This window comes from Nicotiana sylvestris, chromosome 5 (assembly GCF_000393655.2).
Source record: "Nicotiana sylvestris chromosome 5, ASM39365v2, whole genome shotgun sequence".
Taxonomy (NCBI): Eukaryota; Viridiplantae; Streptophyta; class Magnoliopsida; order Solanales; family Solanaceae; genus Nicotiana; species Nicotiana sylvestris.
In genome coordinates this window covers 172,566,054-172,638,142 of record NC_091061.1, presented here as the reverse complement: position 1 = coordinate 172,638,142, position 72,089 = coordinate 172,566,054, and the positions used below count along the sequence as shown (strand labels likewise).

The 72,089-nt window shown below is 37.9% G+C and overlaps 3 protein-coding genes and 1 long non-coding RNA gene across 4 annotated transcripts; 1 reads left to right on the top strand and 3 right to left on the bottom strand.

Annotated features, from left to right (window-relative positions):
• Window positions 1-16,449: 16,449 nt before the first annotated feature.
• Window positions 16,450-18,436, bottom strand: LOC104240527 (uncharacterized). The gene is made up of 2 exons (XR_714448.2): window positions 18,347-18,436; window positions 16,450-16,841 (listed from the first exon to the last, which is right to left on the bottom strand). It is a non-coding gene; the product is annotated as an uncharacterized lncRNA (long non-coding RNA).
• Window positions 18,437-18,446: 10 nt separating this feature from the next.
• On the bottom strand, window positions 18,447-24,123 carry LOC104240533 (pentatricopeptide repeat-containing protein At1g28690, mitochondrial). Its single transcript, XM_070145669.1, has 2 exons — window positions 20,966-24,123; window positions 18,447-18,773 (listed from the first exon to the last, which is right to left on the bottom strand). The coding sequence occupies exon 1, from the start codon at window positions 23,995-23,997 to the stop codon at window positions 22,417-22,419; it is 1,581 nt and encodes a 526-aa protein (XP_070001770.1). The 5' UTR covers window positions 23,998-24,123; the 3' UTR covers window positions 18,447-18,773; window positions 20,966-22,416.
• A 7,504-nt stretch (window positions 24,124-31,627) lies between these two features.
• On the bottom strand, window positions 31,628-48,738 carry LOC138869663 (uncharacterized). Its single transcript, XM_070147300.1, has 5 exons — window positions 47,906-48,738; window positions 47,562-47,800; window positions 46,223-46,399; window positions 45,394-45,880; window positions 31,628-31,808 (listed from the first exon to the last, which is right to left on the bottom strand). The coding sequence occupies exons 1-5, from the start codon at window positions 48,736-48,738 to the stop codon at window positions 31,628-31,630; spliced, it is 1,917 nt and encodes a 638-aa protein (XP_070003401.1).
• A 20,142-nt stretch (window positions 48,739-68,880) lies between these two features.
• Window positions 68,881-70,047, top strand: LOC138869662 (uncharacterized). The gene has a single exon (XM_070147299.1). The coding sequence runs from the start codon at window positions 68,881-68,883 to the stop codon at window positions 70,045-70,047; it is 1,167 nt and encodes a 388-aa protein (XP_070003400.1).
• The last annotated feature ends 2,042 nt before the right edge of the window (window positions 70,048-72,089 follow it).

Genomic DNA, 72,089 nt, shown 5'->3' with positions numbered 1-72,089 from the left:
CTAGAAAGGTTAGATCAGACTTCAAAAGCCTGCCCGAGGATGAATTTGAACCCATCATCTCTACGACAGATGCAACAGTGATCATTGTGTTTAGAACTAAGTGGCAAATCCCGGCCCATGTTGAAATAGTTCCCGCTGGTAATGATGTAATCCAAACACACCGCCCGAGGTATTGTGTATTTTACGCGAACTCGTTTGTTGTCGGCTACATGCTTCCTCTTCCCTTCTTGGCAAAGAATTTTTGCCGCTTTTACAATATGTGCCCGACTCAGCTTTCCCCGTATATATACAAGCTTTTCCGCATGCTTATCAAATATGCGAAGTTGTCCAGCCGTGGTATTTCTCTACTCCATGTACTTCACCTCTTCGCCCCTAGTTTTTACAGGGGAACGATGATTCATATGTGCCATCGGGGGACCAAGGGGTTGGTAGTGAAGATGGACGATAAAACTAATCGTCCCTTTTGGGAAAATTTCTTCTTCGTGAATACGGCGCACGTGGTATCGAACCCCAGCGGATTCCCCGAGGAGTGGAATTTTGCTTGTAAGTATTTCCCTTCTAAAATGGATGTTGTTTACTTTGGGGGTAATCTGATCATTCTTTTTCTTTCTTTGCAACCCAACGGGATCCTCCTTCACCAGTTGTAGACATTCACGACTGGGTGAGTCGGGTTTTGTGCCATACTATGGGGATTCGCGAGTGGCCGCATTTCTATGAGAGGTTTGGACGTAAACCTGTGGCCGGTGAGTCACCTTCGGCTTCGATGGCTGGCTCTTATACCATTATTTCTATCCTCTTATCTCTCTTCTTTGTTTACTGGTCAGAGGGAGGCAAGGAGGGCGAGGGCTCCTACACCCGTTTTCCGCCAGTTGGGTATCTCGACCGAGCCCGTTCTTGCTGTGGCTACAAGTGAACCCGCTCAGACAGCCGATGTCTTGCAGATTTTGACTTCACGCGGGCTTAGCCGCCCGGCTGCCTCTCCCCTGGTGAGGATTCCGGCTCCTGCAGTTCATTTAGTGGACGAGTCATTGGAGGACGAAGACGATGAGGCCCATTAGAAGGACGGGGTATAATGGCTGAGGCCGAGGGACTTTCGAGAGGTAAGCTCACATTGGCAGTGTCCGAATCGGACGGTGGTACTGGTTCGGGCGTTGAGACCATACCCTCCGATCGTGGAGTTGGCTTCTTTGGAAGGGGTTAGAGATGAAGGTCGTTGTAATCATTCCAATTGGTCCGTCGACTTCACAACAGGCTCGTGCCTCTTCTTCAGTCGTCGAGAGGGAAAATGGCGTGGTTCTAGATGACTACGAGTCTGGTTCGGATATTGACCCCGAGGACATAAGAATGTTTTAAAAAGGGTTCACTCGGGTGGAAGCGGGAACAGACAGTTTCTCCCGCATGATCGATATTTTCCCAGAGTTAGACTTGTTGGAGGACACACAAAGCCTGGTGCCCCAATTTGTTGTTCTTTGTTCCGCTACCAAAAAATAGGGCCCTTTAGGAGATCAGCGATGCTGGCCTGTCATGGGGCATAGCCGGAATGGCTTTGAGGGTGAGTTCTTTATTGCTTTCATCGTTTAACATCTTCTACTCTTGCTGACTTCTCTTCGTCCTCTTTTCTTTCTTTAGACTTTCATTTCAGAGACTGAGAGTCTCCACCACGAGGAGAAGTGGGCTGCTGTCTTCCAGAAGGTGGTTTCAAAATACTGCCAATATCGTGACAAGTGTCGCGAGATGCATGCACGACTTAAGAAAGGCAGCAGTCCTTAGTTCCTTAGGGAGCAGTTAGAGCAAAAGGATGAGGACCTGATGCGGTCCATGGGCAGATGCAGCGAACTTAAGGGGCTGCTTAGGGCTAAAGAAGAAGAGCTCGAGGTGGGCAAGGGTGTTTCGACTGAGTGTGCTGATCTTTAGGCGAAGGTGGTCGCCCTATGGGCGAAGCTTGAGCAGAGGGATTTTAGGGTCTCAGGTCTAAGTGTTGAGCTGGCGGAGAAGGTGACCTAATTGAAGGGGAAGGTGTCTGAGTTGGAGGGAGTCGAAGGAGCCCGGGTAGCGGCCTTGGCGAGGGCTGTGGCATTGGAGGATTCTATCTGCGTTCTCGAGTTTGAGCGCTCAACTGAGATGGGGACGGCTACTCTGAGGGAGGCACGACTTGATGAGAGAATTGGTGAGCTTGAGGGAGAGGTCTCGACCCTGGGTGATCAAATTGCTGCTCTCGAGGCTGAGAGGGCTCAATTGTTGGCTTCGACACCTTGTGAGTCCATATATGCTAACGTTCCTCGCCATTTGTACGAGATGTAGATCCATGCTGAGGCTTAGCGGGATATATATAAGGCCTTGTTGTCGGTGGGGAATGTTCCGGAAGTCGCTTTTGAAGAAGTTCGTGCGAAAATGCGTGAGGCTCGGCTTGCCTACGATTATGACCCCGCTACACCGGAGGCCGAAGGGGATGATGAGGCTGAGGACAAACTTGCCTTTGATGATGACCATTCTGATGGAGAGGGTAATGGTGGAAGTGACGTCGTCGAACCAACGGAGAAAGATATGATGGCGTGGATGGGGTGATGCTGAGTGAAACCTTTGTACTTTTAACTTGTCCTTTTGTACTTAGTTTTTTTTTTGTACTTAGTTGGTTGGGTGGGGACCACCTTTTGGCCCTTTGTATTTTATTCTTTTTTTGAATAAAACAGTCGGTTCGTCTTTGATTGTATGTCTTTGGCTCTTCCTTTTCTTTTCGTATTTCTTGTATTTACTCGCAATAAGTCCTTGACTTTTGGTAATCGATTCGAGCGAGATCAAATTTGACCTGCTAATTCGGACGAGAGCATATTTGGCATGTTAATTCGAACGAGGTCAAATTTAGATTCGTCCATTCGAGCGAAGTCGATTTTTTGACTCACTAGTGCGAGCGAGGTCGAGTTTCGACTTGTAAATTCGAGTGAGGTCGAATTTTGAGTTGCCAATTTGAGCGAAGTCGAGTTTTGACTTGTAAATTCGAGCGAGGTCGAATTTGACTTGCTAGTTGAGTGAAATCAATTTTGACTTGTAAATTCGAGCGAAGTCTAATTTTGATTTGCCAATTTGGGCGAAGTCTATTTTGACTTGTAAATTCGAGCGAAGTCGAATTTTGATTTGCCAATTTGGTCAAAGTCTATTTTGACATGTCAATTCGAGCGAGGTCAAATTTGACCTGGTGATAAATTCGAGTAAGGTCGAATATTTTTCCCGTGTTGGCGTGACGTGTAAACTTGGTGGAGTTACGTAAGAATTCCATATGTTGTTTTGCTTTATTCATTTATGGAGGAGGTTACACGTTACTATATGATCCGTAGATACGTTCGAGGAGTCCCAGTCTATCTAATTCCTTCATCGCTCCGCCTAGAGAGGTAGTTGATAAACTAGGTGATGAATGTCACACTCAGCCGGGATCACACATGGACGAGATCAAATTTTAAATAGTTGTGTCGTTGCATAGTTGCTTTGGCGAGTGCGTGGATGGGTTTCACGCACTTGTGTTCTTTCTAAGTACTAGAGAGATTCGTATCTTCTCCGAGCTGGTGATTCAATCCCAGTCTATTCAGACTTTTCCCTTTATGACGTTAAGTACCAATTTTTTGAAGAGGTGGCTTCACTCATCCATTGCATACAGGATGATATGGAGTGGAGAGTATTATTTTTATGGCGTTTGTTCTCTTGTTCGCGTAGTTGGGAGAGTGTTCCTGTTCCTATCCCACTCAAAGAAAAATTGTAATTTAAACCCAAACTAAATTGTTTGTTACCTCGGCCTGATTGGTTGACGAGTGGAGAGGGGCACTGTAATACGATTCGTTTTGACCCATACTTGAATGATGGCTTCAGATTTGATCCCGGCACCATACTTGGCTTCGCCGTTGGTCGAATCTGGGCGTCTTGTAGAATGACAACTTATTTTGCTCGCTGGGATCTTGAGTTCGAGTCCCGGTCCGATCCAGTCCTAGGTGCACAAAAATAAGGGAAAGATAAGTCATACCGCAAACACACGGGCAGGGTTAGCTTGCCATTTAAAAGAATTACACAATAGGCTATCATTCCTTCCGAAGAGAGAGAGAGGGCAATGTGCATAAAGTGTAGATTGGTATCTGACGTTAATATAGCAATAAGATGATGGACCTGCGTAGTGCGTAGTGACCATAATTCTATTTTGACAACTCACGCTTACGGCATACCAGACTCACCCCTCCAACAATACACGACTTTCACGTAGTTATCAAAATGTGATTTCGTTTTCGTGCAAAGATCTGACCTCGACTTGTTCAGCTATTTCAAGGGCTTTCCTACAAATATTTTGAGTTGGTGTTTGTACTGAGAGGGCGTGGCTACGTCAACCGAGAAGTGGGACTCTAACTGACCTTAGATCTAGAGGAGACTAAAACTTTGGTTAGAAAGTCCGCACAGACTGCGCCAAATTATTTGACCAAAAAGTGTTAGACTCTTTTATTGAACTAATTAAATAAGAAGATTTGAGTCAAATCTTGGCCAAAGATTATTTACCCTAGATTCGAGATAGGAGATAGAATAAGCAGGGATAACTGAACATAAAATTTAATTACAACAATGATTGAATCCTGTCACATAAGAAAAGGATGATGATTTTGATGATATTAAACGATAACGAAGAATACATATATAAAAGGGTCACCGTTCTTGAATAGGGTTGACTCCCATACATTTGACACAATATAACTAATGATAGATAACGAGGATCTAAGCTTCCTTTCTCCTTTCTCCTTGACGAAGAGCCAAAGATGAATTATATCTCCTTCTCTCAAGATATGTCTGCCTGTCTATCTGAGTTTTTGCCAGCCCCCTCCCCCCCCCCCCATTTTTTAGTTACTCTCTCCCATGATATTTATACAAAAACACCTTCTTTACCCAACAGTCCTTAATCGGAATACTCAAGTTCTTGAAATATCCCGTGGAGTATTCCTCTAGAAATGTTTAAGAGTTGAACTAGTCGTTTAGGCTGAATGAAGTGCTCGACCTCGACCGCGGCCGAATCACTCGTTAGTGTATTGCTCCTCATACGTGACCTCGGCTCGGTTAGCTCTTGGCCGTCCTCCCTTAAGTGAGATTTTCCTATTCAGATTTCGACCTATACGAGGATGTCATGAATTCAAGACTAACCATATGACTTTAAAAGAATTAAACTGTACGTTAAAAACTTCTAACAACAGATCTTTTGTTTTTTTTTAAAAAAAAAAAGATCTTTTGGTTAATTTCCCAATCATTTTTTGTTTTGCGATAAACATTACAAGTATATTTTAGCAAATTTTACCTCCTATAGCAAAATTTTACACCTTATTTATTATAAATAAATATCCTTTTAAAATATTATTTTTCATAACTACCTTTTAGGTTTTATAGCAAAATATGCATTTATGGTCACTTTCTATCGTTTAGCCATTAAATACGCTGGGTAATATTTCTCTCTCTCCTTCTTTCTGTTCTTTCTCTTACAAGACCACCGTATAGTATACAACTTCAGAAACTACAATCTCTCTCCACTATCTCTCTTTCTCAACGCTAGTCTCTTCTCCATGAATACAATCACGATTCTCCACTGATTCATCTCCATTCTCTCACGAAATTTTCAAATTTTTTTGCTCCAAAAAGTTGTGGTAAGTGTTAAAGTTGTTAGATTTTCTCTAGTACATTGCTTCTTCTAATTCTCTTTACTAATTTTTTTAGAAATAATCTCCATTGTTATGCTTTCACTAGAAAACTCAAAATTTCATCTCCAATGGTTGATTCAACAACTCACAAGAGGTTACCCGACATCGAAACAAGCCCAATTTGAAAAATCTTCGAAAGAATCAACACTTCCTAATGCGGAAAAGAGAAGAAAACTTATGGATGATGATTCAGGGGTTAAGGGAAACGATATTTTATTTTCATTGTATTCAATGTATCTCGATGTATTCCATGTATTTCATTGTATTCATTGTCTTTAGTTTTTTCTACTTTTTCAATATATTCATTGTATTTAACTTTATTCAATGTAATTATATAATTTTAAAGTTTCACTTTGTTTCACCTTTTTGTCCAACAGTATATATTTAGCAGTATGTATTCAATGTGTTGTAGAATGTATTTATATGATTTTTTAATTAATATAATTTATGTATTCAAATGTATATGTTGTATGTATTCATATGTTTTGCACTATATATGACTTGTTGTACTTCATGTATTCAATGTATTGTATGTATTTAACTGTATTAATGTAATTATATAATTTTAATGTATAAATCTATTCGTAAAGATACTACTAAAAAATATTTTAGTAAATTAAAGTACCACAAAAAAAGAAAGGATGGATTGAATTTTTGAAGATTACTCTGTTTTTGGGGTGTTTTTCGGCTGAGAATAATTTTTATAACTGGAAATACAAATTTTGCGTGTTATGATTGAGTTTGTTGAGTTATATTAGAAGTCTATCTCGTTAATTGATTCACTTACCATTTTTAAATATGTGAAAACTTTTTCCGCATATTTCCATTACTGTATTCCCGAATACAGCTCGCGAATACATATGAATACAGTCTATGTTTAGCTGGACTTCCTTGTTTTCTGCCGAGTTTTGCTACTGTATTTATGAATACAGTAACTTGAATACATTGAATACAGAATACAGTAGCTTGAATAGTTCGAATACACTCTATAACAAATGAAAACATAGCTATATAAAGTAATTAAGTAAATAGTAGCTATAGCAAGTTAGTAGCCACTAAACAATAGTCATTTCTGAAAATTCCTCCATATTTCATGGAATAGTTGGTAAAGAATAAGCTCTAGAATGGAATAAAGCCGATTGTTGGGAATTTTACCAAATTTTGTAAGAACTCATTTAAAGGTTATTCTCAAGAATTTTTGTGAGAAGGTAAGGAGTCAACAAGTAAATGGATAAACCAATCAACGGTGACCGTTGTGCCAGAGTGGCGTACGTTAAAGAGTATACGACCGGACAGATTATCTTTTACTTGTTTTCTGCAAAAGTAGTTCCATTACATGCTGAGAAACGTTTAACCAAAGTTGAAAATTAAATATTTGGATTTGTGTCGAAACTCATAATTTAAGCATATAACGAATTGCTTTTTCATGCTCTTCAAGTTCAAGATATGCCGTCAACGAATAAGAACAGAAACTAAAATCCGTTGGAATCTCATTAATTTCATTTAATGAGATTATTAATTAGGTTACGATTGAGATAAAATATGAAAAAGTTCCAATTAGAAACGCATTAACGATGATCAAGAATCAATAGAGAGTAGCTAATATGATTTTGCTAAGTCAGAAAATTCAAAATCCAATTTTTTTTTAAGTATTAGGTTTTTTCTTCCCCTTAATTAGGTAATTCTTTTGTTTCTAGTGTTATTTTTTTTTATCACACTGGGATTAGGAAATGGAAACAATACAGTGCGAGGGACAATGAAAATTGAACTTACACTTAATATGTGATTGGACTGTCATCGATATCACTAGACTAACTAGGAGCCTCGATGGTATAATAAGGTAACTTAATCGGTGGGTTTATGACTTTTTCCTATTTATTGTTGTTAGTATAAGGATATAATAACGTAATTTATTCATTTTAGAAGAACGAACTAGGAATGTGCACTCTCATTGTTCGAGAGTGAAAATGATGAAAATAATCTGAATTAGAAAGGCCGAAGACAAAAGGTAGGTCAAACAAGCTTCATCTCTATATATTAGGCTCATTACCTGGCCATTAATTAAGTACAAAATCAAGAGCAAAATATCAAAATTTAAAGTAGGAATTATTTGATGAAATCGTCGATATTAGAAAAGTAATATAAAATGCATAAAGTCACTAGCATGTAGAGATCAATACAACAACAACGACGACTCAGTATAATCCCACAAGTGGGGTCTGGGGAGGGTAATATGTACGCAGACCTTACCCCTACCCCGAAGGGTAGAGAGGCTGTTTCCAGGAGACCCTCGGCTAAAAAAAAACAACAGGAGACGATATATTAGTACCATAAAAATGCATAATAAAATAACAGGTTTAGTTATTAAATCGTCATTAATGAACCACTAATTCAGTTTTAGTTATTTAAACACCTACTAGTAATATTATGTATTAAACCAAGTATGGCATATGTAAGAGCACTTAGACTGGTAACCAAATTTGGGTTCAAGTAGGTGACTGAAAAATTGCCCAAAATTGATGGAACTTTTTTTTTTTTTTTTTAAATGAAACTTGAGGTAACGATGATCCAGAAAACTTAGTCATCCCTTTGGTTTATATTTTATATATTTAATATAATTAAAAATACAAAGAAGGTAAGCCTTTCACTTTCAATTTTATTGAAATATCAGTTAGGTATCTGTTTTTATATTCAACGTGGGAACATAACAATTGGAAAAAGAAAGATTTGCAATTTGAACATAGAAGATGATATTAATATTTATTAGCTAATATGAAAGAGATTGTAATGGTTTTTAATAAAGATGAAAAGAACACTTAAGTCGCTGTCAGTGTTATAATCTATCGGCTTATCAACTAATCAGCCCTTTTAAGCCAGCCGCGAGGAATTAATTTTAAATTTATTCTTACTCGCCGAGTTACTAATCTTACCACAAAACTCGGGAAAACCAACACAATTCTATGATGTTTATGATTGCATCACTTGTTTTTTAATATATTTCTTCTATGGTAAATTAAAAAAATTGAAAAAGGGATATTGTATAGCCACGGTAAAAATAATTGCCGAAAAATATATAAAATTTGTATATTTTTTGTACATATATACATTTTGCGTCTTATAGACAAATTTTATATACTTTTTTGGCTACCAGATATAAACAATTTCTGGCGCGGGCTAAAAGTGATAATAACCCATTTTTTCATTCTTATACACTATTTGAAACTTTATTACCATTAATGTCCATGTTTAGCTAATTATTTGGCATAAACAAGTTTTGTTTACAAAATATATATAATCCACCTTAAAATGCCCCCAAATTCATTATTTGTGCCTTCAATCAAGTGATTTAATTACACCATTTTTCTTTTCTTTTTTTCTCTTCTTCTCTTTCCTTATTTTTCTCCAATCATAGGCAGTGCTCGCCAATTGTTTACCACAACATATTCCTTTGCAAATTCAGCTCTTGCAATTCTTTAACAATTTCTACTTGATTGAAAGAGATGTACCCATCTTCCTCTCAAAAGAATAATTGCATTTTTTTCGTAACTCAAAGAAATGAGTATAATTGTGCAAGAACAGAATACACATTTCCACATCCGAGTTTAATCTGGAATTTTCCAACAGATCAATAAGAAGCGAATAAGATTACACAAACAACCATCAACCACAAAAATACTTTTGCAATGTCCATAACAAGTTGCCTTGGAGAGTAGAGTTGCAGAGTAACAAAAAGTAACATGAAATAATCTGGAAATCAAAGTGTGCCAAAGTAAATGATCACTAGGTTCTCAAATTTTACAAACAAAATTAACTAGGAAAGCAGCCTTTTAAGTAGTTACTGGTTAGGATTAAAAGAATTGATCTGAAAGATTCAATAAAAGAGACTCTTGTATCGAAATTTGAGATGAGAGAAGCTGTAAATGAAGACAAAACAACCTCTTCTTCCTCCCTAATGAAGATTTGGGCATAGTATAATTTAAATGCACATTTTATACAAAATTTATACAATATGTCTTTTGTATATTATGTATCTAATTTATACATAGTAAAAATAAAATTCATACAACTAATTATATATTATACAACTTATCTACAACTTTCATACATTATTTCTACCTAGTTAAATACAACTATAATAACATACAAATTAAATACAAAATTAGTTGTATGTCTTTCATACAACTAATATATTATACAACTTATATACAATTTTCATACATTATTTCTACTCAATTATATACAACTACAATATCATACAACTTAAATATAATTTTTATACAATGTTGTTCAACTTTTATACAATAGTTAAATAAATAGTATATATATATATATATATATATATATAGTTAAATAAATAAATAAAAAATATATAAACAACAGAATACAATTTTTCTACAATTTTACTACAATTTCTGCAGTATAATGTATGTCATGTCGTCTTCTTCTTCTTCTTCTTCTTCTTCTTCGAGTTTCAATCTGAAATTTAGCCAAAACCAAGTCCAATCTTCACCAAAACCCTTTAAAATTGAGATATAAACTCCAAACCATATTCCCAATTATTTGCAACAACACCCAATCCAAACAAATAATGATTTTTGAAAATCCAAATTCGAATTCAAAGCTTCAAAGCTTTTTAATGGCGGTCAATGGTGGAATTACTGTTCTCTTTTCCTTTGCTTTACATTACTGAAATTTGCGATTGAGTGATAGAGAAAGACATAGAGAGAATTCTCAATTCTTCAACAACATCCAATCCAAACAAACAATGCTTTTTGAAAACCCAAATTCGAATTCAAAGCTTCAAAGCTTTTTAGTGGTTGTCAATGATGGAATTGATGCTCTCTTGTGCAAGATACGTGGGAAGGGGGCGTGGGATGTGGAAAGAGAAACGTGGGGGAGTGAAAAATATGTTAGAGTAATTTGGACACTAATTATTATCATTAATTCCCTTAAAATGATAATTGAGTATATAAAATGTAATTATAGTAAAATTTAAGTAGAAAGGGTAATATAGTTTCATATAGTGTATAGCAATGTAAAACTCCCTTAATGAAACTGTCCTTTGGGTGCTTATTTCCTATTAAAGTAAAGAATATTTTTGTCTCGAAGAATTAGTACATTATGGTTTGGCAAAAGCTTGGAAACTTTATAATATATGTTTAAATGTTTTCTCTATAACAATTTGAATATTTATCTATCTAAGGTGGCTAGATTCTTTAGTTGAAATATTTGCATTATTCCAATTTCCACATGCATTGATCGGCTCTAATGTTGACACAATTTAGAAAAAGTGAGTTGCTTGAGAATATAGTGCTGCAAAATAGGAGACCATTTCGATTGCATTTTCACTAAACTCTTTTTTTACTTATTATTTTATAATAATCTTTTCAATTTCTTACTGATAATTCTCAGTTGTAGACTTTTAATTAAGAGGAATCTTTGTAGCAGTTAAAAAACTTTTGTGACTCTTTTCTTTCTTGCTTTTTTTTTTAAGAACAATTGGCCAGTATCTTGTTCATGGGATAATATTTATTTGCATTTTGCATTTCTTAAATAATTAGCTCATATTTAATTTGCAATTATTGAGGAAAACAATAATGATGAAGAAAACAGAACAAATATGAAGCCATTTAATCAAACCTCATACACGATTTTGATTTCTTCTTTTTTTAATCAAACCTCAAATCCATAAGTTAATTGTACTCTGACAACTCTACATAAAGTAGAGTTTAATTTTTGGGTGATAGTGGAAAGTTGACAGATAAATCAACGTACTGCCATTCTACATAACCGTACATGAGATTTTTACCTTATACTAGGTCAATTCTTTAGAATTCGTTGGATCCTTTCCGCGTTGGAGAATCCTCTTCAACAACTCTTTTTGTTGGTGAAGTAGTGCAACAACTGAAGTACTATTGCTAGTATAGTATAGATATAATAGTGTACTACAATTAACTTTTTTTTTATAAAGTTTGCTTTACATCAACCTTTTTAAAATGTCTATAATAACTAGGTATGCTTTATCGAGTAATTGGCCTTGTTGCTTACACTTTATTCTTCATATTTATCACTTTATATTGTGTTTGATTTTACATAGGACTCAGTAGATCTATATAAAGCAAATTATCCTAGTTAGTGATTAAAAAAAATTAGAAATTTTAAGTGGATCCAATGTAATAATTATTTAACAACTTGTTAATATTTTACAGTAATAAAACTCCACTCAATATTTCATAATCAGGTTTTAATGATATTTTTATCTACTTTATTTTCCTCACGTAAGACCAGTAACCTTTATTACACAATCTAAAGCAAATCTAAATGCAGAAGTAAATATATTTGAAGTGAGCAAAGTTATATATGCTTTTAAAATTGTTACAGTTCTAAACAAATTTAATATATGTCAAGGCAAAGTTATGATAATTTAAAGAAAAGAACTAGAACAAGTTGATCGCTAATGGCTTCCCACTTGCATTAAAATTTTAAGCATAGGTTTTTGTTTTGATATTCTCAGACAGCACAAAACTCCACGTCTAATAAAGGTTTACTAGTTCGAATCTAGTACGTACGCAAATCCCAAAAGAAATCAAAATTTATAAAAATACAAGCTTAGTACAACTTGTAATAATTTATATAAAGTACTATTTCTAATGAAAAAAAGTAAGTAATACTTTTAGTTTCATATTTATGTAACATTATGTAACGAACTTCTCTCAATCTTGAGCACCCTACCCTCCTTGGCAGAAGAATTAATCATATAAAACAGGATATCAAAAAAGAAAAGAAAAATCATATACGTAGATTTTGAGATTTTTTTTTTTTAGCAGACATGCACCAAGTTATATTCACAAATCAATTTGTTGAATTTTGTCGCAGTAATTTTCCTTAATGTAGAAAACAATTATGAATCCAAGTACGTTTTCCTTCTGGGAGAAATTTCACCCCCTCTACCACCCTAAATGAAAAAGGAAAAAGAAAAAAGATAGATCTAATTCTTCTGGTATTCAAATCTTACTAGTTCAACTAAGTCAAATTGGAATTGCATATGATTCATTTATCCTAATCTCAAGGCTCGAACTTAAATCTGTAATCTAGGAGTTGCTACCAATAAGTATTGTGGTAAAATGGCAAGTACTTTTTCATTCTTAACTAGAGATCTCGAATTTGAGTCGTGCGTATGAGTAATCTTTGTTAAGAAACACTTTACCTCTAATAGGAGACTTTTTGGTGTGAATCATATCCGATCCAATATGAATACCGAATACCTATTCGGGCAATAAAAGAAAGAAAGTTATAGCTTAAGGGAAAAGGAAGAAATTTTAGGGTGACATGAGAAAGAAAAAAGACGTAAAGCTGACAACTTTGGCTCCATGTAGTGATTGTTATTTCGAAGGAAAGGGAGAGAAGTAGGATTCCATGGGCTGGGCCCATCAACTTGAAAAGAAGCTTTTAGGTGGGCCCAAAAGCAAAGGCCGCTTTCTTCTGTGGGCCCTGATCACACGCCCAAAGGCCTGTTAAGTCCGACAAATATGGGCCCAATGAAACGAACATCTAAGAAGGCCTCTTCACCAATAGAAAAACTGTGCTCACTCTTCTCCTCCGCGAGTACATACTACCTTCCATTTATAGATTGATACTTTCTAAATACGAACCCTTTCATTTTGGGATGTTTTAAAATATTTCATACTCATTTCTTTATTTTTATTTCCAAATTTTAAGAATTTAAGTTGACATTTGGACTACAATTTTGAAAAAAAAAATAGTTTGTTTTTGCGAATTAGCTTTTTCAACCAAACGCCAATTAAGGGGAATTTTTAGTTTGTTTCAAATTTTTGAAAAACTACTCTAAAGCTCTGTGCAAAAATTTGAATTTCAATTTCTTGTAAAAAAATTTAACCAAATGTAAGAAAGAATATATTTCAGTTTTTCCACTGCTTGACATACTTTTCTTCCTTGGCATTTGGTTGGAATTTTACGTAAACTCGTTCTTAGAATTTTGGGCGAGCTGCTATCTAAACATATACCCATTTATACTTTGAAATGATATTCTTTCTTTTCTTTTTCTATGTCAATTTTAATATTTTTTATTATAACTAATATTAGATAAAATTAAACAAATATTTTTTAGACTTAATATTTACTCAAATATCATCACATTAATAAAAAGGAAGAAGTATCTTAATAAAAATCAAATCAATATTTATAATTTTATATTTAATCAAATACCATTACATAAACTAATATAAAAAAATTTACTATTAATTTATTGAAAGAAAAAAAGCCTTAAAAATACAAACCAAAAAAATAAAATAATAAAACAAGTGAAAGAGAGTGGGAAAGGTGAGTTAGGAGATGAAAAGTGGAGTCACATGGTTGGTGGGAAGTGGAACCTACATCTCCTTTTTTATTTTATTTTATTGTATTAGGTTCATATCACTATCATATCAATTTTTTTAAACTTTCAAGGAGAGAAGCAAGAAAAAACGATAGCTGTTAAATCCGTCAAAAAACAGTTTCACCTCGTACAATTAGTCGATATGCATACAAATCATCCGGAATATTAAAAAAATGACTTAAACAAATTCTTATGACATAAAAATTTCATCCAATACGTGACTTCACCCTTTGGTGGACGACGTTCGCAGCATCTATACGCACAAAGGTCGACCTCTTCTGAGCTAGAGCTAAAAAAGAAATCGGAGCTTAATTAACATCGAGAAAAACATTTGTAATGAACGAATCTCCGATAACACGAAATCAACACTATCTACCCGAGCCAAGGTACTTAGGGCCCGTCAAAGCACGGTGTTACAGGGCAATCTTGATTATTTACATTTATATTATATTTTTTTGCCTCGAATTATATGTATATTCAGTTATTCTAGTTGAGAACTTTTAAATTGTGAATTCGCTTTTGTTCAATGTGATTTGGACAAGATAGGGTGGCAACATTCTCCTTTTCTTTCTCTCTGCGGTTTTGTCTTAAACCAACATCATATTTGTGGTTAAATATTGGGTTTCAATTTGGTAAAAACAAAAAATTATACTCCATTAAATATATAAGGTCAAAAAAAATTTGTGTATATATATTGGATATTAAATTTGTTTATTTCTTGGTTAAAATTTTACTTTCACCGCTGGTCTAGCGTCAATCTCCAAATTTTAGTGTGATTAATAAGAATAAACTAGTAGTTTGTACATTTAAACTAGTTGCAACCTTTCAAGTACAAAGATCAAATGTCTAATCTTTCTGCACATAAAGAGAGAGAAAAAATCAAAAAGCAAATAAATAAATGGGGCCTACAATGTCAGTAGTAGAATAAACATTGTCTCTCATCTTTTTGGATTATTTTGAAGAGGTGGGTCCCAAGCTTCAATAGAGTCGTCAGCCATGTTTGACTCTCTGTCCATTGGACTGTTGATCTTATCTTAATGTGTTCAGATCCCTATTTATGTGAAATATGAATTTATATTTCCATTTTACTTTGTCTTTGTGGTTTCAAATGGAAAATGTATTTACACTTTGAGTGACTGGCTCATCTTCAAGCTGCTTCACAAGCCGCGCCACAATTAACGCTTTAAGCCGATAATCGTTCTTGCTTATATGATACGTAGTTGTGCATATATTCGTTTTTCTTTTCTTTTTAACGATAGTAGCAAATGAATAGTTTGCATGCACTTATTTGCGGAAATAAAAAATAGTCAGATTTACAACTTATAATTGAAAAATAGTCATAGTTTCAAAGTAATTGAAATTTAGCTATTTTTTTTATGTAAAGATAAAATCTGAACAAAAACACCCTTAAAAATCAGTAAATATTCCAGCATAATATGCCGGAGTTCGAATTTTTTACATATGAGCTTCTAAGATAATGTGTTGAATTTCATAATGTGTTGAAGTTTTAACATAATATGCGGGAGGTTTATATGCATGAGCTCCATAATCCAACATATTATGTTGGAACTTTTCGTATGCTGGAGTTCCAATATAATATGCTGGAAGTTTATCTGCATGAGCTCTATAGTCTTGCATATTATGCTGAAACTTTTCGTGTTTCAGCAAAATAATAGCTATTTTTCGATGATTTTACAAACAATGACTATTTTTCAATTATCAGTCTAAAAATTAGCTAACACGTGCCATAGGTTCAACTATTACCGTTTTAGCATTGAACCCATTATATTTTTAAAGTTAGGGGGTCATATCTACTATTTTTGTAATTTTAATGTATTTTTACATGTAAATTTTTGTTATACGTCGAAAGTTATAGATACAATTGAACTCGTGGGTAACACACTACATCTGCCCTTGGTTATTTGCATAAAATATTAATATCAAACCATATTAAGTTACTATGATTAATTATTTGCTTTTGTATTAGTTAACTAGGATTTAGTAATAACCATGTTTCTAAAAACATATAGAGTATCATGTACTTATTAGGTGTAAATATCTAATGCCAATAATCTTTTACCCTATTTCTTTGAATATCTCGAGCCGAGGGTCTTTCGAAAACAACCTCTACCTCCTCAAGGTAATGGTAAGGTATGCATACACACTACCCTCCCTAGACCTCACTTGCGGGATTTCACTTGTTTTATTGGTGGTGGTGGTGGTGGTAAGGATTAAGGACTGTGTGTGTACATCCTACTTAACCATTTAGTACAACCTGCTTATTCTTGATCTACTAATACCTCCTTTTTAAATGAAACATGCATAAAAATACTATCAAATATTAATAATAAAAACAATAACTTGTAGCCTCAGCAACCAAGTCTAGAACTACAGTTTCCCAGTATAAATGTCCCTGCAATATCCGTAAAGTTTTAGTTACATTTCATTTTCAAAAACTAGGGGACCATTTTACAGAAAGAGGGAGATGAGAAATGCTTTTATGAGTAAACTGACAGTAGCTACCACCATTGACTTAGCCACGTACAAGACAACACTTATGGCTAAAAGTTGAAAACCATTTCCCATATGCCCACTTCTTTGGACCATTGAACTAGTCTCTAGCACTCAATACAGACTTGTCTGGTTTCTTCTTGGAATATATTCTTGTGTAAGTTGTTGAAATCACAACATTCCAATCTAATATCTTCTTCATTTTTACTCTCTTCCTTATCCATCTATTTGAACACCAAACAACCAATTCAGATATTCACGGCAAAGAATTATCGGATAAGCCTAGAGGTATCAATGAGTAGTTATCATCTATGTTGCTAGGACTTTTCAAAAATGTTGTCGGGTGCGTGCCGGATCCTCCAAAAGTGGTACATTTTTGGAGGATCCCACTTTTGGAGGATCCGACACGGGTGCGACAACAATTTTGGAGAGTCCGAGCAACATAGGTTATCATAATCAATCACATTTTTTTTTTACAAATACAAATGAAATTTTTTTCAACTTTCAATATTTCATGGTCACTTGCACTGTTCTAAACATACATAGGCTTTTGTTAAAGCGACCACGACAAATTCTCAGTGATTACTAGGACGTTTATAAGCAAACAAAGCTTTCTCAAAAGCCTTTGATATGTGCATGCACAACAAGCAGTTCCACGATTTTACGCCAATGTCAATACACCGTTCAGGCCAAAGGCAACAGCCAGTGGCGGAGCCACATGTATTCAACGGGTGTCAACCGATACTCCTTTGTCGAACAATTACAGTGTGTAGCTAGATAAAATAAATTATATATATATACTACATGTTGATGCCTCTTGGCTTCTTCGTAGGTCTACTTCTTTATATTTTGACTCTAACTTAGTGAAAATCCTGCCTCCGCCACTGGCAACAGGGGCAATCTTTGTATGTGCAACTGCCTACAAGACCACTGGCATGGGTCTAAAACATACATGTTTTTCCTAAAAGAGACTAACGGTTAAGTCTGCTATGATACTCACCCGCCTCCAAACATGTCAGTTGTCGTTCAGGAGACCAGTGGTCACAACCCCTGTACTCCTAACTATTTGTTCTCCTTATGTTGTTTTGTATAAGAGAAAAAACTTATATAGATATAAAATAATATTCCTGCTAGTTATTTATGGATTGCATGAGCTTCAAGGGACTTGATGCAAAATAGTACTTAAAACATTAAGCTGCTGATGCAAATATATACACGTATGGAAGTATTTACCAAAAGAAATCAATCCTTGTTAGTATAATTTTGCTATAAAAGTTGACAAAAGAAAACAACCAAATCTGGCAACAATGATGGACCCAATTAGTCTTAATAAAACATACTCTAAAGGTGCTAGAAAAGACTTTGCTCTCTCTTACTCCAGACACAAGGTATCCACAAAAGAACTCGCTCATGACCATCAGATCAGATTGATGTAGACTTGTTGTCTATACAAAAAAAAAAATATGAAGAGCCAATACCCCTATATTCAATTCAATGACAACTTGCAAAATTTAAAGATGATTATTGATTAACCCTGTCTCCTAGGCATAAATGATGATGGTCCAATCAAGAGTGAATAGGGGCTTTAAAAGGTACTTCACATATACCGGCTGCTTTCTGGGGTTGAATATAGTAGTCTTTATTATGGACTAAAATTAAGAAAATGGGACCAGCACATATTCATATTTTCCAACGCTAAGGTTAATATCATAGGTGTGGAGATGGTTACCTGTTCCTTGAGGCTAACAGAAGTTTTCTCCATGAAACAGATGGCATAGTGACTAGAAACTGGGATTGAAGATGAAAGCTCCATTGTTAGAAATCTGATATGCAAGACCTAGTGACCGTGTGGGGCAGCACAACAGGAATGATGGATTTTCTTGATAGGACTTCCCAGCTACCTCATTTATGTTACGATTCATGTATACAAGATATTCTGGAGAGGATCAATCCATGTAAGATACTTGGAGCTTGGATATTAAGTGACATTGACAATCTGCATCCAGTTCTGCAAAATGTAAAATCCTTCTAACTACCAAAAACACGAGGGGAAATGAAAAAACATCTCCTTCCATGTAGCCGCAGCCTGCATGTGGCTTTGTTATATTTGTAGCTGTGACTGGTCTTACGACATGCATTCTGCGCCCTTTCTTTATCTGTGGATGGGAAATTCCTGTCAGAATTTCTCAGTTTCTGTCTACACTAATAGCTATGATTAGTCTTTACCCGATCATTCGATACCACACAAACAACTATATCACAGTTTATCTTTACCCGATTATTCGATACCACACAAGCAACTAAATCACAGTTTATCAAGTCATAGGCATTATTTAAACTTTGAAAGGCCAAAATACTGGACTTGAATTAGATAGCAGCATCGATACCAAATCAATGTTAAGAAATTAAATAGAGGTTAGTCTATTCATAGAACAGAGAATCTATAATCATACTCTTTAAACAACAGGAATCAATGTTTAGCTAAAGCAACATAAATTATAGAAGTCCCACAGCGTAGGATGATCGACAAAAGGAACGTTAACTCGGCATATCTTTTGAGCAGTATCGGAATCCAGTTTTAGCATACTAAAGCAGCACTTAAAAGAAGTGCTCGATCAGGGTCAGAACTCACACCCCCACTTCAAATGGCTCCCACCAGCATTTGTTGGAGAACTAGCCTTTATATCGTCTTTATAAGATTACTAAAGGATTATCTTTTTCAAGGTGTAGTAATGGTGAATGGTACAAAAACTTTCTCAACATCCCAAGGTAAAGGAAAACAAGTTTATCATAAGTACAGACCAAACAAGAGAGCAGACAGATGCTTGATTTAATTTTTTTCCCCTTCTTATGTTTTGGTTGCAAGATTGCCTTTAGTCTGTGTCCTCCCATTCCTAAAGGTGGCTAGTGGGAGATTTACTATTTGTATCGACAAACTGCTCCTAGTACACCATTCACTCATAAAACCATAACAGGACCAATATCATTTTAATCAAACAATTCATTCTTAAATGCAATTGTAAAAGTTTCATCCACACAATAGTCTTGGACTTCAACATAGATTGATGCAAGAGCACCTTCAAACTCTCATCATTTCTACCTATAAGAAGAAATTTGAGATTAAGATACTTGCCACTTAGCACCTTACTTTACTAGCCCTGATTTTAATTTTCCTAACATTTAATGGTCAAATACACTAATCTGCAAATTAAACCAAGCGTACAATTTGAACTGATTGTCAGTGCAACCTTTACATCATTGTCCTCCCCTTGATGGCTTACGGAAGCCTGAAAATTCTAGTGAAAAACTGTTCCTAGTACAAACATTCACTCATCGAATCACACTGGAGAAACACATCAATTCAGTGCATAAATGTGATGCACCCAAAATAATAGCAGTAGAATTTGACATCCTTTGATGTGTTAACAACTAAGATATCTAGCTAAGCAGAACTTGAGATTATGAGTGAGTTTGGCACGACGAAAGACATTTTCCAGAAAATGACTAATTAGTTTTTCAGAAACTATTTTTCTAGAAAATGTTTTCTGGTGTCGGCTGGAGAGTGGATAGTATATTCCACATAATGCTCTTGAAGTCAGAGATGGACATTTTCACAACTTTTTGGTAGTTGTGGAAGACACCTTCGCCATGCAATTGTACACGCTCAATCAGCTTAAGCTACTTAAACCAAAGAAGCAGCATACCCAAAATATCCACAATGAAGCGTAATAACAGGAGAAACTATTGAGCAGGGCAGGAAGGAGTAATGGGTCAGAGAACCTCTTTAAGCCCTTAAACAAGCTTTAGCGTCTCATTAATCACTCTGTAGCAAGGACAAATAATTAATTTGTCCAAATTTAACAGCGCTTGCCGGAACCTCTAGAGGCTTGTCGATGTTGACTCCAGCTCCTTCATTGAACAACGAGTAACATGAACTATCTATAAGTACTTATTCTACGAAGGCACGTAACAATAGAAGCAATACGCTGCAGAAAGCACTTCTACAGACAACAATTTTGTATGACATTCACAAGCAGAAAGGAATAACTTAAGGCCAAACCAGCAGCATTTTAATGACAGTACAATGATTAGTCAACAACATCCAGTTACAAATAGAATTTTTTACTAGCTCAAGATTAATATTGTAGGTGAGAAAATGTTTAAACTGTTCATTATATCCAACAAGTATTAACATACAGAATTCTTCTGATTGTAGCAGCTTTGATGAAGCAAGTGGCCTTACACGTATACCTAATCTCTAGCGTCATCCTATTGACAACTTCACAATCAGGAGACAGCAAATTCCAACTTCCAAGCATGCACATGATTAAGAATTTGAACGTCTTACCTATACCTAGTTCCGCCTCTATTGCAGGTTTCCTTTGCTTGGCATCACCCATTGTACACCGAACCGATTCAGGACCAGCCACCCGCAAATGCGCTGCCATCCAGCAATGTAGCAGAAGATGATCTACACGAAGACCAAACATCTACACATGAAGCACCCACAAATATACAATCCTCATCTTCCTCAGATTCTCTGCTATCAATATCTCTTCCTTGGTTACCAGCCAATCAAAGAAACACACCTTCCTGGGTGCCCTGGGGATCTAGATTGATAAATGCAGGAAAGTGAACAGCTCTCTCACTAGAACACTCTGGAAGTATGATTAACGGTGAACAAGTTAATCCTCTTCACTCCTTATGCTGGCAAAAAATTAGGAAGACCTGAACCTGAGTTTAAAAGGATTGCGATCTTGAAGGATATAAACACAAACTCACACATATGAACTTGAATCCTTATACAAGGGTGAAGAAAGCCAAACCATGTAGCTGAATAGGTATATTTTCCATTAAGTAATTTCAACTAGTCATATATCCATTTTCTGTTATCCTGTACAGGCATGGATAAGTGGGTAGAGATTGGCAATTGGTGTCACCGGAACTACCAGGAGTCTAGAGAATTTAAATTGTATATAAAGAAAAGCGCAAGTCATCAGATTAACTAAAAGGACAACCCGGTGCACTAAGCTCCTGCTATGCGCGAGGTCCCGGGAAGGGCCGGACCACAAGTAAGGGTGGGCATCGGTCGGTTCGGTTCGGTTATGAATATTATCGGTTTAGCATATCGGTTATCGGTTTACAAATTTGATAAACCGATAAGATATCGGTTATCGGTTATCGGTTATCGATCATTATCGGTTTACCCGATAAGATAACTCAATCTAGAGTTAAGCAAAAAAGAAAAGACAATTCACTGGAGTTAAGCAAAAAAGAGAAGAATTCACATATAGTATACTAAAGACTTACGCTAGGAGTAACTAGTAAGGTGTATGAAGAATGAAGATGAAGCAACTGAAGAGTGGGGTTGAGAAAGAATAGGAGAGAATGAACTGAAGCCCTAGCATTTGTATATACTTAAGGATAAAGTCGTAATTTTATTAATTCTTATTGGGTTATCGGTTAACCAATTAACAAAATTGGCAAACCGAGGCCCGAACCGATAACCCAATAGTAAAAAAATTCTAAACCGTTACCGAACCGTTAACCCAATAACCCGATACCGATAATCCAATAAACAATTAACGATTCGGGTTATCGGTTTTACCCGATATATGCCCAGCCCTAACCACAAGGGTCTATTGCACGCAGTCTTACCTTGCATTTCTGCAAGAGGCTGTTTCCAAGGCTCTAACTCGTGACCTCCTAGTCACATGACAACAACTTTACAAGTTACGCCAAGGCTCCCCTTCAAGTCGTCAGATTAACTGAGTGAAAGAATGCTAATATTATCTTTAATTAAATCTGCTGTCCTAAGAAAGCTTTCAAGCTGCTATCACTGCCAACCCAACTGAAGCCTGTGCCTTTTGATATTCCTCTAATCTTCATAATCTCCCTAAGTTCACTTACACCATCCCATCTCCCAGCATCTGCCAGAGCATTAGATAGCGCAACATATGCCCCTGGACGACTACCGCTACTCAGCTTGAAAAGTTCATTGGCAGCTAAATTAGCCAATTCCACATCTCCATGCAGTCTACAAGAACTGAGTAAAGCTGCCCAAACATCAGAATCTGGCCTTTCAGTCATATTAATTACAAACTCTAATGCTTGATTTAAACTCCCTGAGCGGCCCAAGATATCAACCATGCAAGCATAATGCTCCATCCTCGGCTTCATCGAGTAATCTCTCTCCATGCTTTCAAAAATCTCTCTTCCTTTAGCAATTAGCCCAGAATGCGCACAAGCAGAGAGAGCACTTAGAAATGTAACATAGTTTGGAACAATGAGATGATCTATTTGCATTACACTAAATAGTTCAAGTGCTTCATTAGGATACCCATTTTTCCCATATCCATCAATCATGGAAGTCCACGAGAAGACATTCTTCTCAGGCATGTAGTTAAAGACTCTTCTTGCATCCTCAACCAACCCACACTTCGAATACATGTCAATTAAAGCACTTCCAATTTTTACATGCTCAATTAACTCAGTCTTCATGAGCTGCCCTTGAACTTGTTGACCATTTTCAAATGCTGCAAGAGCAGAACAAGCCCCAATAATGCTTGCAAAAGTAGAAATATTCGGCCTAAAACCCAAACGTTGCATGTCAATGTAAACCTCAATCGCCTTCTTAGCATTTTCAACTTGTTTGCTATAACCTTCAATCATTGCATTGAACACCACAACATCTTTCTCTGTCGTTCTACTAAACACATCTTCAGCATCCTCAATATAACCCTGATTCATGTACCCTGTTATCAACGATGTCGAGCAAACTACATCCCTTTCCAACATCAAATCAAACACTCTCCTTGCATAGTCCACCCTCCCGCTCTTCACATACGAGTCAACTAATGCCGTATAAAGCACATCATCATCCTCAACGATGCATTTAAATATCCGGGCATGAACCTGTTTTCCAATACAAGGAGAATATAACTCAGCATAGCTACTAGTGGAGCCCTTCAAGATCATTGATAATGTATACGCATCTGGAGTTTCACCAGAAAGACACAGCTTTCTAACCATATCAAAAGATTCTAAGACAAACCCATGTTTTACATAACCTGAAATCATGTAATTATAAGCAGAGAGAGTCGGTTGACGCATTTCGTCGAACATTTGGCGCGCATAGAAAAGGCAAGAAGACTTTAAATGAAGTATGATAAGCTTGATGCATATATTGGTATTTGGTTTGTAACCAGTTTTGAGAATGTATGAATGGATCTTTTGGCCGTGTATAGGAGTGTCGGAATTGATATAGTGCTGGAGAACTGACGGCAGTGAAGAAAATTTTGGTGGCCATAAAAGGTGGTTAATTTCAGTTTCTTTTAACGGGACCAAAGATTTGAATTTGGGTATTTTGGCATTTATCATCTTTAGTTCAAGACTGTCTTGAAAGAGAGGCGCTAAACTTTGTATTACTACTACTACTATTTTTGCACTATGGTTTCTTTATTGGGAAAATGGTCGAGTTGTACCTTACGGATTTAATGAGACACAAAAACAATATCACCATCTATCACAAACTAAAAGGATGTTTTAGAACGAGAACATCAATTCCACAAAATGTGACATAAATTATAGGGAGTTTTACCTTCTTATACGATATTTGAAACTTATTTACTAAAATTGTCTTAGTTTTATATATTACCAACTCTAAACAATGATTACTTACAAATTATATGCAATCCATTATTAGTGCCTTGAATTAGGGGATTTAGTTACATCATTTTCCTTTTTTCTCTCTGCTCCTCTTTCCTCACTCCCGCATCTCTCGTCAATTTTTCTTTCTTTCTTCATCTTTCTCTCTCACTTTCTTTCTCTCTCAATAAGGTAAGCCTAAAAGTTATCTTCTACCAATCAACCTATTGAAGTAACCTCCAGGTCGTAGGAATTGAAGATTCGAACACTAATCTATCATAAAGCTTTAAATTCGAATTTGGATTTTCAAAAATCATTATTTGTTTGGATTGAGTATTGTTGCAAATAATTGGAAATATTGTTTGTAGTTTATATCTCAATTTTGAGGGTGTTTTGGTAAAGATTGGACTTAATTTTGGCTGAATTTCAGATTGAAACTCGTAGTAAGAAAACATGACATACAATATAAAAGAAGAAGAAGGAGAAGAAGACATGACATACAATATACTTACGAAATTGTATAAAGTTGTAGTAAAATTGTAGGTAAATTATATTTTGTTGTAGTTATATATATATATATTGTCACGACCCGGATTTCCCACCGTCGGGATCGTGATGGCGCCTACTTGTGAAAGTTAGGCAAGGCAACTACTATGACTTTAACACATTAGCAATTAACTCAAACAGAAATAAGTAGTAATTAAAATTGAACAGATATAAAATGCGGAAGTGTTATAATAGTTCAAAATACTTCATTACATGTCTACCCCAATGATCTGGTGTCACAATTTCACGAACATCTACGAATTTCTACAAATATTGGTTTAGAAAGAAAAAATACAACTGTTCTTGGAATGAAAAGAGACAGTATATCTAAAGCATAAGGAAGGGGACTCTGGAGTTTGCGAACGGCGACAGATCTACCTCGGGTCTCCTGTGGACTGAAGGCAGCAACCCACGATCTACTCACGAGGTCCAACATTGAAATCTGCACAGAAAGTGCAGAGTATAATACTAGTACAACCGACCCCATGTACTGGTAAATGTCGAGCCTAACTTCATTGAAGTAGTGACGAGGCTATGACACAACAATCATATAAACCTGTGTAGTTAACTCATATAAGAGAAGCAATAATAACATGAATTTAACAGATAAAGACGAAAAATGGGGAACATATTGAGGGGGATATCAGGTTATGACAATAATAAAGTAAAGCAACAAAGTAAATATCAAACTTGAATCAGCGGAAATGATAACACAGTAACAAGTGCACAACATCACTCTTCGTGCTTTTACTCTCGTCCTCACCATAGAAATCAACAGAAACAGCACGACATCATCCTTCGTTTTTTTACTCTCTCATAATCATGGCACGACATCACCCTTCGTGTTTTTAATCTCAATAATGTGCCACGACATCACTCTTCGTGCTTTTACTCTCAATAATGTGGCACGACATCACCCTTCGTGCTTTAACACTCACAGAATATGGCACGGCATCACCCTTCATGCATTAACACTCTCTCACAATATCGTGCACGGCATCACCGTTCGTGTTTTATACTCTTACTCAACCAACAACATAAATAATAATATCCTGGCAAGGGAATCAATAATAGAAACAATAACATTCCGGCAAGGGAATCAACATTAGAAACAATAACATCCCGGCATGGGAATCAACTATAACCAATCTTGTTTCAACAGTTAACTTCACAAAATAAGTCCTAACTTGAGTCGACACTCAACAATGGTCAATTACCAAGAAAATGTCATAAGTCTTATTCAACATGTATAATCATCAATTTAAGCATGAATAATACATAATAAGAATCACAACGATCACAATTTAAAACTCGCTTGCATGCTCGACACCAATGTACAGATACTCGTCACCACACCTATACGTCGTACTCTACACTAACACGTAGCAATTAAGACACAACACCTATTCCCTTAAGCTAAGGTTATGACAAACACTTACCTCGATTCTACGGCCAAAAGTCAAGCCTCAATTACCGCTTTTCCTTTGATTTACACTTCCAAACTGCTCGACCCTATGCATAATTAACTAATTAATATCAATTATTGCTAAAGGAATCAACTACAACATATAGATTTAGTTTTTCCAAACTTTTTTCCAAAAAGTCAAAAATCGACCCCGGACCGCTTGGTCAAAACTCGAGGTTCGAATCAAAACTCGTTCAGTCATTCATCCACGAGCCCAAATATGTAATTAGTTTTGGTTTCCGACTCCAAATCGAGGTCCAAATCCCCAATTCTCCTAAAATCCCTAATTTATACCCTTAAAGAACAAGATTTAGGCCTAGAAATCTAATGGGTGTTGATGGAAAATGAAAGAAATGAGTTTAAGAACATAAACCTATGATTTGGTGATGAAATACCTCTTCAAAAATCGCCCAAGGTCGAGTTCTATGGAAGAAAATATGAAATTATGGTATTTTCCCATTTCTGCTTCTGTTTTAAGATTGCTGGACAGGTCTTCTTCGCGTTCGCGAGAAGCTTGTCACATTTGTGAAGCATTGGCCAGAAGAGCCTTCGCGTTCGCGAGATACTGTACACACTCGCGAAGGTACACTCCCCGGCCCGACCTTCGCGTTCGTGAGCCATTCGTCGCGTTCGCGTAGAGTATTTCCCCTCCCCCAAGTCCCTACCAAAATGGCCTTCGCGTTTGCGAAGGGTAATGCCCCCAACACTGCGCGTTCGCGACCTGTGCTTCGCATTTGTGTAGAAGGTAATTTCCCTCAGACTAACTTACTCTTCGTGTTCGCGAAGCTCGCGAACGCGAAGAAGGACATACCAGATGACATCGGAAGTTCAAAACACCAGAAATTTCAAGTCTAAAACATCCTTAGCCTATCCAAAACACACCCGACCCTCGGGGCTCCAAACCAAACATGCACGCAAGTCTAATAATATCATACGGACTTGCTCGTGCGATCAAATTGCCAAAATAACACCTAGAACTACGGATTTAGCATCAAAATCAATGAAAATCTCAAGAACTTTTAAAGTTTCCATTTTCACAATCGAGGGTCCGAATCACGTCATATGAATTTCGTTTCTTACCAAATTTTACAGGCATAACTTAAATACCATATTAAACCTGTATCGGGCTCTGAAACCAAAATATGAGCCCGATACCATCAAATTCAAACATCGTTAAATTTCCAAAAACTCTTATATTTTCAGTTAAACAATTTTCTTCAAAAATTCATTTCTCGTGCTAGGGACCTCGGAATTCAATTTCGGGCATATGCCTAAGTCCCATATTTTCTACGGACCTTTTGGGACTATCGGATCACGAGTCCGGGTCCGCTTACTCAAAATGTTGACCGGAGTCAACTTAATTCAATTTTAAAGGCAAAATTTAACATTTTTCTCAAATTTTCACATAAAAGATTTCCGAAAACATGCCCGGACTACGAACGCAAATCAAGGAGAAGAAAAATGAGGTTTTTAAGGCCTTAAAACCTGGATTCGGATTCTAAGACACAAGATTATCCTTTGGATCATCACATTCTCCACATCTAAAATGGCGTCCGTCCTCGAACGAACATAGAAAAATACCTGAGTCGGTGAACAGATGGGGATATCAGCTACGCATATTGGACTCAGACTCCCAGGTAGCCTCCACAGGCTGACCTCTCCATTGCACACGAACCGAAGGATAACTCTTTAATCTCAATTGACGAACCTACCGGTCTAAAATAACCACTGATTCCTCCTCATAGGTCAAATCCTTGTCCAACTGGATAGTGCCGAAGTCTAACATATGGGATGGATTGTCGTGATACTTTCGAAGAATGGAAATATGAAACACTGGATGCACAGCTGATAAACTTGGTGGAAATGCAAGCTCATAAGCCACTTCTCCAACTCTCCTAAGAATCTCAAAAGGCCCAATGAACCTAGGGCTTAACTTGCCCTTCATTCCAAATCTCATCATGCCCTTCATGGGCGACACCCAAAGCAACACTCGCTCTCCGACCATGAATGCCACATCACGAACCTTACGGTCGACATAACTCTTTTGCCTGGACTGAGCTGTACGAAGTCTATCCTGAATAATCTTAACCTTATCCAAGGCGTCTTGTACTAAATCTGTACCTAACAACCGAGCCTCTCCCGGCTCAAACCATCCAACTGGTGATCGGTAGCATCTACCATATAATGCCTCATAGGGAGTCATCTGGATGCTTGACTAATAACTGTTGTTGTAGACAAACTCTGCTAATGGCAAGAACTGATCCCACGAACCTCCAAAGTCAATAACACATACGCGAAGCATATCCTCAAAAATTCAAATAGTACGCTCTGACTGTCCGTCCGTCTGAGGATGAAATGTTGTGCTCAACTCGACCCTTGTACCCTACTCACACTTTACTACTAATGCGAGGTAAACTGCATACCTCGGTCAGAAATAATAGACACGGGCACACCATGACGACCAACAATCTCCCGGATGTAGATCTCAACTAACCGCTCTAAAGAATAGGAAACTGCCACAGGAATGAAATGCGCTGACTTGGTCAGCCTATCCACAATAACCAATACTGCATCAAACTTCCTCTGAGTCAGTGGGAGTCCAACAATGAAATCCATAGTGATACACTCCCACTTCCACTCAGGAATCTCAATCTTCTGAAGCAAACCACCAGGTCTCTGATGCTCGTACTTTACCTACTGACAATTCAAACACCGAGCTACATATGCAACAATATCCTTCTTCATCCTCCTCCACCAATAATGTTTCTGCAAGTCCTGATACATCCTAGTGGCGCCCGGGTGAATGGAGTACCGGGAACTATGGGCCTTCTCTAGAATCAACTCACGAAGTCCATCCACATTAGGCACACAAATACGGCCCTGCAGCCTCAAAACTCCATTATCTCTAACTGTAACCTGCTTGGAACTTTCGTGCCGCACTATGTCTCTAAGGATAAGTAAATGAGGATCATCGTGTTGTCGATCTCTGATATGCTCAAATAATGAAGAACGGGTGACTACGAAAGCTAGAACATGGCTGGGCTCAGAAACATCCAACCTCACGAACTGATTTGCTAAAGCCTGAACATCCAAAGCAAGCAGCCTCTCATCTACTGGAATATATGCAAGGCTGCCCATACTGGTTGACTTCCTACTCAAAGCATCGGCCACTATATTGGCCTTCCCAGGATGATACAAGATGGTGATATCATAGTCTTTCAATAGCTCCAACCACCTCCTCTGCCTCAAATTTAGCTCCTTATGCTTGAACAAGTATTGCAAACTCTTGTAATCCGTGAACACCTCACACAACACGCCATATAAATAATGCCTCCAGATCTTCAGCGCATGAACAATGGCTGCTAGATCCAAATCATGAACTAGATAATTCTTCTCATGGATCTTCAATTGACACGAAACATATGCAATAACCTTGCCATTATACATCAATACCGTACCAAGTCCAATACGAGATGCATCATAATATACTACATATGGCCCTGAACCTGTGGGCAATACCAACACCGGCACCGTAGTCAAAGCTATCTTGAGCTTATGAAAGCTTACCTCAAACTCGTCCGACCAACTGAACTGGGCACCCTTTTGGGTCAATTTGGTCATCGAGGCTACTATAGATGAAAACTCATCCACAAACTGACGGTAATAACCCGCCAAACCCAAGAAACTCTTGATCTCTGTAGCTGATGTGGGTCTAGGCTAGTCCTTGACTGCCTCAATCTTCTTAGGATCCACCTGAATACCCTTTGCTGATACAACATGACCCAAGAATGCAATTGAACTCAACCAAAATTCACATTTCGAAAACTTAGCATATAACTGGTTGTCTCTCAGAGTCTGGAGAACGACTCGAAGATGTTGCTCATGCTCCTCTTGGCTGCAGGAGTAGATCAAGATATCATCAATGAAAACAATCACAAAGGAATCCAGATAGGGCTTGAACACTCGGCTCATCAAATCCATAAATGTTGTTGGGGCATTTGTCAACCCAAATGACATCACTAGGAACTCATAATGCTCATATCGAGTCCGAAAAGCTGTCTTAGGGACATCGGATGCCCTAATCCTCAACTGATGGAAGCCAGATCTCAAATCAATCTTCAAAAACACTTTGGCACCGTGAAGCTGATCAAATAAATCATCAATCCTCGGCAATGGATACTTGTTCTTGATGGTGACTTTGTTCAACTACCGATAATCTATACACATCCTCATCGACCCATCCTTCTTCTTAACAAACAACACTGGCGCACCCCAGGGTGAGACACTAGGTCTAATAAATCCCTTATCAAGAAAATCTTTCAATTGCTCCTTCAATTCTTTCAACTCTGGCGGGGCCATATGATATGGCAGAATAAAAATGGGCTGAGTGCCCAGAGCCAAATCAATGCAAAAGTCAATATCCCTGTCGGGTGGCATCCCTGGCAGGTTTGCAGGAAACATCTCTGGAAACTCCTGAACAACTGGCACAGAATCCATAGAAGTAACCCCAGCACTAGAATCACGAACATAAGCAAAATAAGCCAAACACCCTTTCTCGACCATACGTCGAGCCTTCATATAAGAAATAACTCTGCTGGTAGAATGACTAGGAGTCCCTCTTCACTCCAATCGAGGCAACCCCGGAAAGGCTAAGGTTACGATCTTGGCATGGCAGTCCAATATGGCATGATAAGGTAACAACCAATCCATCCCTAGAATGACATCAAAATGAACCATATCAAGAAGTAGGAGATCTACACGGGTCTCAAGACCCCAAATAATAACCACACACAAGCGATAGACATGATCTATAACAATAGAATCACCCACCGGTATGGACACATATACATGAGCACTCAAAGAATCACGAGGCACAACCAAATACGTAGCAAAATAAGATGACACATAGGAGTATGTAGACCCTGGATCAAATAGGACTGAAGCATCTCTACTGCAAACTGAAACCGTACCTATGATAACGACATCGGATGCCTCAGCCTCAAGCCTGGCTAGAAAAGCATAACATCAGGGCTGGGCCCCACCACTCTGAACTACATCCCCGGAACGGCCTCCTGCTGGCTGGCTTCCACCTCTAGCTGCCTGAGCTCCACTTTTATTGGCCTGACCTCCACCTTTAACACCTCGACCCCTACCTCTAGCTAGCTGAGCGGGCGGTGGGACACCTGATGCCAGAACCATGGCACGAGAACCCTGATGTTGAGAAGTGCTCGGTGCTCGAGGGAAAAATCTAGCAATGTGCCTCGGATCACCACATGTATAACAAGACCTCGACTGCTGATAATGCTGACCCTAAAACTGACCTTGATGGCCTGAGTAACCACCATGATAATTCTAGAGTGGAGGTGCACTGATAGAAGCTGGTGGTGCACTGTAGGGTAGCTGATCAAAATACTGCATATGAGAACCACGGCCACCTGGAGCACCGTGAGAAGCCTGAAGTGATGAATGGAACGACCTGGGAGGATGGCCTCTACCAAAAGAATCCCTGCCTCTAGATGTGACACCACTGAACCTGCCAGAATGACAGGGCCTCTTGTCAGACCCCTAACCACTCCCTAGTAATAGAACCATCTCAACTCGCTTGGCCATATTGGCATCCTGGAAAGAAATCTCACTCCTTGTCTCCTTAGCCATCTGCAATCTGAAAGGCTGAGCTAGTCCCTCAATAAACCTCCTCACCCTCTCTCCCTCTCTCTCTCTCTCTCTATGGGAAGTATAAGAAGAGCATGATGGGACAAGTCAATAAATCTAGTCTCGTACTAAGTGACGGTCATAGAACCCTGTTGAAGACGCTCAAACTGCCTCTGATAGTCCTCCCTTTGAGTGATGGGAAGGAACTTCTCCAGAAATGGCTGAGAGAACTAGTCCCAAGTAAACGCAGGCAACCCAGTTGGTCTGGACAAACAATAATCCCTCCACCAAGTCTTAGCGGAACCTGACAGATAAAAAGTAGCAAAGTTGACCCCATTGGTCTCCACTATCCCCATGTTCCGTAGAACCTCATGACAACTGTCTAAATAGTCCTGGGGATCCTCTGAATATGTACCGCCATAGGTAGTAGTGAAAATCTTGCTGAACCTAACCAACCTCCACAAAACATCAGAAGACATAACTGCTCCATCGCCGGTCTGAGCTACAACACCCGGTTAAACTACCCCAACTGGTTGAGCTGCTGGAGTCTGAAACTGAGGAGCCATCTGCTCCGGAGTGCAAGTAGCGGGAGTCTGTGCTCCTCCCACAGCCTGAGAGATGGTTGGTGCTACAAGAAGTAAGCTTTCCTGAGTGACACTCTCCATAAGGCCCACTAGACGGACCAGAGCATCCTAGAGTACCGGGGTAGCGATGAACCCCTCTGGAACCTGAGCTGGCCCTGCTGGAATTATCTGGGTTGGAGCCTCCTCCTCAAACTCTATTTGAGGCTCCGCTGCTGGTGATGCTGCTCTGGGCCTAGCCCTGCCCCTACATCAGCCTCTAGCACGACCTCGACCTCGTCCTCTGCCCCTCGTAGGAGCTGTCACTGAGGCTCGGGCTGCTAATCAGCAGATGAAGAGGCACGTGTTCTTGCCATCTACGAAAGAACAGAGTAGAAGTTCAATTAGCATTGAGAAGTCAAATCGCACGATAGATAAGAATAGATGTGAAGTTATTCCTAAACTCTGTAGCCTCTGGGGATAAGCACAGACGTCTCCATACCGATACCTCAGACTCTACCTAGCTTGCTCGTGAATTTTGAGACCTAGGCAATCTAGTGCTCTGATACCAACTTGTCACGACCTAGATTTCCCACCGTCGGGATCGTGATGGCGCCTACTTGTGAAATCTAGGCAAGCCAACTACTATGACATTAACACATTAGCAATTAACCCAAACAAAAATAAGTAGTAATATTGAATAGATATAAAATGCAAAAGTGTTATAATAGTTCAAAATACTCCGTTACATATCTACCCCAATGATCTGGTGTTACAATTTCACGAACATCAATGAATTTCTACAAATACTGGTTTAGAAAGAAAAATACAACTGTTCTCAGAATGAAAAGAGACAATATATCTAAAACATAAGGAAGGGGACTCCGGAGTCTGCGAACACTAGATGATCTACCTCGGGTCTCCTGTAGATTGAAGGCAGCAACCCACGATCTACTCATGAGGTCCAACACCGAAATCTACACAGAAAGTGCAAAGTGTAGTATCAATACAACCGACCCTATGTACTAATAAGTGTCGAGCCTAACCTCGGCGAAGTAGTGACAAGGCTAGGACGTGACAATCATATAAACATGTGCAGTTAAATCATATACGAGAAGCAATAATAACAGTAATTTAACAAATAAAGACGGAAAAGGGGGATATCACGTTATGAAAATAATAAAGTAAAGCAGTAAAGTAAATATCAAACTTGAATCAACGAAAATGATAACACAGTAACAAGTGCACAGCATCACCCTTCATACTTTTACTCTCGTCCTCGCCATATAAATCAACAGAAACAACACGACATCACCCTCTGTGCTTTTACTCCCTCATAATCATGGCACGACATCACCCTTCGTGCTTTTACTCTCAATAATGTGGCACGACATCACCTTTCATGCTTTTACTCTCAATAATGTGGCACAACATCACCCTTCGTGCTTTAACACTCACAGAATATGGCACGACATTGCCCTTCGTGTATTAAGACTCTCTCACAATATCGTGCACGACATCACCCTTCGTGCTTTACAGTCTTCCTCACCCAACAACAGAAATAATAACATCCTGGAAAGGGAATCAACAATAGAAACAATAACATTCCGGCAAGGTAATCAACATTAGAAACAATAACATCCTGACAAAGGAATCAACTATAACCAATCTCGTTTCAACAGTTAACTTCACAAAATAAGTCTTAACTTGAGTCAATACTCAACAATGGTCAATTACCAAGAAAATGTCATAAGTCTTGTTCAGCATGGATAATCATCAATTTAAGTATGAATAATACATAATAAGAATCACAACGATCACAATTTAATACTCGCTTGCATGCTCGACACCAACGTAAAGATACTCGTCACCACCCCTATACGGTGTACTCTACACTAACACGTAGCAATTAAGACACAACACTTATTCCCTCAAGCTACGGTTAGGCCAAACACTTACCTCAATTCCACGGCCAAAAGTCAAGCCTCAATTATCGCTTTTCCTTTGATTTCCACTTCCAAACCACTCGAATCTATGCATAATTAACTAATTAACATTAATTATTGCTAAAGGAATAAACTACAATGTATAAATTTAGTTTTCCCAAACTTTCCCCCAAAAACTCAAAAACCGACCTTGGGTCCGCTTGGTCAAAATGAGGTTCGAACCAAAATCTATTCATCCATTCACCCATAAGCCCAAATATACAATTACTTTCGGATTCCGACCCCAAATCGAGGTCTAAATCCCCAAAATTGTAAAATCCCTAATTTCTCCCCTTAAAGAACAAGATTTAGGCCTAGAAATCTAATGTGTGTTGATGGAAAATGAAAGAAATGAGTTTAAGAATACAAACCTATGATTTGGTGATGAAATTCCTCTTTAAAAATCGCCCAAGGTCGAGTTCTATGGAAGAAAATATGAAATTATGGCCTTTTCCCGTTTTTGCTTCTGTTTGAAGATAACTAGACAGGTCTTCTTCGCGCTCGCGAAAAGCCTGTCGTGTTCGAGAAGTATTGGCCAGAAGAGCCTTCGCGTTCACGAGATACTGTTAGCGTTCGCGAAGGTACACCCCCTGACCTTCGCATTCGCGTAGGGTATTTCCCCCTCCCCTAGGTCCCTGCCAAAATGGCCTTAGCTTTCGCGATAGCCAGGTCACGTTCGTGAAGGGTAATGCCTCCAACACTCCGCGTTCGCGACCTGTGCCTCGCGTTCGCGTAGAAGGTAATTTCCCTCAGACTAACTTACTCTTCACATTCGCGAGAGTTCCTTCGCGAACGCGAAGAAGGACATACCAGATGACAGCAGAAGTTCAAAACACCAGAAATTTCAAGTCTAAAACATCCCGTAGCCTATCCAAAACTCACCCGAGCCCTCGGGGCTCCAAACTCAACATGCACATAAGTCTAAAAATACCATATGGACTTGCTCGTGCGATCAAATCGCCAAAATAACACCTAGAACTATGAATTTAGCATCAAAATCAATGAAAATCTCAAGAACTTTTAAAGTTTCCATTTTCACAACCGAGGGTCCGAATCACGTCATATGAATTCCGTTTCTTACCAAATTTTACAGACATAACTTAAATACTATATTAAACCTGTATCGGGCTTCGGAACCAAAATACGTGCCCGATACCATGAAATTTATACATCGTTAAATTTCGAAAAACTCTTATATTTTTAGTTAAATAATTTTCTTCAAAAATTCATTTCTCGGGCTAGAAACCTCGGAATTCAATTCCGGGCATATGCCCAAGTCCCATATTTTTCTACGGACCCTTTGGGACTGTCGGATCACGAGTCTAGGTCCGTTTACTCAAAATATTGGCCAAGGTCAACTTAATTCAATTTTAAAGGCAATATTTAGCATTTTTCTCAAATTTTCATATAAAGGCTTTCCGGAAACGCGCCCGAACTGTGCACACAAATCGAGGAGAAGAAAAATGAGGTTTTCAAGGCCTCAAAACCCGGATTCAGATTCTAAAACACAAATTGACCTTTGGGTCATCACACACACACACACACACACAAATATATATATATATATATATATATATATATATATATATATATATATATATATATATTGTATGAAAGTTAAAAAATAGTTATATAATGTATGAATCGTTGTATAAAATTTGTATTTAAGTTATCAATACTTTCTTTTTACATAAAGTTGTTGATATGTATCAAAATTGTATTAAGAGAGTAAGTTTTGATTGGAATTTTAGAGAGGAAGAAGCACATACCACACACAAAATATATACAAATTTGATACAAAATATACAAAAGACATATTGTATAAAATTTGTATAACAATTATATTTAAGTTGTCACAACTCAAAATTCATCAAAGGTCGTGATGGCGCCAGACACCTCATCCAGGCAAGCCAACATTGAGTAATTAATTAAACTCTCATTTTAATATTTTAGGAACCATAATTTCCTTTAATTTAACTAGTAAAAGGTAATTATTACTGAATAAATAAAATGTCCACAACTTTTAATATTAAATATCCCATAATCATCCCAGAACCTGGTGTCAGAAGTGCATGAGCAATCACTAGGAAATCAAATGAAGTACAATAATTGTCCGAGATACAGATTTGGACAGGAAGTAAATACAATACAATGAAAGAGACTATGCTGGCTGCGGGTCGCCTCTAGAGATGTAGCGCGCCTAAGTCTCCGTATCATCCATACTGCTACGCCCATTAGGCCATTAGAGGTACATGTGCCTATGCAACAAAAATGCACAGCAAGTATAGCATGAGTACAAAAACAACGTGTACTCAGCAAGTATCCCGTCTAATCTCGAAGAAGTAGAGACGAGAGGTCGACTTCGACACTTACTAGTGGTCCAATGATAATATACCAATAATTTGATAAATCGAGGATTTTCATAAACATGACGGTAACTCAAATAGCATGAGGCAAGTAAACAATTCTTTCATTTATAGGAAATTTCCAAATTCATTTTCATCATTTATACATTTATCTCAGGCCAGGTAGAAACAAATATCAACATCTATGAATTTCAAGGCAAGCAATACAAGCATGCGCAAATCATGCCGAGGTCGTACGGCCCGATCCAACAATATTTAAACTGTGCACTGCTAGAGGGTCGAATAACGTGAACCATAAATGCATCTATTTAATCTAACGAGGTGTTCGGCCCGTTCCACAATATATAAACACATTCAAATAGTCAATCAAGAACTCATCAAGGAGCAAATTATCCAAGAAAAGGCAATTTCTCTTTTAAAAACCAAGAAACCATAACTAGTCTTTTAGAAATCATTTACACGTTCGATATGTTTTAAGTATTTGACAACAAGATTTCGAATATTGCAAATAAAGCATGCTTTTGGGTCCTAAACAAACCGAACTTAAGCATAATAGTAGCTACGCACGGACTCTCGTCACCTCGTACGTACGTAGCCCCCACAAATAGAAGCACATATCCAATGAATTCATCTATGGGGACAATTCCCTCTTACAAGGTTAGAAATGAGACTCACCTCGCTTTGAAGCCCACTTTTCGGTCCAAGATTATGCTCAAAACCCTCATTTTTATGCGGAACAATCCAAAACTAATGAAATAGTGTATAAACTAATCAATACATATTCTAAAATTCATATTCCAACTATTAAAGTGATTATCCAACCCTAAATGTAAGATTCCAAAAATTCACCCCCGGGCCCACATGCCCGGATTCCGAAAATTTTCGAAAAAAGTTGTTACCCATAACCTTATGAAGTCAAATATATGATTTTTACCAAATTCCATAATTATTTTCGTAGTCAAATCTCATTTTTATACAAAACCTGGGTTTTCATCTAAACCCTTGATTTCACCAATTTTTACATGTTAATCTATCCATAATCTATGTATTAAACTCATGTTGGGTAGAAATTACTTACCTCAAAGTGCTAGGTGAAAACCCTTTTCCAAAAGTTCCAAAAAATCGCCCAAATCCGAGACTCAAAACTCAAAAATGAGTAAAAAATGGTTGACTCCCGTTTTTAGGCATTCTGCCTAGTCGCACGTATGAAATGCGACTTTGCCTGGTTTTCGGGCAAAAATTAAACTACTATTAGCCTTTAGTCAACGGACTATAACCTTCTTTACATATGTCCAAATGATGAATGGCTTAACTTTCTGAAAACTAGAATCAAAGATCTACAACTTTCATGTTTTGCAAATTTTCATACTCCTTATAGATTTTGAGATATAAGCTTCCAAAGTAGGCTCCTCGCATTAGACATTTTTGGGAAAATTGCAAGATAGCTTTACTAGCCTTTATTCAATTGATCATAACTTTCTATACAAATATCCAAATGATAAATGGTTTATTTTTCTGCAAACTAGAATGCAAGAGCTACAACTTTCATGTTTTGCAAATTTTCAGATTCCTTATAGATTGCAAGATATGAGCTTCCAAAATTGACTCCTCGCATCAGAAATTTTCAGGCGAAACAGCTTCTGCAACAGAATTTCAACAACTTTCTTTGTCCGAAATCCATTCCGTTAACCTTCCGAAATCCACCCGAGGCCCTCCGGACCTTAACCATTTATACCAACATGTCCCAAAATATGATACGAACTCGCTTGAGGCCTCAAATCACATCAAACAACGTAGAAATCATGAATCACACTCCAATTCACACTTAATGAACTTTAAAATTTTAAACTTCTACTTTCATTGCTTAAACCTATCAAATCACGTCTGATTGACCTCAAATTTTGCGAACAAGTCATATTTGACATTATAGACCTACTCCAACTTCCGGAATCGGAATCCGACCCCGATATCAAAAAGTCCACTTTTGGTCAAACTCCTCAAAAACCTTCAAATTTCTATCTTTAGCCAAATGACTCCAAAATGATCTACAGACCCCGAATTCACTTCCGATCGCGCTCCCAATACCAAAATCTCCATACAGAACTATCCCTAGACTCAGAATCCTAAACGGACATTGATAACACTGAAAGACACTTTAACCCAAACTTATGAAATCCTCCAAAAAATGCTAACTTCCATAATAGGTGCCCAAATGTTCCCGGGTCTTCCAAAACCCGATCCGGATATATGCCTAAGTCCGAAATTATCATACGAACCTGCTGGAACCTTCGAATCCCAATTCCGAGGTCGTTTACTCAAAAATCCAATCTTAGTCAATTCTTTCAACTTAAAGCTTCCGAAATGAGAATTCTCTCTCCAAATCAACTCCGAACTTCCCGGGATTCAATTCCGACCATGCGTACAAGTCATAACACCTGATGTGAAGTTGTTCATGGCCTCAAACCACTGAACGATGTGCTAGAGCTCAAAAAAACCGGTCGGGTTTTTACATTCTCTCCTTCTTAAATATACGTTCGCCCTCGAACGTGCTAAAAATTGCGTTGGAGTTATTTGAAATCACTGATTAACACCTCGTGCACCTATCCATGCTTCTACAACCCAGTTGAGCACATTAGCTCGATCAATTCTGAAGATATTCCCTTTTATTCAAGCAAATAAGCTTAGAGCCCAATTCCAACATCCGAAATTCTCCGCCAGGCCTGCTTCCAATATATGAACACCGTATCAATCACTACACGAGGTACCAAAATATGACTGGATACCTTTGGTGAATTCTCACCACGCACTGCATCATTCACAGGACCATAATAATATTCCCTGATCATAATAACCAACACTCCCCGAATCTGATGCTCACAACGCACCTCATTATATATATAAGTCTTGTTCCAACTCTCGCAATACCGCCACGACAGAAGAGATGTGTAGAAATTTATAACCAACTACCAAAGTCAACAAATCATTGAGTCCATACTTCTGACAAGAACCATTACCTCATTCTGAACCAAATAATAATCTTTGCTCTTTAATATACTTCATATAATTCGACTGCACTGATCCTAGATCCAAAAATCTCGTCTCACCTAGTATGAACTGCCCAGGCAATAAGCCACCCCGATCATGATCAAAAGTCTTTTATGATGCCATAACGTGCCAATATGCTGCAAGCTCGAACGTGATACATAACTAATATGAACTTTCCTCAGAAAATGGGAAACAAAACACACAAAAACAGGTATAGGGAATTGTACTCTACATCACACTGTTGCGGCGTGCAACCCGATCCAAACAACATACCCATGGTGGCATACCACCCGATCCACACATAAAATTCACATAAGGAGATACACACCGAGCTAAATTGCTCATTACAACAAAATACCGAATATTGATCACAAGCACGCTAAGTGCATAATACCATCCCTGGGGAGACATATAGTGCCATAAGCTAACAAACTCAAGCACAACTGAGGTGCGATATATGTTCTGAAACTAAGGAGACATCCTGCTCACATAACACCATCGCTACGCGGAACCTCAACATAATAAGAAAATTATTGAGTCGTTCACAACTCACACGACACAATATAGCATTACATGAAATAGCTGACGGCGAAATAACATCCAACGTCCGAATACTCCTCCATAAGGAGTGCTATACTGAAATGAACACATCCGGCCTGATATAGAGCCCATATTCATACTTAAATCCATTCACAAACCTCAAGCCGATTCTGATTGTACCGAACTAGGTCCATAATCTTTCCTGGGTCCATAATAACCCCCTTTTTCCCATATAATAAAAGAACAACCATCATAACCGAAGTAATCCTCCACAGTCCACAACACAATAAATCGAGTGCCCTCTAGGCATCATGTCACGCCCCAACTTCGGGAGGCGCTACCGGCGCTCAATCGAGTTGACCCAACTGAGCAAGCCTTATCAACCTCTATCTACCCAACTCGATAGGAATAAGGAAGACATGCTTACCTTTATTTAACTAGGAAAGATAGTACATTCAACATCTTAGTTCATTTATATCACAACATTTAGAACGTGGTTAAACTTCCAAGGTTCCATACAAGTTATAGTGTAGAAGAAAGCAAGAGTACAAGGTTTCAACACGGTCTATTGACCTATCCAATACACATACATAACCCACACAAATGTCTACGGAGCCTATAAGGATACAAAAGACGTGATAACAATGCCGGCAACAAGGCCCCGGCTATACCTCAAAAGTAAAAGTCCAAAATAAGAAGATGTACAATATAACCCCTTGAAGGAGAAAGGGGCTCACCAAGACTTTGAGAAGAAGGTACTCCTCTATGCGCGTTCGGCACTATCCGCAATGGAGCCACTTACATTCATAAAAAAAATGTAGCGCCCCCAGCAAAAGGGACATTAGTGCCATCGAATAGCACTAATATGTATAACTAAACACAATTTTACTAGAAAGAACTATCAAGCAAGTACAAGTAAATCACATGGGTAAATCAAATATGCAATTCATTCAATCCTTATATAATTTCCAATACTTAGTTAGGGGCATTTCTTTCATATCTTCATCACTGTCCTCAATACCACCGCTATCTTGAGCGGAGTCCGATCACGCCCCGACCGGCTAGGTTGCCTCATTGGAGGCATATATCTCAATCACTATTTCATTTCCCTTATACGGAATTCAATATAAGCACATTACCACCATGTGTGCGACATGGTGTCCGATCACGACCCGATCGGCTAGGCCATCTAGGCGTTGTTCCCTTCTCAATAGTCATCACACCTGAGTCTTTATTTCATATATATATCATATCGTTTTCCATTTTCAGTATTCATCTTGTAGGTTGTGATCATAGGCATATGCAAAAGTAATTCAAGTTGCAGTACAGGTAAGTGGGCACATAGCTAGCATGTATAATTCTCAGTTTCTATCTTGGCTTATAGCCTAAGCATTTCAACACATAATTGTATTCTTCATACTTTTCTAATTATCAGGAATGGTACATTACTCACATTGAGGCACATCCTTCACGTATATGTGTAGTTAATTGCAAATCAAATAATGCGCAATAACAATCAATACATTAACCAATTCAAATTTTACCACACTTTCGTAAACGCCAACGGAGCTCAATTTCTAATAAAAAGAGGGGTTTTAGCCATACATACCTCGTTTAAGCTTTCCTTAAATTACTACGATGTTCCGAAAATTTTAGCAATCCTAATCTACTTGAGACATAACAAAATTGAACTCAATTTAGGAAAGTATTCATGGTTTCAGCTCATTTGAGCATTTTATCAAATACTAGTTGAGCATCTTGATTTCAAATCTCATTTACAAGGTTTCCTTCATTTCCCAACCCAATCTTTACGTATTTATGTTCAACAATCTTCCCACAAACATAATTCGTACATTCATGTATACATAATACTATTACACCTAAGAATCATACCCCAATATCCCATCTCACAATCTCTACAACACCAACACAACCTAGGTTAGGCACCTATGGCTTCCAATCACCATCCCATGAGTTCTAATGTATATATCATACATAAATAATCACCATAGAGTAGTTAGAGATGATAGACATACCTCTTGTAGTAAGAATTTTGAGAATCCCCACTTGTAGAGTTCTTGATCAATTTAGGGATTTGAATGGGAATCTATGGATTTTCAAGATTAATCCTTGTTAATATAAGTGTTTAGGAGTAGTAATCAACTTAAATTACTCCAAAAACATTACCTTGGATCATAGGAGGGAAGTATGGGATGGATTCCCCTTGATAAAACAAGCCCTGGCTCAAAACAATGACTTAGGGACGCTCCATACCCGGTCTTGGGGTATTTATAGGGCTGTTGGGCGCGCGGGCGCGGTTTGCCGCGCTCAGAGCAGAAACACCCAGTTTTCCCGTGGTTTGCCGCGGTCGCGCATCTGACACAGGTCCGGTAAAATGGTCATAACATTCTGTATACATCTCCAAATGACGAATGGTTTAATGCTTTGGAAACTACACTCAAATAGATTTAATTTGATAGGCTTTGCATCACTCAACATGTTATATAACTAGAGATATGATTGTCCAAAATGAGGTCTTGTGCGCATTCATTTACAACTTTAGCCTATTATGAAATCTTTTCCAACTTGGCTTAGACTTAGGCCTCTCCTTAGACCCCAAATCACTTATAATATGACTTATACACTTATTAACTTATCTAATTGATATCCATTATATCATGAACCCTCACTTGCACTCAAGATAAAATAATTAGCCTATCTTGGCACCCTGAAATCTTAGATTACTTAGCAAAATTTTCTGGGGCTTTACATTCTCCCCTGCTTAGGATCATTCATCCTCGAATGAGGATCAAGGTTCATTCACTATCCATCCTTATGTAACTTCAGCTTGTTCACATCATGAAATATATCAATAGCCCCGAATTTGGCTAACTCCTTAAATTTTCAAAATTTTCGCCAGAGTTTCCTTTGTAACTAGACCTATCCACCTGTCAGAGGGCCCCAGATACATATCCTAACAGCATATACATGTTTCATAGACATAACATAACTTGTTCAACACCAACCATGGCCGCATAGGCAACACCTATAATCAAAATGGAATAGTTTAACATGGATCAAATCAAAAGATAAGAGTTCATAGGAACCAAATGCATAAAAGCTATTACATGACTATTCAAACAAATGTGGGTACTTCTTTCTCATTTCTTCCTCGGCTTCCCAAGTGGCTTCCTCAACCTGCTGGTTCCGCCATAACACTTTTACGGAGGCAATTTCCTTATTTCTCAATTTTCGGACTTGCCTATCAAGAATGGCAACTGGAATTTATTCATAAGATAGTTCTTCATTAACCTCAATAGTTTCAACTGGCACAATAGTGGACGGATCTCCCACTACCTTCTTCAACATAGACACATGGAAGACCGGATGTACCAACAACATCTCGGGAGGTAGCTCGAGCTTGTATGCCACCTGACCAATCCTCTGAATGATTTTGTACGGTCTGACATACCTCGAACTTAATTTCCTTTTCTTCCCAAATCGCATAATGCCCTTCATAGGGGAAACTTTCAAAAATACCCTATCATCTTCTTTGAACTCTAAATCTCTGCGACGAATGTCCGAATAAGACTTTTGGCGACTTTGAGTAGTTTTCAACCTCTCCTTAATAATCTTGACTTTCTCAATGGCCTGATGCACGAGGTCCGACCCTATCAATTCTGTTTCTTCAACCTCGAACCTCGAATGGTGCCATCTGGATACTAGCATGGAAGTTGTTGTTGTAAGCAAATTCTATGAGTGGCAAATGGCCATCCCAACTACCCTTGAAATCAATAATACAGGCACGCAACATATCTACAAGCGTCTGAATAGTCCGTTATGCTTGCCCATCGGTTTGTGGATGAAAACCTGTGCTAAGGTTTACCTGCGTACCCAAACCTTGCTGAAATTTCTTCCAAAAGTTGGCAGTGAACTGAGCCCCTCGATCTGAAATGATTGAGACTATAGTGCCATGCAACCTGACTATTTCTTTGATATACAACTGAGCATATTGTTTCGCTGTGTCGGTAGATTTAACTGGAAAGAAGTGCGCTGATTTTGTGAGTCGGTCAACGATCACCCAAATTGAGTCGAACCTGCGTGGAGTGCATGGTAGCCCTACTACAAAATCCATATTGATCATCTCCTATTTCCACATTGGAATTTCTATGCTTTGAGTCAATCTATCTGGCCTTTGATGTTCGACCTTCACTTGTTGACAATTTGGACATTTTGCTACAAAATCCGCCACATCCCTCTTCATTTTGTTCCACCAATAAATTTCCTTGAGATCATGATACATTTTTGTAGAACCGGGGTGCACGGAATACCTGGATGTGTGAGCTTCTGCCATGATCCTTTCCTGAAGACCGTCGATATCAAGAACACATAGGCGGTCTTGGTACCGTAGAGTACCATCATTCATGCCAAAGGAAAAAGCTGTGGTATTGTGTTTGTGAATCCCCTCTTTCAATTGTGCTAACAAGGGATCTTGGAATTGTTTTTCCTTCACCTCCACTACAAGCGATGATTCGGCCCTATTCTGTATAATTACCCCTCCTTCACTAGAGTCCGCAAAGCGAACTCCCGAACTGGCCAACTAGTAAACCTCCCTGGCTAACGGCCTCTGATATGCCCCCAAATGAACCAAACTCCCCATAGATTTTCGACTAAGTGCATCTGCCACGACATTAGCCTTTCCCGGGTGATAGAGAATGTCGATGTCATAGTCCCTGAGTAACTCTAACCATCTTCTTTGCCTCAGATTCAACTCTTTCTGCTTGAAAATATATTGAAGGCTCTTATGATCCGTAAATACATCCACATGGACCCCATACAAATGTCGCCAAATCTTTAGCGCAAACACTACTGCTGCCAGCTCTAGGTCATGGGTTGGATAGTTCTTCTCATGATTCTTGAGTTGCCTAGAAGCGTAGGCTATAACCTTGCTGTGTTACATCAACACACACCTGAGCCCGATCCTTGAAGCATCGTAATATACCACAAATCCCTCTGTACCCTCTGGCAGGGCCAATACCGGTGTTGTTGTCAACCTTGATTTCAATTCTTTGAAAGTCTTTTCACAAGCATCGGACCATTGGAATTTAACTACTTTATGCGTCAATTTAGTCAATGGAGAGGCAAGGGTAGAAAACCACTCCACAAACCTCTTGTAGTATCCAGCTAAACCCAAGAAACTACGGATCTCGATTGGAGTGGTAGGTCTAGGCCAATTCTTCACTGCTGCAACCTTCTGAGGAACAACCATAATTCCTTCCCTGGAAACAACATGACCCAAGAACATGACAGATTCAAGCCAAAATTCACATTTTGAAAATTTCGCATACAGTTGATGTTGCTGAAGAGTCTGCAAAACTGCCTTGAGATGGTCAACATGGTCCTCCTGACTTTGGGAATATACCAGAATATCGTCAAAGAACACTATCACAAAGGAGTCTAGAAAGGGCTTGAAGACTCAATTCATAAGGTCCATGAAAGCTGTAGGGGCATTTGTTAGCTCAAAAGACGTCACCATAAATTCGAAATGCCCATACCGAGTTCTGAAGGCTATTTTTGTAATATCCTGCTCCCTTATCTTCAATTGGTGATACCCGAACCGCAAGTCAATCGTTGAGAAACACGTAGCACCCTGCAATTGATCAAACAAGTCATCAATTCTTGGCAGAGGATATTTGTTTTTGATTGTGACTTTGTTGAGTTGCCGGTAGTCAATACACATCCGCAACGATCTGTCTTTCTTTCTCACAAACAAGACCGGTGTGCCCTATGGCGACACACTCGACCAGATGAAACCCTTCTCTAACAAATCCTTCAATTGCTCATTTAGTTCTTTCAATTCTGCCGGTGCCATTCTATAAGGTGGAATTAATATAGGTTGCGTGTCTGGCATCACATCGGTACCAAAGTCAATCTCCCTATCTGGGGGAATCCCAGGGAGCTCATCTGGAAAGACGTCTGGGAATTCATTCACAACCAGTACAGATGATAGATACACCCCTTCTTGATCATCTTTGCGGCCTTAAGGTAGGAAATAAATCGACCTCTAGGCACTATATTATCACCCTTCCATTCAATAACGGGCTCATAAGGGAATTCAAGCCTAATAGTTCTCGTCCGACAGTAAAGTTTAGCAAAGCATGAATAAAGCCAATCCATCCCCATTATTACATCAAAGTCGACCATCCCTAACTCAACAAGATCGGTCGTGGTATACCTACCCCGCACCGTGACAATACACCCTCTATAGACTCGAGCAGCCAAAATTGTTCAGATACCACAGTGGAAGTGGGACGAGATAGCCATGGACTTTGTCTCTGGATTGCCGAAGTCTGCGAGGCAACATGACGCCATTTGGGTGATTATTGATCGGCTGACCAAGTCAAAATCTTCACTATCATGAGCAGGGATATTTAGCTATTTAGCCTTAGAGAAAGGTTGACTTGAGAGCCATATTCCCTTACTTTTAGAGAAGAAGGACAGCTATGTTCGTGATTCCATATTGTAAAGGGGAGCAAAGCCCATTTTTTGCTCCCTATATTGATAGAAAAAGGGCACTCCTACCGTCGTTTCAGTGACTCATAGGGCTTCCCTCAGCTCATCTTCAACCTTATCTCTACATTCATAGCTTGAAAAAGCAAAAGAGGGTCATCGTCACCTCTCTTAATGACTATTCTTAAGCTTGTTGGCGCAAGAAGGGTCGCTTGATCACTCCATCTACTTCTAAAGTATACGACTTTCCGCTTGGGAATTATACAACCACCGAACCTTCTTTATCATGATTCAACCCATACCTCAGACCCAAGATCGAGCATTATCTCAGTTCCTCAACAGGCCTAGTCCCTAAATCCCTAAACTAAATAGGACGCTTATAATCGCGATCATGCCGCATCAGCTCTTTCAGTCACTACTACCTGTGTCGCACCTACAGTGGCAGAGAGTTTGATAAGACTCTCGAATAAAAAAATTCAGGATTCAACCGGCGTAGATACTGAGAATGGTTCATGAAGTTATTCTGGTTCTATCCCGAATTCCATAGCAACAAAATGGGTAACATAGAATAAGGTGGAACCGGGGTCAATAAGTGCATACATATCATGAGATTGGACAGTCAGAATACCTGTAACAACATCTGAAGAAGCCTCTGCGGTCTGGCAACCACTCATAGCATAGAATCGGCTGGGTCCTCCTGAACTCTGTGCACCACCCCTAGCTGCACCACGCCCTATGGGTGCTGGGGTACCTCGAGCTGGAGAGGGGGTTAAAGATGTAGCAGCTGCTGGACTAGTGGGCTGAGATGCGCCCCTACCTGCTCCCTGGAGAGACACACGACAATGTCTCTGAATATGACCCCTCATCCTACATCCATAGCATATAGGTAACTCCATATAGCAAATTCCCAAGTGCATCTTCCCGCACCTGGGGCACAGGGACCCCTACTGCTGGTGGAACCTTTATCCTGACCGACCCTGCTGATGGGATCCCTTGTTGCCCTGACCGTGCCTGAAATGACTCCACTGTTGCTGGCTGGGCCCTGATGGTGGTGCACTAGCTGAAAACTGTGCAATATACTGGGAAGGCCCTGATGATCCTCCCCTGAAAGCGGATCTTCCCCCACCTAGTGACTCTCCCATGTTTCCCGTGGACCTGGCCTTGCTGTTACCCTCTCTCTCCATTATGTTCTTCAAATTGAGGTTCTTTGTAGCATGAGAAAAAGCTACCATATTCCCATAATTCATATCCGCATTCAATGTAGCCGTAGAAGCCTCATTAATGGTCAAAGAATTTAGTCCCTGAACAAACCGGCGCACCCTGGCCTCCATTGTGGGCAACATATGAATAGCATATTTTGACAAGCGAGCAAACTCCATGTAGTACTCCCACACACTCCTGTTACCTTGCCTAAAGTTTTCAAACTCCGTTGCCCGGGCTGCCCTTGTCTTGGCGGGCAGGAAATGATCTAAAAAGGCATCTGCAAACTCACTCCATCTCGCCGGAGGACGCCCCTCCTCACGGGAAGCATACCACAACTCAAACCACGAATAGGCCACCCCTTTCAGGTGGTAGGCAGCCAACTCCACCCTCTCTGTCTCAGTTGCACACATCACCCTGAGGGTCTTGTGCATCTCATCAATGATGTCCTGAGGGTCTTCTTCTGGATTGGCACCCGTAAATACCGGAGGGTCTAACTGAAGGAATTTGTTTACCCTGGAACTAGTAGAATCCCCTTGCTGGCTGGATGAGCTGGGTGCAACATTTGATCTCTGGGCCTGAGAGGCCACTAATTGGGTCAGCATCTAAATATCTCCCCTAAGATCCCCATCAGAAATACCAGAACCTAAGGTTGGGGCTGGAGGCGGGACATAAGTATCAACGGGAGGGATAGTGGTACCCTCCGTAGGTGTAGGAACTGGGGTAGTCTGCTCTAGAATAGAAGGATCCAGCAGAGTAATAGCAGGGCGACTGTCCTCACCCGCAACATCAAGCAGTGAATCATCAGCTACTCCTGGGGTGGCATTGGCTTCTTGACCAATTCTCGCTTTCTTCTTAGGTGTCATTTACTGAAAGATAGAACAACGCACTAATTAGAAAGAAAATATTTTCACCGCATGATCAAGAGTATCAAAGAAGGGTGTTATTACTAAATGCACAAGTAGCCTCCAATATATGGATGTGGTCGACAACACACCGATAAGAAGGACTCTACTAGACACGGCTCCGAGACATCCTAGGACACTTTAAAACCTTAGGCTCTGATACCAAGTTTGTCACGCCCCAACTTCGGGAGGCGCGACCGGCGCTCAATCGAGTGGACCCAACTGAGCAAGCCTTATCAACCGCTATCTACCCAACTCGATAGGAATAAGGAAGCCATGCTTACCTTTATTTAAACTAGGAAAGATAGTACATTCAACATCTTAGTTCATTTATATCACAACATTTAGAACGTGGTTAAACTTCCAAGGTTCCATACAAGTTATAGTGTAGAAAAAAGCAAGAGTACAAGGTTACAACATGGTCTATTGACCTATCCAATACCCATACATAACCCACAAAAACATCTATGGAGCCTCTAAGGATACAAAAGACGTGATAACAATGCCGGCAACAAGGCCCCAGCTATACCTCAAAAGTGAAAGTCCAAAATAAAATGTACAATATAACCCCTTGAAGGAGAAAGGGGCTCACCAAGACTTTGAGAAGAAGGTACTCTACTATGCGCGTTCGGCACTATCTACAATGGAGCTACCTACATTCATAAAAAAAATGTAGCGCCCCCAGCAAAAGGGACGTTAGTGCCATCGAATAGCACTAGTATGTATAACTAAACCCAATTTTACTAGAAAGAACTATCAAGCAAGTACAAGTAAATCACATGGGTAAATCAAATATGCAATTCATTCAATCCTTCATATAATTTCCAAAACTTAGTTTGGGCATTTCTTTCATATCTTCATCACTATCCTCAATACCACCGCTATCTTGAGCGGAGTCCGATCACGACCCGACCGGCTAGGTTGCCTCATTGGAGGCATATATCTCAATCACTATTTCATTTCCCTTATCCGGAATTCAATATCATCACATTACCACCATGTGTGCGGCATGGTATCCGATCATGACCCGATCGGTTAGGCCGCCTTATCTAGGCATTGTTCCCTTCTCATTAGTCATCACACCTGAATCTTTATTTCATAGATATATCATATCGTTTTCCATTTTCAGTATTCATCTTGCAGGTTGTGATCATAGGCATATGCAAAAGTAATTCAAGTTGCAGTACAGGTAAGTGGTCACATAGCTAGCATGAATAATTCTCAGTTTCTATCTTGGCTTATAGCCTAAGCATTTCAACACATAATTGTATTCTTCATACTTTTCTAATTATCAGGAATAGTACATTACTCACATTGAGGCACATCCTTCACGTATATGTGTAGTTAATTGCAAATCAATTAATGCGCAATAACAATCAATACATTAACCAATTCAAATCTTACCACACTTTCGTAAACGCCAACGAAGCTCAATTTCTAATAAAAAGGGGGGTTTTAGCCATACATACCTCGTTTAAGCTTTCCTTAAATTACTACGATGTTCCGGGAATTCTAGTAATCCCAATCTACTTGAGACATAACAAAATTGAACACAATTTAGGAAGGTATTCATGGTTTTAGCTCATTTGAGCATTTTATTAAATACTAGTTGAGCATCTTGATTTCAAATCTCATTTACAAGGTTCCTTCATTCCCCAACCCAATCTTTATGTATTTATGTTCAACAATCCTCCCACAAACGTAATTCGTACATGCATGTATACATAATACTATTACACCCAAGAATCATACCCCAATATCCTATCTCACAATCTCTACAACACCAACACAACCTAGGTTAGGAACCTATGGCTTCCAATTACCATCCCATGAGTTCTAATGTATGTATCATACATAAATAATAACCATAGAGTAATTACAGATAATAGACATACCTCTTGTAGTAAGAATTTTGAGAATCCCCACTTCTAGAGTTCTTGATCAATTTAGGGTTTTGAATGGGAATCTATGGATTTTCAAGATTAATCCTTGTTAATATAAGTGTTTAGGAGTAGTAATCAACTCAAATTACTCCAAAAACATTACCTTGGATCATAGGAGGGAAGTATGGGACGGATTCCCCTTGATAAAACAAGCCCTAGCTCAAAAAAATTACTTAGGGATGCTCCATACCCGGTCTTGGGGTATTTATAGGGCTGTTGGGCGCATGGTCGCGGTTTGCCGCGCTCGGAGACAGAAACACCCAGTTTTCCCGCGGTTTGCCGCGGCCGCACCGCGGTCGCACGTCTGACACAGGTCTGGTAAAATGGTCATAACTTTCTGTATATATCTCCAAATGACGAACGATTTAATGTGTTAGAAACTAGACTCAAAGAGATTTAATTTGATAGGTTGTGCATCACTCAACACTTTATATAACTAGAGATGTGTTTGTCCAAAGTGAGGTCTTGTGCGTATTTACTTATAACTTTAGACTATTATGAAATTTTTTCCAACTTGGCTTAGACTTAGGCCTCTCCTTAGACCCCAAATCACTTATAATATGACTTATACACTTATTAACGTATCTAATTGATATCCATTATATCATGAACCCTCACTTGCACTCAAGATAAAATAATTAGCCTATCTTGGCACCACGAAATCTTAGATTACTTAGCAAACTTTTCTGGGGCTTTACACATCAATTCTCAAATTAACGATATCACCACAATCTTCATACTTGGTTTAATTATTCAATCAATCAAGTGACTACATGCCACACTTATACAACCTTTCCGTGGGGCACGCTCCCACGACCTTCCGTAATAGATAACATGTCTGTACATCTATACCATTGGCCGCACTAATGCTGAAAAGCGATCAAGAATCCTTAACCAGGATACAAAGCCTTTTTCACAAAACACCGATCCCAGGTGACGTTGAAGACAATGCCAGCTTACTCTAAACATTCAAATCCCTTTCCTGCTCATCCGAGCTCGTGACATCCTTGTCAATGCCGAACTGCAACCTTGATCCTCACTTTCAAATTCCATACCACACATTGTACCCAACATGCCAATATGCGATAGCACAAGATCTTCATCATAACTCCTGAACCACTAATATGGTAAACACTTCCTCACCTGGAAACTTTTTACTTAACTCATTCCAAGAGGACCATAGCAACACGCGAGTAACTTCTCATAACCGTAGAACATTCAAATCCTCAAGTAGTGGTCTAAACCACCATAACCCTTCCGGGATTCGCCTACACATAACAGGCCATAATACTTGAATACTTCCAAATATAATCAATTACGGCGACCGTCGATCCTCGGGCGCACTGCCACCACTATGCAAATTCAACCATGGCTAACCAATCTAACTTCCTCTAATTCATCCTTAACTTGACTTAGAGATGATATTAGCTCCATTCCTTACATCACCAACCTAAATCCGCACTCATCTTGGGTGACCCCATTCCATGAGGCCACATTGTCTCCAAACCCATGAACCGCTTTATACCCTCCTTGCACGCACATTCACATCTTCAACTGATGCACCTATTCTGATAATCCCTCTATGAATCCGAAGTCTTTTTCCCTTTTTCCTCCCGATGCTACACTATAAACCGAAAACATCATAGATCATTCCGAGCCTCTTATCATAATTTGCTACAAAAGCTCGATTCTTAACCATACTGCGGGCTTGAATCCTTAGGCACCGCATTTTTAAATCTTTCGAATTCACTAGGACCGTTGTTGAGAGCCACCCACTCTGACTTGGTCCCGAATATAATCAACTCCATGAATCTTCTAGCATGAACACCCTCTCGATGAAGCACCCAGCCGAATCACTATCCTTGAAACCCGCATCTACACAAGGCATAAATCATGTACCCTTCCCAAGTCTGAACATGAGTCAATAAGGCCAACTATAGCACACCTTTAACAATTCCTTTGCTCAAATTACCTCTTATATTCCTTTCCCTTAGCTGAAATAACTCATTCATATGCTAATAACCTAAAATCTCACAAATAGACGACCATGCAATCCAACCGTAGGTGGTGGGAATCTCCCACTTAGCTTGAAGTCACTATTACCCAACTCCAGAACCCACCAAGATTCTTTATCTCTCATTGACAAAACCTTACGCAATCCACCTCCAAATTCCTCGAAATCCTTCTGTTAGCATTTCATGAACACTCTGAATCTCTAGCAACATTTCCATATTCAACTTCTTACTAGATAGCCAGTAGGATTCTTCACATAAGCTTCGCCAACCACGCGACCGCTGATCTGCTCACTGGATAACCCCTTGTTGAAATTACATGTCATCATCTCCCAACAACGCTGCAATGCACCATTACTACAAAATTAGTAACCCATCCTGAGCCCATGCTCATTTGCTAGCTGAACGAATCCGTTCATTCCTCGTGGACATCCACTAAAATACACGACAATATCTCCCTATTTCAAAGTTATGTTGTATCCTTCTTCATATCAAGCAGCTCCTTTCCGTCATATCAAATCTCTCGCCGTATGCTAGCCAATATTTCAAATTACGCTTGTAGACCCAATCATCGTCCACTAAATTTCTCAAACCACTCTAACTTTTCCTCAAGGTGTGTAGTTATCCTGCCACTGAACCCATATGTATTCTGCCACTCTCCCACTTTGGGCAAACTCACTTCTTTAAGAAACTACTCGACTTTTGCTTCTTACACCTGGCCTTCTAGAAGTTTAACCACTGCATGACACTTCCCACATGTCCTTCCTCATCCTTTGCTGCCTAGTTTTTGCCTTAGATCAATATATATCTCTGTAGCACTTGAACCAATGGACTGCTACTAACTTTATACATTTCTGAATATCATGTTTTCCCGAGCCGTTGACATTAGAAACATCGACTCAATCCTGAACAATTATAGTCTAGTTGTCTTTCCTCCGCCGGGAATGAAATACCGAGTCTCTGAATCATGCACTGGGTAGGCCTCCTTTCAGGTCATTCACTACCCCGACATATTGGTAAGTATCCTACCATCACATCAATACTGGGTGATAGCAACACACGAATCATCATAACATCGATGCTAGATCTCGAAACCTTAGGCAATACTGATACTGAGCTGAAACGACAGAACGACCTTCTACAAGGTGATGACAATAGCCCAAACAACTACATAGAGAGAAACATCCCGCACAACATCTGTAGTACTATTACAATTCCTCAATTCCCGATTTATAATAAGCGCTTCGCGTCGCATAAGATTGAGTAGGAAGGAAACAGGGGAATAAGCCTCAAAGGAATAAAACTGCACTATGAGGAATCAAGAAGGGAAGTGCTCCTACAGCCCTGTAGCCTCTCAAAGATAAGTACAGATGTCTCCGTACCAATCCGCAAGACTATACTAGACTTGCTCATGACTCGTGAGACCTAAAGGGAACCTAGTGCTCTGATACCATGTTGTCACGACCCAAAATTCATCAAAGTCTGTGATGGAACCGGACACCTCGGTCAGGCAAGCCAACATTAAGTAATTAATTAAACTCTCATTTTAATATTTTAGGAACCATAATTTCATTTAATTTAACTAGTAAAAGGTAATCATCACTGAATAAATAAAATGTTTACAACTTTTAATATTAAATATCCCATAATTATCCCAGAACCCAGTGTCACAAGTGCATGAGCAATCACTAGGAAATCAAATGAAGTATAATAACAGTCTGGGATACAGATTTGGACAGGAAGTAAATACAATACACTGAAAGAGACTATACTGGTTGCGGGTCATCTCGAGAGATGCAGCTCACCTAAGTCTTCGTATCATCCATGGTGCTACGCCCATTAGGCCGTTAGAGGTACATGTGCCTGTGCAACAAAAATGCACAACAAGTGTAGCATGAGTACAAAAACAACGTGTACTCAGTAAGTATCCCGTCTAATCTCGAAGAAGTAGAGACGAGAGGTCGACTTCGACACTTATTAGTGGTCCAATGATAATATACCAATAATTTAATAAATCGAGGATTTTTATAAAAATGACGGTAACTCAAATAGCATGAGGCAAGTAAACAATTCTTTCGTTTATAGGAAATTTCCAAATTCATTTTCATCATTTATACAGTTATCTTAAGCCAGGGAGAAACAACTATCAACATCTATGAATTTCAAAGCAAGCAATACAAGCATGCACAAATCATGCCGAGGTCGTACGACCCGATCCAATAATATTTAAATTGTGCACTGCCAGAGGGTCGAATGGAGAGAACCATAGATGCATCCATTTAATCTATAGAGACGTTTGGCATGTTCCACAATATATAAACACATTCAAACAGTCAATCAAGAACTCATCAAGGAGCAAATTATCTAAGAAAAAGAAATTTCTCTTTTAAAAATCAAGAAACGATAACTAGTCTTTTAGAAATCATTTACACGTTCGATATGTTGTAAGAGTTTTTAAATTGACAACAAGATTTCAAATATTGCAAGTAAAGCATGCTTTTAAGTCCTAAACTTCCCGGACTTAAGCATAATAGTAGCTACGCACGGGCTCTTGTCACCTCGTGCGTACGTAGCCCCCACAAATAGAAGCACATATCTAATTAATTCACCTATGGGGACAATTCCCTCTTACAAGGTTAGAAAGGAGACTCACCTCGCTTTGAAGCCCACTTTTCGGTCCAAGATTATGCTCAAAACCCTCAATTCGGTGCGGAACAATCCAAAACTAATGAAATAGTGTATAAACTAATCAATACATATTCAAAAACTCATATTCCAACTATTAAAGTGATTATCCAACCCTAAATGTAAGATTCCTAAAATTCACCCCCGGGCCCACGTGCCCGGATTCCGAAAATTTTCGAAAAAAGTTGTTACCCATAACCTTATGAAGTCAAATATATGATTTTTACCAAATTTGATAATCATTTTCGTGGTCAAATCTCATTTTTATACAAAACCTGGGTTTTCATCTAAACCCTTGATTTCACCAATTTTTACATGTTAATCTATTCATAATCTATGTATTAAACTCATATTGGGTAGAAATTACTTACCTCAAAGTGCTAGGTGAAAACCCTTTTCCAAAAGTTCCAAAAATCGCCATAATCCGAGACTCAAAACTCAAAAATGAGTAAAAAAAAAAATGGCTGATTCCCGTATTTAGGCATTCTGCCTAGGCAAGTCGCACGTATGAAATGCGACTTTGCCTGATTTTCGGGCAAAAATTGAACTACTATTAGCCATCAGTCAACGGATCATAACTTTCTGTATAAATGTCCAAATGATAAATGGTTTAATTTCCTGGAAACTAGAATCAAAGATCTACAACTTTTATGTTTTGCAAATTTTCATATTCCTTATAACTTTTGAGATATAAGCTTCCAAAGTAGGCTCCTCGCATAAAAAATTTCTGGGGAAATTGCAAGACAGCTATACCAGCCTCCATTCAGTCGATCATAACTTTCTGTTCAAATATCCAAATGATGAATGGTTTATTTTTCTGGAAATTAGAATGCAAGATCTACAATTTTCATGTTTTGCAAATTTTCATATTCCTTATAGAATGCAAGATATGAGGTTTCAAAATCGACTCCTCGTATCAGAAATTTTGTGGCGAAACAGCTTCTGCAACATAATTTCAGCAGCTTTCTTTGTCCGAAATCCATTCTGTTAACCTTCTGAAATCCACTCGAGGCCCTCGGGACCTTAACCAATTATACCAACATGTCCCAAAACATGATACGAACTCGCTTGAGGCCTCAAATCACATCAAACAAGGTCGAAATCATGAATCATACTCCAATTCAAACTTAATGAACTTTAAAATTTCAAACTTCTACTTTCGTTGCTTAAACCTATCAAATCACGTTCGATTGACCTCAAATTTTGCGAACAAGTCATATTTGACATTACGGACCTACTCCAACTTCCGGAATAAGAATCCGACCCCGATATTAAAAAGTTCACTTTCGGTCAAACTCCTTAAAAATCTTCAAATTTCTATCTTTAGCCAAATGACTCCAAAATGATCTACGGACCCCCGAATTCACTTCCGATCGCGCTCCCAATACCAGAATCTCCATACGAAGCTATCTCCAGACTCGGAATCCCAAACGGACATTGATAATACTGAAAGGCACTTTAACCCAAACTTATGAAATCCTCCCAAAAATGCTAACTTCCACAATAGGTGCCGAAACATTCCCGGGTCTTCCAAAATCTGACCCGGACATATGCCCAAGTCCGAAATTATCGTACGAACCTTCTAGAACCTTTGAACCCTGATTCTGAGGTCGTTTACTCAAAAATCCTATCTTAGTCAATTCTTTCAACTTAAAGCTTCCGAAATGAGAATTCTCTCTCCAAATCAACTCCGAACTTACCGGGATTCAATTCCGACCATGCGTACAAGTCATCATACCTGAAGTGAAGCTGTTCATGGCCTCAAACCGCTGAACAACATGCTAGAGCTCAAAACGACCGATCGGGTCGTTACATAAGTTGTATGATATTGTAATTGTATTTAACTGGATAGAAATAATGTATGAAAGTTGTAGATAAGTTATAGATTAGTTGTAAATAAGTGTATACTGTATAGTTAGTTGTAATTCAATATTACATTCCAAGTCGCAATTAACTATAATTTCATTGAGAATAAAATTTGATTATGTAATTTGACCAAATAACCGTGACTATAATTGCCAAAAGTGTCGATAAGTTCAAAATGTCTATGTGCCAATTCTCAGTACTTGTACTGAGTATTGCCATTTGTCTAAGTAATAAGGAGCCCTATTTTCAAGTTGGTTATGTGATAGACCTGCAGGCTTTCGGTGCTTATGATGTAGTTTTGATTTACTCTGCGTTATGAAAAGTAATTCATGTTTAAGGAAATCAATTGTGTTAAGATGATAGCATATTGAGATAAATATTTTTCATTGAAAAACATTTGTTAAAGAAGAAATTCGTGATGCTTAATTGTGTGAATATTAGAGTAAAATACCAAGAGGTGTTGTTATGTCAAATATCACCAGTTTCTCAAAATATACATGGGAGACAACTAGATTTTATCACCATACAACTATTTTTTAACTTTCACACAACATTCAAATAAAAATATATATGTAACTACAACAGAATACAATTCTACTACAACTTTACTACAATTTTGTAAGTATATTGCATGCCATGTCGTCGTCTTCTTCTTCTTCTTCTTCTTCTTCTTCTTCTTCTTCTTCTTCTTCTTCTTCTTCTTCTTCTTCTTCTTCTTCTTCTTCTTCTTCGAGTTTCAATCTGAAATTCAAGCAAAATCAAGTCTAATATTCACCAAAACACCCTCAAAATTGAGATATAAACTCCAAACAATATTCCCAATTATTTGCAACAACAACCAATCCAAACAAATAATGGTTTTTGAAAACCCAAATTCAATTTCAAAGCTTCAATGTTTTTTAATGGCTGTCAATGGTGGAGAGTCAAACACCTTCAAAATTTATTGATTGACAATTTTAATTTAAACACCAATTGTGCAACATGAAAGGAGATTGCTAAGTTAAAACGATTGAAATTCATTGATGAATTCCATTAAAACTATATACAACAAGAAAGCATAAAAAACAGAGAACATCAAATGAAGAAATATTAGGGAAAAACAGAGAAGAATAGTAGAGAGATAGAGAGATAGAGAGAGAGAGAGAGAGAGAGAGAGTGGGAAAGTATAAATTGATAAGGGAATACGTGATATTCCTTATTCAATTCCTAATATAAAGGGATACTTATTTAAAACTTATTTGTACATTATTCGTAAATTGTATATGACCATGTAATTAAATTGAAACTTGAATAGGGGGGATAAAAAGGTTTCAAATAGTGTATAGGAAGGTAAAATACCTGAATTATAGGATGTCTCTAAAGCTTGGTCGAAATTCAAAAATAGCTAGATTTACAAGTGGTAATTGAAAAATAGCTATTGCTTCAAAAGTAATTGAATTTTAGCCACTTTTTATGTAAAGATAAATCTAAACGAAAATACTTTTCAAAATCCGAAAACTATTTCAGCATAATATACTGGAGTTCGAATTTTTTATATGTAAACTTCCAGCATAATATACTGGACTTCCAGCTTAATATGCTGGAAGTTCATACACAGGTGCTTTCATCTCTAATATATTATACTGGAACTTTCCATGTGTTGGAGTTCAAACATAATATGCTGGAAGTTCATACACAAGTGCATTAAACTCCAGTATATTATGCTGGAACTTTCCGTGTTGCAGCAAAATAGTGGTTATTTTTCAATGACTTTACAAACATTGGCTATTTTTTAATTACCAGCCCGAAAACTGGCTAGCCCGTGCTATTTTCACGTAAAGCTTCTGTTAAAATTGTTTAGTGTAAGTTGGGAATAGAATTGGGGATAAGTGCACATATAGTCATTCTCACGGATGTTATTTAGAGATTAACCAACACTTATTTTATTATGAAATTTTAAACTAAAAATATTAACTTCAAAATATTTTTGTCCCCAAAATTAACTAAAATATTAAAATTCAGAATGCATTAACTAATTACTTAATATCAGCCTTTTAGAATGGCTATTTGGTGTCATTTCTTGCAGTTTTTTATTCCACTTTGTAGATTTGGACTAGAGGCTATCCAACTGACGAAATTTTTAAGCCCACAGGCTGTAAAATATATTTAGTATTTAGCCCCTGTTCTAAAATTCACAAATAGCCACTTTACGGCTCTTGTATTGAAATAATAGCCACTATCATGGAATTTCAAATTTTACATGTGAAATTTGAAAATTGTGTCATGAATATTTACCTGTAATATAAAATTACATGACGATGGCTGTTTTTTTAATTATAGAGCTAAAAAGTGACTAATATGTGCTATTACTACGTTTATTTAAAAGACCAACTAGCATATATTCATCTCAATCCCGGGAATATTCTTTTTAGGAATTTTTACTTCATATGGCAAAGGTTAACACCTTATTTATTTTAAATAAATACCATTTAAAAAAATTATATTCTATAGATACTTTTTAAGGTTTATAGCAAAATATTTAATTTTGGTTACCTCCTAGCCCTAAGCCACTAAATACGCTAATCAGTTACACAATTTTCTTTCTCTCTCTACTTTGATACATCTCATTCTCTTCCCTCTTCTTCGATTATTCCAAAGCCATTTTTAACTGCTCACGTAAACTCTATACATCCTCTCAACCTGCAGAAACTCCATATAATATTTTACCACTTTGACACTATAAGCTCCGTAAAATACTATTTATAGTGGAGAAAATTAATTCTTGGTAAGACATCTACATATTATATATCTATTCTTGTCAAATCCCAGTTGATTAATACGTGTAATGTTTTGAATTTCTGAGAATAGCTACAGTGATTCCATCGGAGAGCAACATCAGTGTTTAACTTTGGATCCATCGGAGAGAATTCCGATGGCATAACGAGGAAGATTCGCCGGAAATTAGGGTTTGTTCTTGAACAAAGACGACGGAGTTTGGGGCTGAGCAACTTGATTTTCAGTTAATATATTTCAATGTTTTTCCATGTATTTCATTGTATTCATTGTCTTTTTTTTCATTGTAATTCAATGTATATCGTTGTATTCCATGTATTTCATTGTATTCATTGTATTTCAATGTATTTCGTTGTATTCTATGTATTTCATTGTATTCACTGTCTTGCTGTATGCCATGAATGTATTCATATATTTTTTTAATTAATATAATTTATGTATTTAGATGTATTATATAATTTTTCTGAAGATTGCTATGTTTTTGGAGTATTTTTCGGTTGAGAATCTTTTTTATAACTGAAAAAATATAAAATTTGTGTGTTATAATTGAGTTTGTTGAGTTATATTAGGAGTCTATTATGTTAATTGATTCACTTTCCCTTTTAAAAACAGTGTAATCCCCTATTTTACATCGTGAATACAGTCGAATACAATAATATGTCCAGCTGTAATCCCATGTTTCACTCCATGAATACAGTCGAATACACTCGAATACAACAACTGATTAGCTGGACTTCCCCGATTCACGCCTATTTTTGCTACTGTATTCATGAATACAATAGCTTAAATACATCAAATACACCTTATAACCACATAAAAAGTATCTATAATCCGTAATATAGCAAATGCTATCTATAGATGGCTAATTACTACTAAAAGATAGTGCTTTATGAAAATTTCTCTTTTTTTATGAGATTGAGGATTTAATTACTTCCTTATAAACTTATTTTAATCACGAAAAAAGTTGCATGGATCAGGGAAAAACTTAAAGTTTTAATTTTTTTTTATTATAAAATTTTTATTATTAATTTCCTGCCTAGCTACAATCTTACTCTAAGACGTACTAACAAATTCATGATATCAATCAGATGCCGATGATGCAATGATATGTGTAAAGACATAATTTATATTAAATGGTGTGCCGTTTAAATTCTAAAATAAGATATCAAAATATATCTTTTAAGATATGATGCATAGAATCACAACTAATTTCTTCCTTTTTCTCGTCAAAATTCAACGCACTACACATGTTCCCCAAATTAGTTTTTAGAATAATTTAATTTCGCACTGTGCAAAGCCATGCCTTCCAACAATATTTGTTTTTCCTTGTCAGGATAATTTTTTTTAAAGCCTGTTAATTTGTCTCACCAAAAGCGTTTAGTAGTTTGGTGTAGGGATGGCAAACGGCGCGGTTGTGGGGCAAATTTTCTCTTAACCCGTAGAATTTCAACGTGCCCCGCCCCGCATAGCAGTTACACCCATGTGCACCTGCTCTGCATCCACACCTGCGTCCACCCGCCCGCCCCGCATATTTTTTTTTTCATTTTGTTAGTTTTAATTTTTTTTTTAATTTTTTGGCTAGAATTTCATTTACACGTTATTATATGTACTCGTATTTTTTTTAAAAAAAAAAATTCTAAAGATTACAGAAGATTTCAGTTATGGAAAGAAGAAGATAAGATACTTAAGAGAATTAAATCTTGCACATATGCAATAAAAGTTACTTAACAAAAATCCTTGATAACATAAGTGTCACACCTCCTTTTTAATACCCTCGAAAGGGTACAAGGGAGTTTTTTCCAATTAAAGTGACAATCGAAATGGGAGTATTTATTTAAAATTCAGAGTCGCCACTTGGGATGATTTATGGTGTCCCAAGTCACCGATTTAAATCCTGAATCGAGGAAAAAATTGACTCTGTTTTACAGTCCACGAACACAGAAATCCAAGTAAGGAATTCTGTTAACCCGGGAGAAGGTGTTAGGCATTTTCGAGTTCTGTGGTTCTAGTACGGTCGCTCAACTGTTATTATTGGCCTAATTATCTGATTTTAAAACACTTTAAACCTATGTGCATTTTTACTTTAAAACTGCCTTTATTTGTTTGAAGAATTAATTCAAAGTTATTTAAAACATATCGCAAGCCACACTACATGAAATGCACCCGTGGTTCACGATACGTTCTATTTAACCTTGTTCAAAATTAAGACCAGGCCACATGAAATGTACCCCCGGATTTTAGTAATTAAAAAAAATCAATTTAAAGAACGCGCCTAAAGCAACTACGAAGGTTAAAATTGACAACAACGTTTGCGAGGGCCATGAAAAATTCAATTGATGGCACACCTCGATTTTAAAAAAAATTAGTATTAATTACATGGGGGCCATGAGTTATTTAATGAAAATGGCACACCTCAAAAGAAGACGTGAATCACCAATGAGCAACCTAAGGTCCAAATCAATTATGCAGAATGAAATATTAGAAACCAAGCACCCTATATTATAAAATACAGAGTTGTATGACTAGTGTCGTACACTTATGTACTAAAAGTGTTGTATGAATACTGAATCTTCTTATGCCAAATTTATATACATATCAAACCCTGCTCTGTCCAGGAGAGCACTTCCTCTTGACTAACATTTGACATGGATCAATAAACAGATGGTCACTATGGTACCAAGCCACACCCGTACAATTATAATCCAAAATTACAAAAATGGGATAAGTCGATGCATCGAAATTTCCAACATTCAATCAACGAATAAGAAATATTCAATATCAGCGTAACTTAATCAATACCGCTGCGAAAAAAATTCGTTTCCAACGCCACTCTTTCTGACTTATCTACCGGACAGTAATGTTGTATCACAAAATGGAACAAGAAAACTCCTTCTGAATACAGCCTTAATAAAAAACGAAGAACATGCAACCAAATCGAGATTTCATTCATAGCATTAGGAAGACAGATCTTACAATTGAAGAGCAAATAAAGTTTAGGATTGAACCTTTTATAGCTGCAATATGTTTTTGAAACAATGAACAAGAAAAAATCCGGTCAGAGCTAACTGTTGACGACCTCGACGCACCGGACCTCGAACCAAAACCTCAAATCAAACAAAACTCCACCCGTTTAATGGAAATCACCAAAAAATGTAAAACCGGCTAGATCTCACTATCAAAATCCTTTAAAGCTGATTTACGAAGACAAAACCAGCAACGAAACGAGATCGTAGACTTCAAACGGCGACCTCGACAGAACTTTGTTGGACTTTAACCGGACTGCTTTGCTTTTCCTCCGTCTATCTCTCACTCTGTTTCAATGACCTCTTGTTGCTGCTCTATCCATGTGTGTGCGTGTGGTCGTGGAAGGCTGTTGAAGGAGGTCGCTGGTGTTATGGGTTGTTTTCCGGCGAGCTTGGTTGAGTCGCTGGCGTAAGGAGGAGGACGAGGGGAGGTTGTTTTGGTTGGTGAAGGTTTAGAGTCGACGGTTGTTATGCGTTCGACGTGAGGGGTGGTCGTTCGTGAGGTGAAGCTTCGCCGGAGATGGCAGCTTCGCGGTGAACGGAGGTCCAGCTACAACGACTGTTTGCTTGGTATCTCTAATGGCTGAAGAAGGAAGATGATATCTGATGGGGGTTCTCCTAAGGTCTAAAACGGCTGACTCTAGGTTCTTTTAGTGTTCTAGGGTTTTTGGTTCAATCTCCATGAAGAAGATGAAGGAGATACGCTGGGGGGTCTTTCCATTGTGTTATGCGGTTGTTCCAACCCTCAAGAAGAACGGCGCTGCCAGCTTTTTTTGTTCCTTTTTCTCGAGTCTTTAGCTGCTAGGGTATTTTTGTGTCTTAGAGTCTAGTCTTTTCTTTGTGTTTGTATTTTAGCGTTAGCTCTTCATAAAAAATGGCTGATTCCCTACTAGGGTCTAGGTTTTTATATAATTTTATTAGGGTTTTAGGGTATTGGGCTTGAGTTGTTATGGGCTAGGTCCAAAAGTTAGACCTAAAAATGGGTTGCTCGAGCCCAAACTTATTCTTTCTCGGCGAACGAGACTAAAATATGACCTCATTTATTAATTAGCACTACTTAAGTAAAATAACTATTAAAATAAGACTGACCGTTAACACAAAACTATTTTTAGTATTTTCCAAGATTAAAAATGACTACAGAATATTGATGAAACTATTTTTTTTGTAATTTTCATTTTCTTGTAATAAAATAAAGTAGAAGAGTCAAAATTAGTTGAAATAACGCTATTAGCCCTAAATTAAATATTTACGCGCTAAAATATGAAAAATCTTTGGGAGGGTCAAAAGTCACATTTCTACAATAAGAACCTCTATTGTTTTTTTTTGGTAATTAATTTCATTTCATTTCAAACAAACAGAATACAAAGATCATAATTGTTTACATCTCCCAGCTCTATATTCTACCTTCTTTACTCTACATTATCGTCCTACCTATTACACACAATTATAAGTAGGATAGTAATTCATCACGTCTAGTCTAGCTTGCAGTCCACTACAAAAAAACTGGAATTAGCTACGAATGTCGTCGCTAATTTGTCGCTAAAACGCTCGTAGCTAGCAGAATCTTTTGATAATCCGTCGCTAAATGAGATTAGCGATGAATTTTTCTATTTAGCTACAGAATGTGTCCGTCGCTAAACCCTAATTTTTGTAGTAGTGGTCGTTGTACACATCTTCCTCGTCCATGTACTGCTTGAACTATCTCTCAAACAAGCTCCCGTATGGACTGCTTCATTCCTCTAAAAATTCTGTTATTTCTTTCCTGCCAGACATGATATACTGCTCCTGCAAGTATTAGTCGATATAGTTCTGTTTTAATGCTCCTTCCTTTGCAGCATTTGATTGTCCAGTTGAGTCCATCACTCCATCGCATTGTCTTTCTGCAAAGCCCATGCCATTGCAACAACACTGTCCATAATTGCTCATTTTGAAAAAGTAAAAAATTGAGGGGATGTAGAGAGAGAAAGTAGAGAGAGAAAGTCTGGCGATTTGTTAAGTAAAGCAGCTGACAATCGCCGATCCACCGGATTCCACCATAACCGACCTATACTATTAATTCCCCCCCCCCAAACTGTAAATATGACGAGATTAATTACCCCAGAAAGCAACATTCCAGAAAAATTAGCCCCAATGCAACTGTTACATTGGTTACCAGGTATGGGAAGTGCTCCTACGGTCATGCAAGCTCAGCTAGAAGTGGAGAAAAGCGAAATACAACCAATGAAAATAGGTATGCTAACAGCGGCAAGGAAACTTACACACTCAGTTGGATCTCAAAAACAAACTATGGCTGATGTTGTTAAAGGTAACAAAGTACAAAATCAGGGCATGCAACTCAAATTCTATCCTCCGATGGTGAAGGATTGAGTGAAAATTACCAAATTAAATCCAAAGGAGGTAGAATTGCAGACCCAGAAGTGGAGGACAACATTAATAGGTTATGTATTGGGGGGAAACCCGTCATTTAAGGAGATGCTTAAATTCGTCTATGGTGTTTGGAACACTGTTATAACTCCAACAGTGTTACTACACGATGAGGGGTACTTCATCTTTAAATTTGAATCTATGGAGGACAAAAACCTAATAGTGCAAAATGGCCCTTACACGTTCAATAGCAAACCTATGATATTGAAGGATTGGGATCCAAACTTCCAGATCCAAAAGGAATCAATGAGAATTGTTCCAATATGGGTCAATTTACCTGGTCTGCCAATTCAGTGCTGGGCTGAGGAAAATCTAGGGAGGATAGCTAGCCTACTAGGAAACCCTATATGCACTGATAGATTAACTGCTGAGTGTGAGAGGATTTCTTATGCTCGAGTCCTTGTGGAAATGGACATAACTCAGTCGTTGCCTGATGAGATCTATATTGAGATACCAGATGGAAGAAGTTGGATGCAAAATGTGGAATTTGAATGGAAACCGAAATTCTGTCTAGAGTGTAACATATTTGGGCATAATACTGGTGACTGTCAAAAAGATGTGCAACAAGAGGAAGGACCAAGGAAGCAGATAAGGAGAAGAAAGAAGAAAACCACAATGAAGTGGAAACCAAAAGTTGTAGCTGAAGAGAGTACAACCATTCAGCAACAAGATGAACCAATAGATCATCCTGGAATGGAGGTACAGGTGAACAACAGAGGGAAACAAGTAGTAGTTGTAAAAGGACCAGTTGACAAAACAAAGTATATAGAGGTCAATTATGATGAATTGGATAAAAGGAATGCATTTGCTGTACTGACCATACTGGAAAGACCATCAGATGGGAATCAACAGCAGCAAGTGTCCAGAAATGGATCAGGCCAATTGACCTAGGGAAGCACCTCAAATAATCATAATCCCTCATGATCATTGTATCTTGGAACATAAGAGAACTGAACAAGTCCTATAAACAGCAAGAATTAGAGAAGTTCTTGCGGATAAATAAAGTAGATATGATTGCTTGCCTAGAAACTAGAGTGAAACAACAAAAAGCAAAGGCTATTTACAAGAAAATGGATGGGGATTGGAAAGTAGAAGACAACTATGCATTTGCACCAAATGGAAGGATATGGATAATGTGGAAAGAAACAATTGTTCATGTTGCAATTCTGGAAAGCACAGACCAACTGATTCACTGTCAGGTGAAGGACAAGAATTCAACATTCACTAGCTACATAACATTTGTATATGGCCTACACACCATACAACACACACTATGGAGGAGCTTGAGGAATATTCAGCATGGTGGACCTTGGCTTATAATGGGAGATTTTAATAGTGTTTAAAATGTAGATGACAGAATAAATGGGTAGCCAGTTCATCAAGCAGAAATGGCTGATTTTCAGAACTGCATTGATGATATTGGAGTGGGACAAATCACCAAAAGAGGAAGCAGATTTTCATGGAGTAATAAGAGGGATGCAGAGGTCAGAGTATATCCATATAGACTAGGTTTTTGGCAATGCCGAGTGGTTCAACTCTTACACTGGAATTAAGGCAGTATATATGTTACCTGGTTGTTCAGACCATACTCTTATAATGCTAGACACTGAGGTGATAAAGGTAAGAGTGAGAAAGCCATACAGGTTACTAACAACAGTGATGAACCAAAGTGAATACAAGGAAGCAGTCCAGAGAATTTGGAGACAGAAGATCAAAGGATTCACCATGTATTCTGTTTGGACCAAACTAAAGGAGCTTGAACAAGAAACCAGAAATATACAAAAGGAGCACTCCTCAGTTGACCATAAGCTAAAGCAAATGAGAGAAGAATTGAAAGTGACCCAAGGAAAGCTGAATGAAGATTATTTCAACAAAGTGTTGATTGAAGAAGAAAGGAAATCCCTAGAAAGTATTGAAAAATGGGAAGCAATTCAAGAACAAATAATGAGGCAGAAATCAAGAGCAACTTGGATCCAATTGGGAGACTGTAATACCAAGTATTTCCATGCATATATGATATCCAGGCAAGCAAGAAATAAGGTGAGCTGTATCTTCAATGAAAATTAGCTGAAGATTACTGATCCAAAATAGATTCAACAAGAGTTCACATAATTCTTTCAGCAACTATTGGGAACAGCAGCCGAACAACTGCCAGGGATTGACATCAATATAGCAAGAGATGGCCCTTGTTTAATACTGAACCAATAACAACAATTGTTACTGCCAGTAACAAAGGAAGAGATCTGCCAGATAGTGAAGAACTTACCTAATGATAAGGCACCAGGTATATATGGATACCCTGCAGAATTTTTTAGAGATTTTTGGCCAATTATTGGAAAGGAAATTACAGAGGCAGTGCAACAATTCTTTCAAAATGGCAGATTACTGAAAGACATAAATTGCACAATCCCAAAAGTGCATAACCCCAGTTATGTTAAAGAATTTAGGCCTATTGCTTGTTGCTCAACAATGTATAAGATCATTGCTAAGATTTTGACAAATAGACTTAAATTGGTTGTGGATTTTTTGGTTGGGCCTTCACAATCTACTTTTATAGAAGGCAGGAATATTTTTGATAATGTTATTATGGCTCATGAATTGATCAAAGGGTATACTCAAAAGGCAGTATCTCCTAGATGCATGATCAAAGTAGACATCAGGAAAGCCTACGACTCAGTAGAATGGGGCTTTTTGAAAGCAGTACTACTTGAATTTGGGGTGTCTTACAAACTGTAGTATTGATTATGGAGTGTGTCTCTACAGTAAGCTACTCTCTACTATTGAATGGAGGATTGACCAACAAGTTTGAAGCAAAGAAAGGGCTAAGACAGGGGGATCCAATATCACCCTACTTGTTTGTATTAGCCATGAAGTATCTAAACAGATCATTGAAGACATTAATTAAGAATACAGATTTTAACTTCCACCCCAAATGCGACTACAAGTAATACACATCTGCTTTGCAGATAATCTCTTGATGTGTTGCAGGGCTGATAAGGTTTCAATGAAGATGTTGATGGAAGTGTTTGATCAATTCTCAAAGGTCTCAGGCCTTCAAGCAAATTTGGAAAAAAGCTCATTGTCATAGCAGGTGTTCCCAGGGAATTCAAAGAAAAAATGCTAGCAGAGCTTCACTTAGCAGAAGGCAGCTTTCCATTCAAATATTTGGGAGTACCTCTGTCCACAAGGAAAATTACTATAGCACAATGCATGCCATTAGTGGAGAGGATAGTGGACAGAATCAGAAGCTGGACATCCAAGTTTTTATCCTATGCTGGAAGACTACAACTTATCAAAAGTGTATTGTTTGAAATACAGACTTACTGGGCTCAAGTATTTTTCATTCCAAAAAAAGTTATTAAACTGATAAATGGTATATGCAGGAATTACCTATGGACTGGTAGTCATGATACTAGTCATAGGGTTCCTATAGCATGGGAGACTTTGTGTAAACCAGAAACTGCTGGAGGTATAAACATTATTGATTATGAGAGATGGAATAAAGCTGCCTTGACTAAGCTTCTTTGGGTCATAATGTCTAAGAAAGACAAACTCTGGATCAAGTGGATTCACTGCCACTACATAAAGAAGAAAGACATTACTACTATGGAGATTCCTAGGCAAGCTAGCTTGCTAGTAAGGAAACTGTTTACAGCAAGAGAGTGGTGGGCTAATGATTTCACAAGAATTCAAACCTGCACTCAGAATGGGAAGTTCAGTATCAGGAAGGCTTGCCTTCATACTACTCCACAGTATCCCAAAGTCCACTGGAAAATACTAGTTATGGTAACTGGAATGCTACCAAAACATAAGTACATTTTACGGAAGGCAATGCATAGAAGATTGGCTACATTTGACAGATTAGCCAAATGGGGAGTTCAAGTAGATCAGTCATGCACATTGTGTGGAAGAGATATTGAAGAGACACATGACCACTTGTACTTCGAATGTTCATACTCACAGAGTCTATGGAAAGGAATATTAAGATGGCTAGAGTACCAAAGAACAACTGGTAAATGGGAAACAAAATTGCAATGGCTAATTGCCAATGTAAACAACAGGAATCTAAGAAAGGCACTGCTAGAAGTGGTATTTGCAGTAGTAGTATACAACATCTGGATGGAGCGAAATGATAGAAGGTTTCAACAGCTGAGCAGAGAAGCCAAAGACAGAGCAAAGGAAATTGCTCTTCAAGTGCAAATTGCTGGACAGAAGAAGCCTAAATGGTCATCTATTCTGCAGTCATTCAATAGTTATCCTACATGTAATCCAAGGCACATATGACAGCTAGAGTTTATATAGTGTTAGGATTTTGCTAAACAACAATAGTTGTATAGTGTTTTATGTGGTTGTACTTATGAGATCTGTTCTATAGTTCACAAGAACAGATGATGTAAACTGACAAAATGGTTGAAATAAAAAAAAATCTTTCGAAAAAAAAAAACAGGTGATCGATAGACTCCTTTTCTTTGTTGCATAGTTCACATGTGACCTCCTCCACGTATCCCAGTCCTCTCAGTCTATCTTTAGTCATTAATTTTCTTTGAACAGCTAGATAGACAATAAATTTTCACTTTGGAACTCCCAGATTACTTTGCATAAGTTTCCTCCACGTTACTCGTTCAAAGTTTCCTAGCAGTTTTGTGTAGAAATTCTTCACTGAAAAGCTTTCCATCTATTTCACTTCAGTTTCATTGTATCCAGCTTCCTCAAAGTATTGTCTAGCTTTGAAAATCTTCTGAATTATCCAGGAAGCTTGTTTTGCCTCAATACTCCATCCTGCTATCTGCTTCTTGTAGTACACATGCACCCACTGTACATAAGTTCCACATCAACTTACAAATGACAGCTTTATTCCAGACTTCAACATTCAATAGGTTTAATCCACCAACTGCCTTAGGCTTGCACAAAGTTTCTCAAGCCACTAATGCTTTCCTAGACTCTTCAATCCCCCCAGTCCATAGGAAAGTTCTGCAAACTTTTTCAATCATGTGGATCAGTTTCTTTGGGAGGAGAAATATCTGTGACCAATATATTTGTATAGAGAACAATATACTTTTGATTAACTGAATTCTTCCTGCATAGGACAGAAATTTTGTTGTCCAAAATTCTATTGTTTTTAATTTTTTATATTTGATAAAAGTATATATATTAATTTACCCTATTCAAGCTTTCGTTAGAAATATAAAAATCTTCGTCAAGATCAATTAACTGCTATTTTCCTTTTTGTTAATCAGTACTCACAACTCTTGTATTTGAGCAAAATAAGAGATAACACTTTTATCAATAAAATAGATTTATAATAGATTAATAATTATGTGTTAGTCGGAACTTATCATAAAAGAATAAGAACTTGACTTGCAAGCATTGGATTCAAAGTTCAAACAATATGAAACTTTATTTTGCTTTAGTATATTACGTGGAATCAATTTCATTTTCAGAAAGTTAGAAAATTAAGTTTTTTTATTTGATGAAGTTTTTAAATTCGTACCCTCACTGCACCCGTATAATTTTTTTTTTTCGCCCCACAACCTTATATGTTTAAACCCGCACCAATTCATTGTCATCCCTATCCCTAGTTTGGCGTAATATTTTTCATTCATCCAACTAATACCAACTCACATCCCCCGTATTTTACAAATATGATTTTACAAATTACATAAATGAATAAGTCTTCCATTGAACACGTGGCCTCTTAAAGATTTAAAATCTGTCCTCTAATTAAACCATTTAACCAAGATTGTTCCAGTTTCGCCGTTAATTGTGGCAAAATTCGATTAACAATATTCCCCATGGGGATCCAACTCCCTTCCATTTCCTAATTTTTCCATTTCTTCAAGTTTCTACTTAGATTGGAGACACTTGGCATGGTTAAAAATTAATGAATGAGATTTAATTGAATAAAATAAAGCCATAACCATAATTAAAATATTTAATTCCTTCTTTTATTCATTCTCAAATATTATCTTTTACAATCCCATAATTATAGCTACACATTATCTAGGATTCCTTCTCTTTCTTGTAATAATTTTTTTTCTTCTGTGAATCAATTTTTTTTTTCAATTCTACAAAATCTTCCATTCTCATTAAAATTTAAAAAATATTAAAAGTAAGTTCCGATGTTAACGAGCTATGTGGATTTCCTAAAATCTTGGTACATTTTGATTGCGTGAAGAACATGTTTGGCTCCTGAATGAAAATCTTGAACAAAAGAAAAAAAAAATTATGATGCTTTTTGGTTTACTTCTTTGGCAATGCTGATGCTTTTACACAGCTAAAGTTGAAGAAAGTTTGAACTAAAATTGGTGCAAGATTGGAGCTTACTT

Coding starts and splice junctions, on each gene's coding strand:
- LOC138869662 (XM_070147299.1), top strand. CDS start 68,881: ATGCTAGCAGAGCTTCACTTAGCAGAAGGCAGCTTTCCATTCAAATAT.
- LOC138869663 (XM_070147300.1), bottom strand. CDS start 48,738: ATGCTGACCCAATTAGTGGCCTCTCAGGCCCAGAGATCAAATGTTGCA. Junction 45,881..46,222: donor GAAGGGTTTCATCTGGTCGA/GTGTGTCGCCAT, acceptor AGCCCTTTCTAG/ACTCCTTTGTGATAGTGTTC. Junction 31,809..45,393: donor GCTTCAAGGATCGGGCTCAG/GTGTGTGTTGAT, acceptor TCATTCTGGCAG/GTTCAGTGGTGTCACATCTA.
- LOC104240533 (XM_070145669.1), bottom strand. CDS start 23,997: ATGATAAATGCCAAAATACCCAAATTCAAATCTTTGGTCCCGTTAAAA.